Source organism: Quercus lobata, chromosome 9, assembly GCF_001633185.2.
Source record: "Quercus lobata isolate SW786 chromosome 9, ValleyOak3.0 Primary Assembly, whole genome shotgun sequence".
Lineage (NCBI taxonomy): Eukaryota > Viridiplantae > Streptophyta > Magnoliopsida > Fagales > Fagaceae > Quercus > Quercus lobata.
In genome coordinates this window covers 33,184,841-33,256,929 of record NC_044912.1, presented here as the reverse complement: position 1 = coordinate 33,256,929, position 72,089 = coordinate 33,184,841, and the positions used below count along the sequence as shown (strand labels likewise).

The 72,089-nt window shown below is 33.3% G+C and overlaps 5 protein-coding genes across 8 annotated transcripts; all 5 read right to left on the bottom strand.

Annotated features, from left to right (window-relative positions):
- Positions 1-13,898: 13,898 nt before the first annotated feature.
- Positions 13,899-28,524, bottom strand: LOC115960755 (metal transporter Nramp5-like). 3 transcript variants are annotated; one of them, XM_031079742.1, is made up of 14 exons: positions 28,510-28,524; positions 21,193-21,374; positions 20,981-21,059; positions 20,848-20,888; positions 20,383-20,461; positions 20,116-20,220; positions 19,841-19,950; positions 16,892-17,073; positions 16,704-16,773; positions 16,006-16,179; positions 15,685-15,789; positions 15,435-15,566; positions 15,232-15,327; positions 13,899-14,447 (listed from the first exon to the last, which is right to left on the bottom strand). In XM_031079742.1, the coding sequence occupies exons 2-14, from the start codon at positions 21,361-21,363 to the stop codon at positions 14,112-14,114; spliced, it is 1,680 nt and encodes a 559-aa protein (XP_030935602.1). In that variant the 5' UTR covers positions 21,364-21,374; positions 28,510-28,524; the 3' UTR covers positions 13,899-14,111. The 3 variants fall into 3 exon arrangements, with proteins under 3 accessions (XP_030935602.1, XP_030935603.1, XP_030935604.1); XM_031079743.1 differs by lacking the exon at positions 15,435-15,566; XM_031079744.1 differs by lacking the exon at positions 16,006-16,179.
- A 9,719-nt stretch (positions 28,525-38,243) lies between these two features.
- Positions 38,244-38,945, bottom strand: LOC115959374. Its single transcript, XM_031077736.1, has 2 exons — positions 38,660-38,945; positions 38,244-38,561 (listed from the first exon to the last, which is right to left on the bottom strand). Exons 1-2 carry the CDS (start codon positions 38,801-38,803, stop codon positions 38,334-38,336), a joined length of 372 nt encoding a protein of 123 aa, XP_030933596.1. The 5' UTR covers positions 38,804-38,945; the 3' UTR covers positions 38,244-38,333.
- A 10,340-nt stretch (positions 38,946-49,285) lies between these two features.
- LOC115960468 (pentatricopeptide repeat-containing protein At1g77405) lies at positions 49,286-52,167 on the bottom strand. Of its 2 annotated transcripts, XM_031079396.1 has the most exons (3): positions 52,016-52,167; positions 51,202-51,633; positions 49,286-50,928 (listed from the first exon to the last, which is right to left on the bottom strand). In XM_031079396.1, exon 3 carries the CDS (start codon positions 50,915-50,917, stop codon positions 49,574-49,576), a length of 1,344 nt encoding a protein of 447 aa, XP_030935256.1. In that variant the 5' UTR covers positions 50,918-50,928; positions 51,202-51,633; positions 52,016-52,167; the 3' UTR covers positions 49,286-49,573. The 2 variants fall into 2 exon arrangements, with proteins under 2 accessions (XP_030935256.1, XP_030935255.1); XM_031079395.1 differs by having other exon boundaries at positions 49,286-51,633.
- A 2,475-nt stretch (positions 52,168-54,642) lies between these two features.
- Positions 54,643-55,664, bottom strand: LOC115960995. Its single transcript, XM_031080037.1, has one exon. The coding sequence runs from the start codon at positions 55,625-55,627 to the stop codon at positions 55,046-55,048; it is 582 nt and encodes a 193-aa protein (XP_030935897.1). The 5' UTR covers positions 55,628-55,664; the 3' UTR covers positions 54,643-55,045.
- Positions 55,665-60,788: 5,124 nt separating this feature from the next.
- On the bottom strand, positions 60,789-70,218 carry LOC115962245 (replication factor C subunit 2). The gene is made up of 12 exons (XM_031081145.1): positions 70,054-70,218; positions 69,888-69,966; positions 69,671-69,750; positions 68,254-68,376; positions 68,078-68,147; positions 67,930-68,003; positions 66,803-66,923; positions 66,629-66,691; positions 64,897-64,956; positions 61,764-61,889; positions 61,595-61,678; positions 60,789-61,137 (listed from the first exon to the last, which is right to left on the bottom strand). The coding sequence occupies exons 1-12, from the start codon at positions 70,095-70,097 to the stop codon at positions 61,033-61,035; spliced, it is 1,029 nt and encodes a 342-aa protein (XP_030937005.1). The 5' UTR covers positions 70,098-70,218; the 3' UTR covers positions 60,789-61,032.
- Positions 70,219-72,089: the final 1,871 nt, after the last annotated feature.

Below are 72,089 nucleotides of genomic sequence, written 5' to 3'. Positions count from 1 at the left end.
GAAATTCCTAGTTACATGTAGTAAGTTTCACCAACTTGTACAAAAAACATTAAATTGCACAATGTACAATTTAGACATACAAACAACATAAGGACTACCACACATATGGAGCCACTAGCAAGTTCATTTTGTGGAAGGAGACTAGTCGAAGACAACCTATGAGATAAGCAAGTAACTTTACTAACAACAAAGCATTTGACTAGCCAAACACCCAATTTCATCACAATCTACATAGACAATGAAGTTTGAAGCATCAATCAAAAATTGGAGAATAACACACCACCAATGTGTAATTTTAAAGACAATAACGGTTAAAAGAGTCTTACTATATAAAATCTTTGAAGAATTTGCGCGGGAAATTGTCGATTCTAGCCAGATGCAGTGAGAGCAATCAAAGATGTACTTTCGAACTGCTGCAAATTCTGCAAAACTAGGGGAGAGTTTATAATGGTGGGTAATCACATATCTCAATTTCTTATTAATCTAGTTATTAAGATACTCGATAATACGCAAATTGAGTTATGTGCAGTGTGATCCCAGACCCAGCCCAGATATTTGGACTAATCCAGATGCAGTCCAAGAGAAATCCAAGTTTCCAGAAGGGTCCTCCACATAACTCAATTATTACTGAATTAAGTTATGTGCAGTGTTAACTCAAAGGAATCCAATTTGTGTCCAACTTGTCTTGCACATAACTCGATTATATTAGAATCGAGTTATTTGCAGTTTAACTCAATAATACATAATTCATGTGCACTGTGCTTCCACACCCAACCCAGATATTTGGACTGATCCAAATGCAGTCCAAGAGGAATCCAAGTGTCCAGAAGGGTCTTCCACATAACTCGATTATTCCTGAATCGAGTTATGTGTAGTGTAAGACAAACAAATCCAAGTTGTCCCTAGAATGGTGTTGCACATAACTCGATTATATAATTGAGTTATGTGCAGTGTAACTCGATATCACAATGGTACTACACCACGACATCATTCCCAAGAAATCACTTAGGAATATTAGATAGTATCATATCGGAGTTCCACAAAGAAACCAAGTGGAGAAATTGCAACATCACTCTCGGGGAACTATGACATTGCTCCTGAGGAACTACCACGTCACTCTTCAGATGAGGGATGGAACCAGGATTTGAACCTAGGGGGGGCCAAAGCATGAACCAAAAAAATTTCATGTGACATGGTTTATTAAAAAAAAAAAAAAATCATGGTAGATAAAAAATTGCACTTTATATTCATAATTATTTAAGTCAAGAAGGATGTAATATGAACCATAAAAGTTGCAAGTTTATGTAAAAAGAGGAGTTGCTTTATTGATAATTATGTCACCTCCTCTTCACAGCATAATGTTGGTAGGTTTTTATAAAATTATACTTTTCTTATGTTATTACAGTTTTGTTTTTTTTTTTTTTATGAGTGATGAATTTACTGATATTTGCTTCCTGTTGAGGTCATTCAAAATGTATAGGGGATGAACCATTTGTAAGGAGTAAAAAAACAAATTATAACCACACATTACATTATTTACAAAATATCTTGCTTTATATAATAATTGAATGGAAAATGCATTATATTTCCTGAAAAAAAAAATTTATAAGACTTAAAACACTTTCAAATAAAAAATATAAATAGATTAATTTAGAAAGCCTAATATATTGTATCAAATACTTTGTTAGAAAATAATCACATCATTTTAAGAAGGGATTGAGACTAACACTTATAAATATTATCTATTATTTTCATTTTTCACTAAAAAAAATAAAATAAATCATCTAATTTTTCCACACATCACATGGGTCTGCAATTAGTTAAAATAAAATATAGTACATGAAAAAATATTGGAAGATTTAACAAAGAGTATCACATTACATGCTTTTATGAGCAAATGCCAAAGTAGTTCACATGAGCGAGCTCTTTCATTTTGTTCTGGTGTGAGGTTAGGCATGAATTCTTGAGTGAAAAATCCAAATATTGAAGTTTTATGTCTCCTAGTAAAAAGTTCAGATAAAATTCTAAAATAAACAAGAATTATAGGGCACACAAGCAATAAAACAACTTATGAAGACATATCACAATCATTTTTGTTGTAAACTATAAGAATTACACTTTTTTACCATTAATTATATTTTATTTTACACTTATCCCCTAAACTACAAGAATGCATGATTTAACTCTCTAAACTAAAACTCATGTAACACGTGTCTCATTGTCAGTTAAATCTAATAGAATGTAGCATTAAAAGATCAACCTACCCTTCCCTCTAAAACATAAAAAATAAAAAGGTAAATTGGTCTTTTAATGTTAAATTTTGTTAGACTTAATTTCAAAACAAAAGGCAAGGGATTATGTAGAACATGGTTATAACTTTTTTTTTGGGGGGTCATAGTTCAGGGGTTAAAATATAAAATTTAGGCAACAATCATGCATTTCAAATTTTTAATACAGTAGTTATCTACTTCAAATGTCATGTTTAAATCTTCGAAGAATGCACAACCTACTCTCAATCATCCAGTGCTTTGACTTGTATCTGGTTCTAGCACTAGGTCAGGTTTTTAACCAAAAAAAAAATTAAAAAGAAAAGAGAGAGAGAGAGAGAGAGAGAGAGAGAGAGAGAGCATTATACAAGTTCTTAATTTAATGATTCAATTACTTTTGGTGATCCATTTATGTGCTAGAAGCGAAAAGGGCGGAAAAGGGTTAAATGGATCAGCCAAGAAAGCTTAAATTTGAAATAGGAATTAGTTTTTCCCAAAGCAAATTATACTATCAAATCAGTGTTCGAAACAGATCTGGTTGATTAGGTACTTGTCCAACTAGTACTTGGTAAATTTGTCACCAATTATTGGATTTTTTTGGGTAACAACCCTATCTCTTGGAAGATCAGGAAGTAAACTAGTGTCTCTCACTCCTTTGCTTAAGCCGAATATTCAGGGACAAAACTAGGATTTGAAATCGAGGGGGGCCAAACATGAATAAATTTTTTTTATTCGAATCCAACCTAATTAAGGTCTATTGAATATATATAAACAAAGAATCAACAAAAGAAAAGACATAAAATAATTGTTTCTTAGTACATTTAAACTAAATTAACTATTAAAATGGAATTTGATTATTGTTTTAATTCCCAATAAATCATATATGATAGACTTTGTACTGAATTTAGTTGCAATCACTCTTTTAATGTTCAAAATTATAGAGTCCCTTAGAAAATCTTCTTTCATAATAATAAAAAAAAAATCTATATGAAAAATTTTGGTTGAGGATTTTCATAATTTTTTTTTTTTGAAAAGGAGGATTTTCATAAATTGAGATATCTTCATTAAAGGTAAGTAATGTTGCATCACTAGCAATGACTTCTAAAATATTTGTATTTATTTTTGGAAAACTAATTAATTGCAAAAGGCAAAATAACTTTATAAACTATAACCACGTAACTATACGCACAGGTGATGCAGAATGTTAACTTACAACTGACAATAAAAAAAGATTCTAATAAACAGTCTACAATAACTAAAAATCATACTTAGAAAAAAAGAAAAAGAAATTAAAAGTGTATAAAACTGTTAACTAACTGTGTAATAATAAGTTAAAAAGTAGTATTAAATATATATATATATATATAGTCGAGTTCGAAAATTTCAAATTTGTCAATTTGTCTACTTTGCTTAATATGTTAAATTGAAAATATATAGTGGTAGACAAGATACTATTTTTAATACAATAATATTTATCTTCCAATTTAATAAAAACATTTATTGTTGTTAGTAACTTGTGGTTGACATTCCACATTTTTACTATTAGCTTATATAGGCTCCTACAAACCACACACTTGGGGTAAATAATTCCACGCACAACAGTAATGGATCCATGTCCATTTATCCATAGAAGAGAGAGAGATATGGAGGGAGAGTGATTATATATTTATATTAGTGAGTGTGAGCAACGGCAGAGTAGTGGGAGTAGTGGCTAGTGGTTGTTCTTCCTTAAATTTTCTCCTTCTTAAGTGATATGCGGTTGGCTTGGAAGGTTAATTGTTAGATTTCTCTCCCTCTTGAGTTTTTTTTTTTTTTTTTTGGGAGCTTCTCTCTCTTGACTTTGAGTATAACTATTAGGAATTTCAGATTTGTAGAAGTGGGTTTGTATTTGTACTAAAAAAATTGTTTCAGTAGGGGCGATGGGCTAAATGAGTAGGCCATGCATGTAACCATTTTATTGTTTTTGGGTTAATTTAGTTTGAGAGGGGCCAGTTTTCATTCTTCTCGAGGGAAAGGAGAGAGGTGAAGGGGAAAATATAATTTTCTTGGGCTTATTTTCTAAAATCTTAAATATATGCTAACTATTTAACGTTTTAAAAATATTTGGGGGGGCCACAGCACCCCTCAACCTCTACGTGATTCCGTCGATCTCCACATACTACATGTGAACTCATTTTGCTTCAATAGCTTCTCAGGGACCTTGGCATCAACCATAATGGCCATATGAGACTTTATAGTGGCAACAAAGTAGTACTTCATATTCTTGTTAATCACATCATCACCTGCTAGCAAACCAAACATATTGAACCGGATTGCCACCTTATTTATGAAAGGATTGAAGCTAGATTAATATGAACTTCTCGTATTGCTGGCTTCTGCACTAAGCCTCTTGGCAAAGATCAATTTTGTCACCACAATTACAAGTTTGACATTCATGCTCCAACTTGAGGAGAGGGTTATTCGGATCAGTATTGGGATTTCACCAATTAACAAACCAAATATTTCCTTTTTTAATTTTGTTGACTAACTTGTTGAAATCAAATCTCTAAAATTTCTCACATTTTCTCTCCTCATTCTCCTATATCACAAGGAGATTTAAGTTTATCAATGATTTATCATGAGACCAAATAGCTATTATGAAAAGTCGAATTTCATTAAATGCAAACTAAAAGGTGTTGGATATATTTCAACAATTTATTTTTGTAATAAAGCAAAAGGAACAACATACAGATCTAAATATAAACAATAACACAAACAAATGTGATAGACAAAAATAATAAATAAATACTATATATATAAGAAGAAATCTGCAAATAATTAAAAACTCATAAGTCAAATGCGTGAAGGATAAATGATTCAAATAATTAAAAACTCACAAACCAAGTCTTGTGTTTGACACAATCTCTTAAAAGCAAATTTGACCCCTCACACAATCTGTGGTGCTTTGAGACTCACGAATGTCTGCCTTCCAAGATAAAATGATCTACAGCACAAAGAAAATTAGGTTTGTGCTCTGTGAACTACTCTATGTCTCTTTCTCTCTCTTTGACTCAAATGAATGCAGAAAATTATTTTCTCTCTAAGAGAGTTTTTTTTTGTTTTTTTTTTTTTCCCAAAAGTTAGTTTTCATGAATGAGGGACTATGAATTTATATAAGTTAGTGAACAAACACACTGTTCAAAATAAAAATTACTATGCACAGACTGACTAACTCAAAAAATAAAATAATAAAAATTATTATTTGGACAAGAGAGCCCAGTCCACATATGCCAAAGCCCAACCCAATGTCTGGCCCATGAGCATATAAACTCATATATTATCTCTTTCCTTTTCTATGTGGGACTCAGGATTTTCATCAATTTCAATAACATTTTCAAGTGAACAAATTAAACATCGATTTCTTATTCACTCAATACTATTTTCCAAGAAAAGGTTCAACATAAAATTACAATTGAACAATGGAAACTACAATAGATGGTTCGAAATTACATATATTTCCAAAGGAGGAAAGCCTTAGATGAACTCTGAATGCTCTAAAATGTGTGAAAAACACAAGAGCTATTCAGACCCCAAGATAAAAATTATGGCTAAATTGATTTTACTTTAACTTATCTAAGTGCAGAAACAAGAGTAAATGAAGCACAATTAACCGATAATACTCTAGTGCATAAACATGAACAACAAACATTAAAAGTAAAGCACAAGAGTAAGGGAGGAGAGAATGCAAACACCAGATAACATACTGATGTGTTGTGGAAGAGGAAACAGAAAAACTCAGCGAAAAACCTCTCCACCGCCCTTCAAGAGGCAATCAATCTACTAGACAATCAGTTGGGATACATGGGTTAGGAAGAGACCCTTCAAGCCTAATCTACCCACTATACCTAAGCCTTCCAAACTCCTACTCCAACAAGGCTTCTTGGAACCATGTCTTGTCTAGCTCTCTGGATCCCGCAATCCACCTGATTACATTTGCCAAGCCTCACCGGCTTCTTTGGCAATTCCCCAAAGCTTCCCAAGCTCCAAAACACTCTCTACACTCTGAAAATGTGTGGTCTGTGTTTGGGTACAAATCTCGTCTCAAGGTATGACAAGGATTTCTCACTAAGGATGAGTAGCTCTCTCTCTAAAAGATGGGTGTGTGTGTGTGTTGTAGAAAACCTATCTAGGGTTTTTCTCTTTGAATGGCCTCACCTACATTTGTGGGTAATGAGGGTATATATAGCATGGGTGAAGGGCAAGCAAGTCACACTTAAAAAACCTCCAAGCAGAATGTTTCGCAACTATCTCGCGAGAAGGCCTTACCCGCAAGACACTCGTGAAAACGAAAGCCTGGCGCGATTCTTCAACTTCCAGACATGTGCTCCTCATATGGCTCTTTCGCGGGTTAGCTTCTTATGAGCTTCTCGCAAAATCCATTGATTCTTCATTTAAGCTTGAATCTTCACCAACTTAATACTAAACCCAATACAATAAAATCCCACAAAATACAAGGAACAAAATTAAAGCAATTACAACACTTTTTGTCATGGAATAAAGCCAACATAAAACATAGTTGTAAATCACAACTTTACAATTTCCCTCTTTGGCTATTTTGTGACAAAATACCCTATAACGGACTCTAGACATAAACGTGAGTTTGGGAACAATGGCAAAACTCACTCACACCTAAATCTAGAAGCTGTGATGAACTTGGAACATGTATACCTGTAACCTGAAACACTTGCACAAAACACATTAGGCCTTCAAGGTAAATCAAGTGATAAAAGAACAAGTATAATGTAACAAGTAAAATGCGATCAAGTAAGCATGATGCGAAACATGTGAGCAACTTGATCATATAGCAAATAGTCATATGAAAATGACTACAATGATCATCCGAACATGCAACCAATAACGCACAATAGTATTGGGATAAAAGCATGTCCAACATATAAGCATGATGCGATGAGAGCAGCAAAGCATAGATGATACTAAACATAACTCAAAGCACCATAAAGCAATGAGAAAAAAAGCATAATGTATAACAAGGTTTTCTAAAAAAAAAAAATTCTTCTCCCCTTTGGTATATGCATCTCCCCTATGACTTTCTCCCCCTTCGAATGTGCACGAGGTAGAATTTCTCCCCCCTAAGAATGTGCACATGAGTCATATAGAAATGACGAAACACACAGGTATACTCTCCAGTATATTCTTCCCTTTTTTGTCACGAATAAACAAATGAATCAAGAGGAAAGAGGGAAAGAAAAGAAGATATGAACAAGGAAAACAAACAAAAGCAAGTCATCCCAAGGGTAAAGATGATGCATGAGGGGTGCAAGATGAATGAGAAAATGAAGCTCAAATGAAAGACAAAACCAAAAAAAAAAAAAAAATGCTACAAAGCATAGAGTAAACATAACACGCTAAGGATGATGGAACATGATGTAAACCTAGGCATGACATAGACACAAGAACATGTTATAAGAGCTAAAAGGTATAAAAAGACTTAACTAGCATGAGTGAAATGCAAAACATGTCAAGTGTTAGAGTGTATGCAGCAAAAGTGCATCTAGTGTGCATGTGAGATGCATGACCAATGCAAGAATAAGCACTCACAGGGCAAAGTGTATAAAACACACCACCGATGATCAAACCATGATAAACATGAATAATTATGATGATCCCCACAATTTGGTACTCATCAGAGTCCAAAACAACGAGAAAATGTCATTTGGACATTTTATCAAATACTTAGAGTGCACACACTACACATGTATGTTAAACAATGCATGAACATATAAAAATCTTGCCTAAATACATGTTATTTTTTCCACAAGGGGCCAACATCTAAAGCAAATCATCATTTAAAACAAAGCCCAATAAAAAAGATTGACAAAAATTAAGTTTTCCAACTCCCATTTGAGAAAATCCCAACTATGAACATAAAAGGAGATTCTGGCATTTTACCTTTAATTTTTAAAAAAATTGGCAATATGTCCTTGTTTAACTATATAGGAGTGTGCCCCTGTTTCGATACTCGATTATCCTAAAATCGAGTTCAATTAAATACTCGATTTGTAGAAAATCGAGTTATGCCCAATCAAACTTAAAAAAAAAAAAAAAAAAAAAAAAAAAAAAAAAAATTGCATGGAACTCGAGTTTCAAAAAATCGAGTTCCATGCAAAAAAAATTTTATAAGTGTGATCACCCCATATTCAGGGTTGCTCTATAGTGGCATTTTTAAGCCCTATAGTGACGTTTTAAATCCATATAGCGACGTTTTCCTGCAAATTTTTTATAAGTGTGATTGGCCATATTCAGGGTACTCTATAGTGCCATTTTTAAGCCTTATAGTGACGTTTTAAAGCCCTATAGCGGCATTTTCCTGCAAAATTTTTTATAAGTGTTCGCCCTATTCTGGGAGCCCTATAGTGGCGTTTTTAAGCCCTATAATGACGTTTTAGAGCCCTATAGTGGCGTTTTTCTACAAAAAATTTTTATAAGTCCCCATACCAAGTTCAAGGGGCCCTATAGTGGCGTTTTTAAGCCCTATAGTGACGTTTTAAAGCCCTATAACGGCGTTTTGGAACTCGACTTCCCTAAAATCGAGTTCCATTTTTTTTCTCTTTTTTTTAGTTTTATTCAACATAACTCGATTTTCTATGAATCAAGTATTTCATTGAAACTCGATTTTAAGGTAATCGAGTATCGAAACAGGGGCATATCCCTATATAGTTTCGACATAGGGGCATATTGCTAAATTTTTTAAAAATTAAGGGCAAAAGGCTAGAATCTCCAAACATAAAACCCCCAAAAGCATAATCTAAGGATCAAAAGTGATTAAAAGAGTTAAAGATTACCTTAGATATGTTTATGAAATGTAAAAAACTTGAAGTAAGTTGGGTTTTGATGTTAAAGCATTAAAATAGGGGTTTGGGAGAAGATGGGAGAAGTTTAAAACAAATGCCTCACGAAATGCCCTTAAAAAAGCTGATCTGGAAATTTTCGCGGGAAGCTGACTCATGAAAGTACTCACAAAATTTTTCGCAAGTAAGCCTTACTCGCGAGCTACTCACAAAACAATCGCGAAACTCTCTGTCCAAAGTTGAAAAACTTGAGATTTGGACCATTTAACTCCCAATTAAGCTTATACATGAAATGGGTCACAAAAACACCTAAAAAACATGTTTTGCACACATAAACAACTTGAAAAACTTTAGAAAGCATGGGTGATACAATCACTTCCAAAAGCAAAAAAAAAGAACAAAAATCTTTTTGGTTTGATCCATATATAGTTGAGTACACACACATCACATTTGAACATGTACAATCACACAAATGAAATAGATATTCATTGAACATAAGTCTTATGTGTTGTGTGTGAGTATCAAATGTAGAATAGTCCTTAGACCAGAGTGAAGTTTCAATGATCAATTCAATCAAATTATACACAACTAGTACTAAGTCAGGTGGTCTATCTCAATTTTAAAAATGAATATATATAACCTCCCACAAGAAAATGATTACACAATTTAGAAGCTTTTCATTTGGCTTCTATACAAATCATAACATTTGATCCTTTTTGTACAATACATCTCATTTTGAGATTGGTGCTTGAAATTTTTGATATTTCAATATTGAGAATGAGCTTTTGGCTTTTTGAGCACCATACATTTCATTACAAAAGTCGCTTTCCCTTTTTCCTAGTCAAATATTAGTATGTGCGACAGGCTTTTGTAGCTTATTATCTCTTTCATTTTGAGATTTACATTTGGTGAGTTTTATTGCAAAAACATAAAAATAAAGGTAGGAAGATATATAGGCACAAATCTATGCAAGTATCAAGACCATCAAGACTATTGACCAATCATTCATGACAAGCTTGAAGATCTATTTACAACAATCACCCATAGTTTTCAAGACTTTTCCCACAAAGAAATATGTGCATACATAAGAAGCTAAGCTCGTAAATGCACTACGCCATTAGTATGAAGGTATTAGGCCAAACTCACATGTAAAATGTACTCAAACATATACGATCAAACTTTTTGAATTTTTTTTTACATTTTTATGTGGCTTTGGATTTTTTACTCACACAAAACTAAAACATAAAATTAAGATAAATAAAAAAAATAAAAAAAAAAAATAAAAAGGCAATGCATACAAATAAATGCAAGATGCACAAATGCATGATAATGAAGCATCTAATACATGAAAGGTCCTACAAAGATCGAAAGAATTAGATCAATGACCAAAAGAGTATAAGCTCAACCAAAGGAAACCTTCCTCATCCAAACGGAACAATTGTTTGGAATGAGTGTCTTTTGAGAAGTGAGATGAGGGTTGGAAGAATAAGAATCGGAAATGCACATAGACAAGGAGTTAAAAGCATTAAACACTTTCTTTAAGAACATGCTATTTTCACTCAAATCTGGTTTACCCTTTTTAGTAGAACTTCTAAGAAGTTCAAGTTTCTCTTTTCTTTTGATTCTTTTAAGAGCATGAAACTTAGAGCAATGAGGTCTTAGATGACCAAAGGCACCACAATGATGGCAAACAATGTGTTTAGGTCAATTAGGCTTTTTAGGGAGGGATCTAGCACCATGGTTTTGTTCTTTCTTCAACATTGAGCATTGAGGTCTTATATGACCAATCACGCCGCAATGGTGATAAGTAGGAACAAACTTAGATTCACTCAATTCCCTAGGATGGGACCTAAACAGAGGCTTAGGCTTAAGAGTCTTTCTCTCCACCTTTTGATTCCTTTTATGTAAAGGAATGTACACCGATTTGTCCTTTGAGGTAGAACACACAATAGACACAAAATCAGATACTACAACATGATTGTAACATATATTTTCTTCCTTTTTAGCAACAGGATCAGCAATCAAACACTCGGCATGCATCTTAAGAGATTCATTTTTAGGTTTAAGATCATCAACAAGTTTGTTAGACAAAACTAGTTTAGCATCCAATTCCATATTTAAACATTCACACGATTTCAGCTTTTCAAGAGAATTTTCAGCAAGTTTCTTATACTTTTTAACCAATTTATTGGATCTATTGAGCTTAGCAATCAAATCATCCTTTTCACAACGAAACTTGCTCAAATTCTTATGAAACTGTTTAGCTCCTTTCTTCAAGAGTTTGTCAACAACACCCATATATTCAAGTAACATGTCATCACAATTATGAGAATTAACACTCATAGAGGCATTTTCACAAACACATGGCATGTTACAATCAACAATATCCATAGAAGCGTACAAAGCACTATCCATGGCAAAACACATAAGGGGTCAAGGATCACACTTAGGTAATGAAACCAAATCAAGTGTACCTGCTCTGATACCAATTGAATGCTCTAAAATGTGTGAAAACACAAGAGCTGTTCAGACCCCATGATAAAAAATACGGCTAGATTGTTTTTACTCTAACTTATCTAAGTGCAGAAATAAGAGTAAATGAAGCGCAATTAACCGATACTATTCTAGTGCATAAACATGAACAACAAATATTAAAAGTAAAGCATAAGAATAAGGGAAGCGAGAATGCAAACACCAGATGTGTTATCGAAGAGGAAACCGAAGAACTCGGCGAAAAACCTCTCTACCGCCCTCCAAGTAGTAATCGATCCACTAGACAATCAGTTGGGATACATAGGTTAGCAAGAGACCCTCTAAGCCTAATCCATCCGCTGTACCTAAGCCCTCCAAGCTCCTACTCCAACAAGGTTTCTCAGAATCGTGTCTTGTCTATCTCTTTAGATCCTGTAATCCACCTGATTGCATCCGCCAAGCCTCACCGGCTTATTTTGGCAATTCTTCAAAGCTTCCCAAGTTCCAAAATACTCTCTACACTCTGAAAAGGCGTGGGTTGTGTTTGGGTACAAATCTCCTTTCAAGGTATGACAATGTGAGAGGGAAGGATAAGAGGCTACAAGGATTTCTCACTAAGGAAGAGTAGCTCTCTCTCTAAAAGATGGGTGTGTGTGTTGAAGAAAACCTATCTAGAGTTTTTCTCTCTGAATGGCCTCACCTACATTTGTAGGTAATGAGGGTATATATAACATGGGTGAAAGGTAAGCAAGTCACACTTAAAAAACCTCCAAGCAGAATGTTTCGCAACTATCTCGCAGGAAGGCCTTACCCGCAAGACACTAGCGAAAATGACAATCTGGCAAGACTCTTTAGCTTCCAGACATGTGCTCCTCACGTGGCTCTTTCGCAGGTTAGCTTCTCGTGAGCTTCTTGCAAAATCTACTGATTCTTCATTTAAGCTTGAGTCTTCACCAACTTAATACTAAACCCAATACAATAAAATCTCACAAAATACAAGGAACAAAATTAAAGCAATTACAACACTTTTTGTCATGGAATAAAGCCAACATAAAACATAGTTTTAAATCACAACTTTACAAACTCGAAGAAAGTCGAAGTAGAAAGACTCAGATCAAGTCTTATGTTTGACACAATCTCCTTAAACTAGATTTTGCCCCTCACACAATTTGTGGTGCTTTGAGACTCACGGACGTCTGTTTCTCAGGATAAAATGATCTATAGCACGAAGAAGAAGCACACTAGGTTCGTGCTCTGCGAACTACTCTATGTCTCTTTCTCTCTCTTTGACTCAAATGAATGCAGAAAATTATTTTCTCTCCAAGAGAGTTTTTTTTTTTTTTTTTTTCAAAAAGTCAGTTTTCAGACTATGAATTTATATTCGTTAATGAACAGACACACTGTTCAAAATAAAAACTGTTGTGCACAGACTAACTGACTCAAAAAATAAAATAATAAAAATTATTATTTGGACAAGAGGGCCCAGTCCACATATGCCAAAACCCAACCCAATGTCTGGCCCATGAGCATATAAACTCATATATTATCTCTTTCTTTTTCTACGTGGGACTTAGAATTTTCATTACTTTTAATAACATTTTCAAGTGAACAAATTAAACATCAATTTCTTATTCACTCAACACTATTTTTCCAACAAAAGGTTCAACGTAAACTTACAATTGAACAATGGAAACTACAATAGATGGTTCAAAATTACATACAATTTCCATAGGAGGAAAACCTTAGATGAACTCGAAGAAAGTCAAAGAGAAAAGCCTCAAATCAAGTCTTAAGTTTGACACAATCTCCTTAAAGTAGATTTCGCCCCTCAACAATTTGTGGTGCTTTGAGATTCACAGATGTCTGCCTCCCAAGATAAAATGATCTACAGCACGTAGAAGAAGCACACTAGGTTCGTGCTTTGCGAACTAATCTATGTCTCTTTCTCTCTTTGACTCAATGAATGCAGAAAATTATTTTCTCTCCGAGAAAGTTTCTTTTCTTTTTTTTTTTTTTTTAAAAAGTCAGTTTTCATGAATGAGGAACTATGAATTTATATACGTTAGTGAACAGACACACTATTCAAAATAAAACTGCTGTGCACAGACTGACTGACTCAAAAAATAAAATAATAAAAATTATTATTTGGAAAAAAGGGCCCAGTCCACATATGCCAAAGCCTAATCCAATGTCCGGCCCATGAGCATATAAACTCATATTATCTCTTTCCTTTTCTATGTGGGACTCAAGATTTTCATCATTTTTAATAACATTTTCAAGTGAACAAATTAAACATCAATTTCTTATTCACTCAATACTATTGTTCCAACAAAAGGTTCAACATAAACTTACAATAGAACAGTGGAAACTACAATAGATGGTTCGAAATTACATACAATTTCCGTAGGAGGAAAGCCTTAGATGAACTCGAAGAAAGTTGAAGTCACATTTAACTTGGAGCTCCCTACCATTAACGATATACCTTGGCTTGGCTGTTGTTGCATTTGATCTAAAAAAAAACCCTTCACTCTGGTAGTGGGATATCGACTAAATCCTCTTTGTAAGGAATGTGATCCAACTCGCCCACCTCACAAGAATGCCCGTGTTCCATGCTGTTTTGGGCTACTAGGTGGTCATGCCTTACAGGCTCAACAAATGTTACAATAGTGTCTTTTCGGAAGGTAAGATAGATGATTGCTAAGATGTAGACAAGCATTAAGGGAAACACTAGGAGCCCAACAAACACATTTGCAACCTTTGGTAAATTGTTGTGAATTAGCCAATCCACAAAGCCGGTGCTCAGGTAGTAGATGTTGATGCCAATGATTCCGATGCCTAGGATCCACGAGATCACAATAACCTACAAGCTTAATTGTCCGATGCTTAGTTAATAAAAGGATGTCTGCCTTACTCTTTCTTTCTTCTTGTCTATGTGTGCAATAGAAACAAGAATGTGGTGGTTTTTTTTTTTTTTAATGCTTTGCTTGCTTTGGCCATCTAATTTCATATACCTTTAATATATATATATTTTTTTTTTTTTTTTGAGATAGTTTTCAACCTATAGCGTCTGCTCTTAATAATAGCTCTTTATCATCAGACCAAGACACTAATTAGTTTTTTGTATAATCAGGGATTGAATCTCAAATCTCTTATTCAACCATCAGAGACATACCTTTAAACTTCAATATGGTTACCTAGGTGTTATAAATTATGTTTTTCAATTAAATTCAATCATATGACTATATTGATCAATAAGCCATATAATTAAATTTAATTGTCGTTAAAAGAAATTCATTATATTTATGCTATACTTAGCAATATAGTTGTATGACTGAATTTAATTGACAAATCTAAGATAAAGTATCTAAAAAAAAAACTATATTTAAATTTTATACTTATGAATGCATATGGAGTTATATGATTGAATTTAATAGACAAGTCTAACATAAAAGTATCTAAAAAGATTATAATTTTTTTTTTTTTTTGCTAAAACAAAATACTATATCTAAATCTTATACATATGAATTGCATTTATGAGCATTATAAATTCAGCCTATCACCTTAATCAAGGCCCACTATAATGGTTGTACCTCATTTAAAAGCAAAGTAGTAGAAAAAGAGAAAGAAGTACAAAAACAACTTACATATATTGAATTCTTGTGTGGTCCCATCTTTGTGGCACTGCTACTGAATTTAAGGAGGGGGATTAGAGCAAATGGAAGCTCAAATGAAAGTATCATCTGCAAAGCAAAACCCATTAAATTTTTATCCTATGTTTGAATATAGGTATAAACGTTAAAAAAGAAAAAGAAAAAAGAAAAGAAGACATAGTTCACAAGTTACAAACCGATGCGATGATGATAAGTCGGGCTGAACCATTAGATCCTCCAATAATGGCAACAATAAGACTAGGTGCAATGGCAATGCACCTTGTCATCAGGTTTCTAGCCCATTTTTTCATCTTTAGATCCAAGAAACCCTATAAAAGCCACACCATCCTTAAATTAATTAAAATTTAATCCCAATTAATTAGGGTAGCTTCACATGATATAAACATATATGTTTGTGTGTGCATGTTATATATTTAATTTCAAGACCTGCATGATGAATTGCCCTGCATAAGTGCCTGTGATGGTGGAGCTTTGCCCTGAGGCTAGTAATGCAATGGCATAAATGGTTGAGCTTGACCGACCCAATACACTCTACACACATAAATCAATAAAATTAAAATATATATATATATATATATATATTTATACCTTGTGCATAAATATTGTGCATAAATATTCTAAATGCATTTAAATTGATAGACTATCATTTGTCCCAAAATCTTAAATTAAAAAAAAAAAATTGTGGAATTTAATTATTTAACCATTATTATTCTAATGTAAAATAATTTCATATATATACAATTGAACCTTGAGAAGGAAAGAGGCTGAGTGGAGGTTAAGATCACTGCATTGATTTGCAATCTCATTTGAGATATTATTGGCTGAGCAAACGGTGCCCGATACAGAGATAATTGCAACATTGATTAGAAATGCAACAAACAATGCAAATCCGCTCTCTATTAGGAAATATCGACATGCATCCTGTGACATAACACGACAAGGCAAACACAAGCATTTTGACACATTAGCAAAAAGCAATTGTTTTGGAACATAAAAAAAAGCATTTATCTCTCCTATGCAATTTAATAAATTAAACTAGTTTTACCATCTACAATTATGACAATTACTGGAGTCTGGAGCTCACTTGTATTTCTTTGATTAACTTACAAATTACATCTTCTAGTTTTTCTAAAATTTAATTCAATCTTGTTACTTCTGAAATATTCATACTAGTAAAAAAATTTATACTTTGATTCAATGTAGTCTTTCCATCTAATTCCGTCTGACAGTGTTGTTAGATGTCTTAAAAATGATGTTGTTTTAGAAATTAAAAATACCAAAATTACATTGTTTTGGGACACGTAACTAGCAACCATCTTAATGAGAGGACTACATTGAAAACAAATGGATGTTATAGGAGTGAATTGAATAAATTAGAAGTTATAATACTAAATTAAATTTTGAATAAAATTAGAAGGGGCAATTTGAAAGCACTAGATTCTTACATTAATGCCATGGACAGAATTTGGTATTTTTCTGGATAGCACAAGAGCCGAGTGGAGAAAAAGATTGTGCCTATTGGTCAAAAGAAATGGAATTCACAATATGGTATAACACAAATTAACGATTAGAAGGAAGAAAATAAATAGTTATGAAATAATGAAGGATATTTATGAAGCAGTAAATTACATACGGCATGACAAGGGCACCCAAAAGTGCTATGGCATCCCCGGTGGCTCCTTGGCCACTGAGCTTGGGTATAAACATTCCCTTTAGCACAGCACCCGCTGGAGGCTTTACATAACCCATTTCTGCAAAGAAACATGCGGCCATTACGAAGACCAGTATTGTTATCAGCAATTCCAGCTTCCTAACCTGCCAACCAGAAATGTTTTAACAAGAATTAAAACTATAGTGGAAAACGGGAAAGAACATGAATTCAATTTTTTGAACTCCGAGTAGCACTACGGTTGAGACCATGACTCTTTGCAAATAAAAACCTTCTATTCCACTCAATGGCAGCTCGAGGCCTCGGCCTAAAGGCCCCAGTTTTGTAATGGTTTTATTCCATTATAAAAAAATGACCCGTCCCTTTTTTTTTTTAATCTCAAAATTATAAAGTAATGTTAGGATATTGCAAATTTTACTGCTTAGAACTTACAAAATGTTGTGTCACTAATTACCAAAAAAAAAAAAAATCTAGTATTCATTTATAAGGTGGTTAAAATAGATCAATCACATTCATTACTACATCAATTTGTGTGTTATACATGGTAAAATTAATAGTATCTTTAGGTTTTAGTAATTTTCAAAATTACCGCATACCTTTGGTGCGATAGTCACTCCACAAGTATAAGTGCTTGTGGAGTGTGGGACGGTAAGGACCGGGGTTCAAATCTCTAAGAGGGAACTTTACACACATATACACTTAGATTAGACTAGAGTAAAATTTCTATCTTGTATAAAAAAATAAAAAATAAAAGTAATTTCCAAAATTTTATGATAATAAGTAGTTTAAACAATAGAAAAAGGATCGTGCAAGATTTTTCTCACTTCAAAAAAAGGTCTAGAAAAATTATACCAATAGAAACTCAACCCAATTGAAAACTATAAACTTTTTTTTGGGGGGGGGGGGGGGGGGAAGGTAATGTTTTAAGGCTTTAATTTTTGTAAGCTAATATCCTATACAATAGATTGCCAACATTACCCACCGAAGATTATAAAAACAAACAAACAAACATTACCCACATAATCTCTCATATGGCCACACATCAAATAATCTCAATCTCTTCCGTAACACCAAAATCAAAATTGATTATGATGTGTTGCTTTATCTATGATAAAGTAAACCTCATTTTTTAACAACTATATATTTTTTTTTTAATTTTATACTTTAACAATGCATCGCCTTATCTAAGATAAATTATCACAATTATATCAAGTCAACTTTGATTCATAATATTTCACTTTATACTTTACCAAGCATATATGTCATTTGTTTGATTTTTTTTTTTTTTTTTTGCGCAGACTCATGTAAGAGATTATGCATATATCTGCTTGAAGTCAAGGTGATCTAAGCATTTATTTGTTTCTCATAATTATAAAAACTAGCTTATAACCTCATGCATATGCATGGATATACTTAAAGATATACAATAAAATATATAATATAATTCCTATATCTATATAATTTAAATACTATTGATAGTCATTTTTATATTTTTTAACTCTTTAAAAAATTTTGTAGGGATATTATTAAAATGTAAATTATCTATATTTTTTTTTTAATTATTGCGAAGCATTTTTTTTTTTTTACGATTCATTTATTCTAAACTTTTTGGTTTTTTTACTTAATAACTCACTTGGATAAATATTTATGATGTGGTCCCACATTTGATTGTAAAATTAAGAAATAAAAACCTTTAAAAATAAATAATTTAAGACACATGGTACAAAATTAGAACTCTAATTTGAATTTCTAATTTAAATTTCTCTCAACTTCACCTATTATTATATATATATAGATTTGGTTTGCCAAAAACAAAGAAAAGAATATGCTAAGATTTATATTCTAAAGTGTCACAAAATAAGAAATCATTTTCAACAGATCAATTAGTGTACTAATTTACTTGTTTGACTTAGACAGCAAGAATCACGAAGCAGCAAATTCTAAAGACACAGGGCATTATCCACGCAATACAAATTAAAAAAACAAAAATACTTAAAGTCTTAAACAATGATGCAATCCTCCACACAAAGTGGGAAAAAAATAAAGTGAAAACTAAAGTCAAACAAACAGTTAAAATGCATACATTATTAATGACTAATTCACAACTTGGTAAATAAATATGCTTCATTCGAGTCAAATAACGTGAAAATTCTTTTGACTAGTAGTACTTGATAGCAACAGAGGGAGTATTATCATTAGGATTAAAAATCGATATCACTGTAAAGGGATTCAAAATTTTAGAGGGGCATTATGCATCAATGATTAAATGTTTAAAGGGATAAGAATTGAGTACAGTATTTTTGTGCAGTAAACTAGTTGTGATATACACACGTTACACATGACAAATGTTTAATATAGATTCATATCTCAATAAATCTAATGTACAAAAACACTGAACCAAGTCATTTTCCTGTTAAAAGAGGGTTCCAAAAGCTAGAGACAGAGTCAATATTCCCCCCACCTTCGCCATTGTATCCGTGCATAAACAAACTGTACTACTTGCAAACTATGTACGAAAGCCTAACTATATGTCACACAACGTACGTAGTTTCTTTTTTTTCATTTTTTTAATTATTTGGGTTGGTGGGCTGAGTGGAACTTTTTTTTTTTTGCTGAATGCCGCAAGTGGACAGTTGTGAATAAAAATATTATACACATTTCTTAAATAATTAAAGGGCCAAAAAAACGTACGTAGTAGTTGATAGTTGGCCATAAAAATATTAGACTCAATTTAAAATAAAATAATAATTAACGGCTAGCCAAAAACGTACGTAGATAATTGATAGTTGGCATAAAAATATCACGCAAAGTACGTGGATGTATAGTGGAGCATAAAAATTAAACACCCAATTAAATTTCTTAATAAATAATTAATGGAGGAGAAAATTTTAAATAGGTAATAAAATAAATTACCCCGTATCTCTGTAGGCCAAGAAGTAAGAGAGTACTTAAACCAGTGATGAGAACTCCAGTCCAGATTGGGATGTGGAACAGTATATTTAGTGCAAAAGCTGTTCCAATCACTGCCACAAATTGGGAAAATTGAAAAATTTTATTCTTCCTTAATTTGAATATGATCAAGGAGACATGGATGAGAGGATAATTCAAGAATGATGAGGCTAGTGCATGCATCAACATAATATGGTAATGATATCATTTGTCTTTGTAAGTCAATTTTATTGGTTTACCTTCGGGTATGTCAGCAGCTATGACTGCAGCCTCTGCTAGCAACCATAGGCAATACTTCACAAATTTTGGGTACTCAGCCTTACATAATTCTGAAAGGTGTTTGCCTGTGGCAATACGTAAACAAATACTTATCTTGATTAGTTACTACAAGAAGAATCATTAAAAAATAAAATAAAATAAATTACTACTAAAAAAGAAAAAAATTGGAGCCGAAACTATAGTAACGTCTATATTTTGGCCTAGAATTTGTTTGCTCTGCTTCTTACCGGTGCTTACACCAAGATTTGCAGCTAGCGATTGAATTATGAGCGCAAAGATCAACCCAATAAGTATCACCCACAGTAGCTGAAAATAGCAAATAGCACAACCATGCTTAATATTTCTCTCGTAAACCAATTTCTAATTATTTGGGCCATTCATGTTTGATTCAGTTTCTCCACAAAAAAAAAAATGTTTCATTCAGTATATTTTAGGTCCTTCGTTTGAAAATTTTTATTTCGATCCTTTATGTTTGATTCAGATTTTTACTTGCCCCTTTACTTTTCAAAATTTTCATCAAAAAAAAAAAAAGCCAATACGAAAATAAAAGTATTCTCTTAGTAAAAGTAATCTCTTAGGAAATGTTTCAAAATAAACCTATAATATATCTACACTTTTGTTAAAGGCTGACTTTCTCTCTTCATAAATTTTCCTGAAATAGCTAGTTCCATCTTTTTTTCTATTTGATTTACCTCAAATCTGTGATTTGCTCCAGCCTGCAGATCAGTTTCCACTGCGACATGGTAAAAATGATATTACTTTGTCAAACACACACACATGCACAGAAACACAGAGAGACAGAGGGAGAGACAAAAAGAGACTCACAATTGCCTGGGTCAAGATAAGCTAAGGAGACAAGGAATCCAGGGCCAACAAATGATAAGAACTTTCTCCACCCAGGTTTCTAGAACATCAATCATATATACTCAAATGTTGATTCTAAAAAGATAATCTATCCAAACATATAGAAGAAAGAAATTTAAAGATAGAAAATGCATAGCTAAGAAAGAAAGAGAAGAGGCTTATATGAGAAAAACCTTAGAGTCCTCGTCATGATGATCAAACTGTTTATGATCAGGACTATCAGTGATATTGGGGGGTGGGGTTCCCTCTAGATTAAGGGCAGCTATACGATTGCTCCCTTCACCCCATGACGATGATGATGATGGTACAACATCACTTACTTGCTGCAGTTCTTGGCTTCTCATTCTTTTTATCTCTAGTCTTTGATTACCTACTGCATATGAAAGTTTCAAATGGAGCTCCTTATTTATAGCGCAATGTGGCATGAACCAAGCAATATGTTTGGTATTGAGGACAGCATAGTAGTCACTCTACACTAACTCCAAATTGTCTCCATCCTCATTGCCAAATATGGACATGTCACTTTCTACTTTCTTCTTTCTTCTTCTTTTCTTTTCTTTTTCTCTTTTCTTATTTTTATTTTTAATTCTCGGTAGAGAAATAAAATTTTCACTTCCTTTCTTCTTGATGAGGTATACTATTTAAGAATAAACAAAACAAAAAGATATTCTAAGAATGATGTTTCCACTCCTTGGCTAATATGTTCCTCTTTTGCATTCTATATTTGGAAGAACTCTCTCAGAGTTTTATTTTCTTTTCTTTTCTTTTTGGCAAAGAAATAACTAACCCTGTATCATCCATTTGATCAAGACAAATGAACACGTAGATTAGCCCTTTTTTTTCATAACATGACACGCTTTTGCTCATGTCCACTTATAAATTGTCTCAATGTAACTTGGTTGAGATGGGGTTGGCTTCTCATCACAATTTCTGCTCATTGAATTTCAAAACAAGGGTGTGAAAGAAAACCCATGAAAAATAGGATCTCCAAAGTTTAACCTTTAATTATTATTATTATTTTTTTTTTGTCAAGTGGTAAAAACGTTGCACGTTTTTATATTACAATTTGCATGCAATAAGCTTGGCGGTGGTGGTTAGTAGTGATGACAATGATAGCATGAATAATAAACGGTGGTGGTGAAGAGGTGGATGGTAATAGTGGCAATATAGTGGTAGCAACATCGGTGATAGTAGTGTAAAATAAATAGGAATGATCTTAAAATAATATTATTAGTTGACTTTGCACACTGAAGAATATATCCCTCTTATCAAACCAATAAACGGAAAAGAAAAAAAAATTATCATCATTTTCTAATTATAATTTGCACATACCCACTATTATTTGGTTACGCTCACACAACAAATAGGTACAAAAATTTCCACTATCTCAAGAGAGCTTTATACTAAGACAATGGTTTCAAGTACCAAATTTCTCAATTAACTTTGACCTTGCATTCCAATTACATTTGGACCCAGGTCTTGAATATTGTTTAGGGGGCCGTCTCAAATTAACTACTAGAACAGAATATTTTAGTATCAATACACCGTTTCGAGATTACACACCAGATATATATATATTGCTTATTTCTATTATAAGCTAGATGATTTATATTAATTGATCTAATTTAATGTTCTTAAATAATTCTTTATAAAGAGTGATGAGATTAGTTACTTAAAAAATTAGGCTAAAATGCAAATTGCACCCTCTAATTTTAACTAAAATTCATTTAAGTCATCTAAGTTTACTTTCATTTAATTGAGCTCTCTAAGTTTTGAATTTATTCAAGTCAATCTTTTTGTCTAATTTCGTTAAAAATATTTCATTAAAAAATATTTTTCTCATATGAAAAAATTCTATAAACTTAATAAAAATATTTTATAATTTTTTGTGAAATTTCTTTTTTCGGATAATTTATTTTCTTTTAGTTAATTGCATACTAAACGAAAATATTTTAATAAAATTGGATGAAAATGCTTAAATTTAGTAAATTTGAAACTTAGAAAATTCAATTAAACAAAAATAAGGTTAAAGGACTAAAATAAATTTCAATTAAATTTAAAAGATCCAATTTTCATTTCAGCCTAAAGAAATATATTCAAATATGGTATTTTTGGAAATAAAAAGTATACAGGGAAGTCACCAAAAAGTACGAAGCTTCCAAAGTTTCATCTTTACTTTTAAATAAACCACTCTCACGTGAGCTTGACTTCACTTTCTACCATCTCACTCTCACCTTTTTCAGCTTTCCCATTTTTAATTGTTTTATGTCTCATCTTGATTCTAAATAATATGATTATTAATGAAAATAAATAACTACAAAAATTTTTATTAACAATCTTGTTTAAGATTCCAATTGAACCAAGAAAAAAAAGGGGAGGGGCAGGAATCCACCTCATGAAATGCTTATTATTGATGAATCACCGTCCATTATTGGAATTGTTCGGTTAAAATAACTTGACCCTAGTTAATCAATTCAATTACCCAAGTTAATTAATTAGGTTCAATTGCATATAAATCGTGGAGGCATCAACTAATCACCAAAAATACTAAATGCAGCGAAAAATAAATTTGACACGGTGATTTGTTGACAAATGGGGAAAATCTCGCAAGGCAAAAACCACACCAGGTGATTCTAAGATCACTGTTAGGTTTTAAGACTTTAGGAACTGAATGTATTAGAACTTCAATATGTAATGTGTTGGCAAACCATGATCAAACTTAGAGTCTAGATTTAGGCTACTCAAAGTGTGTTTATGTGTAAAGTTGGAATTGAGTGATTGCAAAATTTACTAAACTAAATCTACAAGGCTTAATTGATCGAAAATTAGACTCGATCGATTGAACCTCAGGCAGATTGTTTTTTCTGCAGAATTTCCAACTTAGCCCAAGCCCATATGACATGTAAGGTTTTATATTTTACTTCAAGTATAAAAGGAAAAACCCCAGCCACGTTTTAGTGGTTGTTGATATACTGTGTGTGTGAATCTTTTATGAAATCTAAAGGTGTTTACCTTCATACAGACTTAGGGTTATCAAGATCAAGATTGATGTCAAAACTTGATTAGCCTCCAAAGAAACATATGCCAAAACATGCACACATCAGATATCACTCTCTCCCACAAAAATCCTTCTTACCTAATTATCTTGGAAGGCAATGCCCAAGCAAAGCCACTTGGACTTGAGTTCCAAATCCCACAAGTCTTGTGCAAAAGCACTAAGTCTGTGAGAATTGGGGCCCGGATCCTCATGGCTGAATCATTCTCATGAAATTCATTTATATATATGTATATGTATTAAAATGTATATCCTAATCTAAAAAACTAACAATTATTTGAAGATATGTGTATTGTATGATGTGTTCTTATGTAGGACCTATAGAGGTAAGAGAAAGGACAAAACTCCATTGCATAATAAGCATGGAGAAAAATCATGTAGTTCAGAGATTCAGCATTCTGGGTTCTTACAGGCCTAGTACCCCTGGGAACCACGACAGTACACCCAGGTACCACGACAGTACGCCCGGGGTACCAAGTGAAGGAACTTTTTTTAAATTTTTACACAATAAAAGATAAGCCTCAAATACTCTATTTCAATCTCTTTCTCATTGTGAATATTATGAATAATTATTTTACTTATTTTGTAAGAGTAAAGGGTCATTTTATGACACTAAAACACTTATAATGGTATTTTATTGCTTAGGAGGAATCGCATTTTGCCTTGAGGAGCTTTATGTGACATGCGCACAACTTAGTTCGTAATCAGCCCCTATTTAGCTGTGGTGAACCAAGCTTAGTCCACCAAAACAACAAGTAAATGACGCAGGATCCTTGTTTCTACTTGGGCTTGTGTGCTAAGAAAAAAGCATCCACGCAACCATTATGTGGGTTGATGGGTTGTCCTTTTTGTGGGCTAGTAGGCTGACTAGAATTGCCATCAATTTCATTCACAGTAATTTCATATAACTTTTCATTGGCTAGGTCTAGATATGGCAAAACAGGTCAGAATTTGTTAACCCAACCTGACCTAAAAAATACCTAACCCGAACTTGGATTTTTGACTCAAAGCAAAAAAAGATTGACCCATGACTCGACCTATTTTTTCAACCCAACCCATGACCCGAAACATTTTTTAAAACATTTTTTTGGTAGAAAAAAAATAGGTAAAACTACATTGTTAGTCCCTAAAGTCTATCTATTGAGCGCTTTTGGTCCCTAAAGTTTTAAGTGTGCGTTATAGATCCTTGAAGTTTTAATATGAGTGCTATTAGTCCCTCTGTTAACTTCCGTTAGTTTGTTTGTCTATGTCTAACGGAACAATGATGTGGCATATTTTAAATGACGTGGCAACCTATTTATTATTAAAAAATTATATATTATATTATACACATCAGAATTGGCTAAAGTCAAATAATATGGGTCTTCAACACATCAAACCCATGTCTTTCTCCAAATTCAAAGTTCCTAGATTTCATTATCTTTTCCTCCTTTTACTCGGAATCCAAACAGGACCAAGGAATATGTTTATGGAGAGAGAGAGATTGTAACCAAGGCTGGAGGTATCTATATAATTGCATCTATATATACAAAACCAAGTAGAAATCTCTTAAGAAAAAAAATACCCATCTTTCAAAATTGAACACTGAAAAATCCTTAGACCCTCAAATTAAATGTTCACAGTATAATAATTTCAATATGTATTTGATCAAATGGTTAACGGCAAATACTCAATAGAATGATCACTTCCATTTCTCACCCAAAGAATTAATGAAACCAAAGGATACAAAGTTTTAGGTTCAACGAATATATGTATCTACATGTAAAATAAGTGTTTATGCATAGTGAGAGATCTGACTAGAGTGTTTTGACATAAGTGGCATAGGCCTTGATGAACTTGTCGTCTCCATCTTCTTTTAGTGTTGCTACTGCAACGGTGGAGTTCTGTAGTAGCAAAATCCTTTAAAACATATATTAGTTATTTGATTTTGAATTGAACATATTTCTAGACCCTGTTTGGATTTCGAGAAAATGAAGGAAAATGAAAAAAATAATCCAGGTTCTTTGATTTTGGAGAAAGATCCAATTTTTATGAGTTTGATATGTTGAAGACCCACATTATTTGGGTTTACCCGATTCTATGTTTGTAATACGATGTATAATTTTTTAATAATAAATAGGTTGCCACATTATTTAAAACATGCCACATCATTGTTCCGTTAGACACATAGACAAACAAACTAACGGAAGTTAATAGAGAGACTAATAACACTCATATTTAAAACTTCAGAGACTAATAATGCCCGCTTGAAGCTTTAGGGACCAAAAGCGCTCAACAGGTAAACATTAGGGACTAGCATTGTAGTTTCATTAAAAAAAATAATAAAATTAAGACAATATTGGTTTAATTGTTTGTTGTGAGCTTTAAGGAAACAATTAAGACCTTTACATAACTACATGCAAATGAATTGAAAGATGATTAGTTAAGGCATTTTGTAATAAGTAAAGATTTTTAGATATCAAATAACAAAGTACATGCCAAGATAATCTAGTTACAATAGAGTTAAAAACGTATATTTAAAATTATAGACATGTATGAGAAATATTCATAAATGTGAAAAAAGGGAAGTCAAAGTATCAATGAAATTAGTATAAATTATGAATGCCTAGGCCTATTTTTAACAATTCATGTCCAAAATAAACTACTTTTCAAAATAAATAATGATATTTTATGGAGTATGCATTGCTTAACAATGACATGATATTCATAAAAGAGACCATGTATAAATAAGCAAACAATCAAACTTTAATTTATATTCTCAAATTAAAAGAGTGCCAACCACAATTGATAATAGATTATAAAATTAGTTTTCAAGATTATAAATTTCTTATATGTTTTTATTGTTTGTCAAATAAGTTATCCAAGAAGGCTTTTGTAATTTTGTTTTATGTTTTGGGATGTTGATATTGTGTAGAAATGAAATTTGTGTATCTATTTTACTTATCATTAGTGCTATTTTGTTTTAGTTAGTAATACTGGGATTTGTATAATTTTAAAATTATTGAACAAGTATTAATTGGTTTAGCTAAGCCCATTCTTGATATGTGTGGTAAATTCAAAATAATACATTTTATATCAAATAATTTGTTGCGTGGCTTTCCAAATAGAAAATACATGTTGTTTTCTTAAACATTTTTTTTTTTATAATTCCATGTGAAAAATAAAAATACTAGTCAACTTGACCCAAAACCCGATTAACCCAACCCATATTCTAACTGATTAAAATGACCCATTTTTTACCGTGCAACCCAATTGACCCGTAACCAAATTAACCTGACCCAAACCCAGCCTAATTCACCCGTTTGCCACGTCTAGCTAGGTCATCATAGTCAATGTTATGCCAGTCATAAGTCAGATCCCCCATATCACCATTCCCATCATGACCCCCAACATCATTCCCTTCATCCACCAAATTACCACCCTCCTCAAACTCATCATCAACAAGAGCCTCATCCCCATCTTCCAAATCAACATCATTATCATCATCAAAGTCATCAACATCCACATCCACATCCTCCACAGTCCACACAACACCATAACCAACCAAATCAGAAGCATCAACAACATTGATATAGGAATTAACAATTTTTTTCTGAATAGGGGTTGCATGTTCAACATAAATGACTATTTTAGGATCAATAGGGTCAAGACACTTAAATAGTTCCTGAGTATCACCATCATTGGAGTATCCTAGGTCATTGTGAAGATCCAACCCAAGCACAAAAAAATAAAACTAGACATAATCTAATACCCTCAACTTCACACAATAATGCTTAACCTCTAGTACATAAAAGCAATCTGAATCCACATTATCATAAACTTTCACCTTACCACCTATATACTTCCTCTTACCTAAGTGGTGCAATACCCCATTGTAATGAATAAACAATGTAAAATTCTAACCAAGAATCTTTCCTGTGAGAGTTATAAATTAAAAAGGAAACAAAACACAACACCAATATATTAGCTGACAAATACAGTGTTAGTACCCCAAACAAAGCAAACAACTCCGAGTGGGGACCAAGTTGCTTCAAAATAATAAAACTACATGTGAAGATGTTCAAAAATAGACAAATAAAGTAAATTGTCCACACACATACCAAAAAAAACAATTAAAGTAGTTACAAAGCATTTAATCTCACCTATTAGTCAACAAAATCCAACATAAACAAACAAAATGAAACAAAGTACCTCTTCAACATAAAAAGTTAACTTTGGTCTCAAGCTTTAAAGAATACACAGCAAAATCAAGCACAAAACCCAAAACTAATTATACCCAAAATAACACATAACTTAAACTAAAAACCGAAAGTTTTGGGTTTTTAGAACTTACCCAAAGGTGTATTGGTCAAAGCCACCTCCTGAAGCAATGGAGTAGAGCTGCCGAGTAAACCCTTGATTAACGAAGTGGAGCAGAGCCACCGAGAACATCTACCTCTCTCTCTCTCTCTCTCTCTCTCTCTCTCTCTCTCTCTCTCTCTCTCTCTCTCTCTCTCTCTCTCTCTCTCTCTCTCTCTCTCTCTCTCTCTCTCTCTCAGTTTCTTAGATATCAAGTGGGTGGGTTGGGAATTAATTTTTCTCTTCAGGCATGGGGGAGAGCACGATGTCGTTCCCCTCAAATTTAGTTTCTATTTTTTTTTTAATTAACATTTTTCTAAAATTAAGAAAGAAATAAAAATAAAAATTAACTAAAGTCCAAAACGGCGTCATTTTGGTAAGTTGACAGCAACAACTAACTAAATACTAACGGATGACTCAATTAGAAATGAATGAAAGTTAGAGGATTGATGAAAAAACCCAAACTTAGAGGACTAAAATGAAATATTGTGAAACTTAGAGGATGAATTTTGCATTTTACCTTTTTTTTTTTTTCTTCTTTCCCTAAATAGGAATTGATGGTAAACCAAAAAATTGGACTATCTCTAGTTCGTCCATCGTATCATTCAAGACTAGAAAGGTCATCCATCTTATATATTAAATGTTCAGAATTGCAAAAGATTTAATCCGAGTGCCTCCGAAGAAGGTTATCTAAGTGCAAGAACGTCATCCAAGTGCAAGAAGGTCATCTAGCATGGAGTCACCTGGATGACCGCCCAACACTTAGAAATTTTAAGAGTAAATCTCTATCCAAAAGCTTATAATTTGGACCACGTTCTACAATTCTGAAGTGGGAGTGAAATCTTTATTCATCGCTCTAACTTCCTCCTAAGTTCTTAACTTCCAATAGTAGTTGTAGAAGTTAAGTCTAAACATTCTAACTTCCACCCACGTTGGGGAAGTTACTAAACAAGTAACCACTCCAAAACTCACTATAAAAGGACTCAGCCATATCAAATTAAGGTAAGTTTTCACCACTTATAGAGTTGAAATTCCTGAATTTGAGAGAGAAAACTAACTTAAGCATCGGAGGGTTCTTGGCTAGTTCATCCTAGTCACCTTCGATCTTATGCTTCTTTCTTTTTAGGCCTTCCAAGCAACCTCAAGTCCATTGAAGCCCAGAGCATTCAACCTACTGATTTTCCATGTATCATCAGGAATCAATCATAGCACTTGTCAATTTAGTTTAGAGACAAGTGATTTAAATATTCACTACCAAATGTTTCTTTATTTACTGAAACAAAGAAAATTTCTAGATGTCTTCTATTGTGTATATTGTATACAATTTTATTGTGATTGCACATATACTAGTAGAGAATAATTCATTAAATAAATTTTAAAGTGCTTGATTAAACTCCTCTAGCTCTAAAAGGACGGGTGCAAATTCTTTTATGTCAAACTACTGATTTTCACAAAAACTTAAATTCTTAAGAAATTGTGAATTACCATCGCACACCCTTGGTACGATGATCACTGCACAAGTATAAGTGCTTATATGGTGTGAAGGGTAAGGGCTAGAGTTCGAGTCTCCAGAAGAGAGTTTCACACACATATACACTTAGATTATGTTAGAATAAAATTTATATCTTGCATTAAAAAAATATATATGAATTTAATAATCATTTAATTATTATTCTAATATTCTCCCCCACATCGGTTCAAATTTCCTCCTTAATAAATGAAACTTAATTAACATGTTATATTTTTGAATGGGAGGTAGAAAGTTAATGAGAATAGATTCCCCCATTCCCTCCTAGTTTTAGTTAAATTTGGAGGGAATGAGAGGATAGTCTCCCATAAGTTAGTAAAAGTACTAATAATTGTTCCAAATGTATAAATTGTTAAATTAGCAGTAAAAGTACTACTAATTTATTCATAATTCTAACATTTTCCAATGCCAAAAAATTTTATTTTATGCATGAATAGAAGGGATGAACTTTGATGTTTAGTCAATGAAAGCCATGTTGGCTCTCATGAAACAAAAGGAATGTTACAATGAGTCAAAAATATAAAGAGTCTGTAGCCATTTTCACCAATGGCAAAATACATAGCGTAAGATCCAAACAAAGGCCTCCTTTTTTATGTAGAAAATTCAAGTGAAAAGGAGGGAAATTTTGGGTAGCCATTGTTAATAATACGAAAAAAGATAAAATATGCATTCTTTTTAGTTTCCTTTTTTTTTTTTTTCTAGGAAATGTAACAATAAGAATAAGGTAACAATGCTTATCTCCAAGCCAATTCCGAGTGAAGGGTTTGCCATATTACTTTTAATCATTAAGTTGAACAATACTAGGTTATTGTTTAGATCCTGCTTCGTATAGGGTATCATATATTGAAATGTGAAGTTTAAAAATCAATTCATTTGAAGGAGTTTTAATATATATATATATATATATATATATTTTTTTTTTTTAATTCAATAATTGGGAGAGAGGGTATGTAAACCCAAAAGCCTAGATATCTCTATTGGGAAACATCAAAAGGTTTCAGCTTTAGCTACAAAGCTCTTGGCAATGAGCTTTAACTTTTAATATTTGATATAAACTTCTATTTTTATCACCGTATTCTAACTTCTAAGCAGCTTTGAATATTTTATAAAATCTAATAAAATGTGGATTAATTAAGTTATTGCACATTTGACCTACTAATAAAACTAAGTAAATACTTTTTTATTTTATAATTCATACAACTTACAACAAGGGATTGAGAATTTGAACTCTTAATGTTTTCTTTGGAAATATCAAAAGATACCAATAAGTTGAGCTATAAGTCTACAAGGCTCTTAACATTAAAAAATTTTAAATAACAAAATCTAACATATAATCTACGCGTTGACATATGAAAATTTGAAAGGCCTTATCGTAAAAAAAATTATCATGTCTTCATCGTCTTGTCATTTCATATTTTAAAGTTTGCCCCTTCTATTTTATTTTTATTTTTTAAGTGAGTATTTTTTATATGAAAATATTAGAAAAAAAAATATCTTGTGTTAAATTATTATATGTTTTAGCCAATTGAACTCTAGTTTATCATATTCAAATCCCATTTATTTTGAACACGGAACACTCTTTTGGCATTACTTAGATAGAAGAACCCCAAAAAAATTGGAATAATCAGTCATTGATTGTTTATACTTTAAACCCTCCATGTCATATACATTCCATACCTTTAATGGTGGGCTCAATGGTCTTGATTTGAGTTATATAGAATTCTTAATGGTGACACAGCAAGTGCCTCCGAAATGCTTGTGCCTCAAAGAGACAGACATGCAGCTAACACATGCTTAATTTTGTCCAATTTTATAGTGTTGAATTATGTAAGCAACAAAATTAATCATATAGTTTATGAATGAAAATTCCTAAACAAAGTTTAGGATAAGATTGACACGAAGGAACATATAATAGATTTATGAGCAGTTATGGTGTCAATTAGCCATCCCAGGAAGTACGGATATAGACATCAGCACGATAAGGAACATATAATAGATTTATGAGCAGTTATGGTGTAGTATAAGTTGACTGAAGAAAAGCATGATAAGGAACGTATAATAGATTTATGAGCAGCTATGGTGTCAATTAGCCATTCCAGGAAGTACAGACATTTTTCTCAAAGTACAGACATCAGCACAAGTTGACTAAAGAAAAGCATGATAATCCACAGCAGATGTTGCAAAAAAAAATGTCATTTTGCCACACCAAAGATCTACTTTATTATTTTGCCACATCATTTTACAACATCTCATTTATCAGATATTTTATCATTCAATTCTATACATTAAAATAAAATTTACTACACATTAAAATAATATATCTAACACAATAAATAACAACCACAACACTGCTGTTGCCGCCGCCGCCACCACCACCACCACTGCGACAGCCACAATCCATTGCAAAACAAAAAACAAAAAGCAAAACCACCACCACAACCACCGTCATCAACAACCCACCACAAAACCCATTAAAAACAAAGCAACACCCACTAGCACAGCAACTCAAACCCGAAAACACAGTAACTCAAAGTCTCAAACCCAAAAAACACTCTGATCAAGATCTCACCTCACCTCAACCCACGATCAAGATCTTGATCAACTCAACGTTGATGCCCACTAGCACTCCAATCAACTCAAACCCAAAAAACACTCTGATCAACTCAAACCCACTAGCACCGGCAACCCACAATCAAGATCTCCCCTCACCTCAACGTCGATGCCCACGATCAAGATCTCAACGTCGATGCCCACGATTGTGATGAACACTCTGATCTCACCTCAACGTCGATGCCCACGTCGATTCCGATCGGCGATGACGATGACAATGCCCGGAGAGATCGGCGATGACGATGCAAAATGCAACCGGTGAGAGATCGGCGATGACAGATCAAGATCAACAATTTATAAGAGAGAGGGAATCGGTGAGAGAGAACAGAGGTGAGAGAGAAGAAAAAAGAATAAACTGAAGAGAGAGGAGAGAGAAAAGAGAATAAAAAAATATTAATCAGTTATACCATTTCCGTCCTTACAGTGGTAAATATGCAATGGTACTGTTCATATGTTGCAAAAATATTATGCCATTTTACCACATCAAAAGCCTACTTTATTATTTTACCACATCATTTTATAACATCTCATTTATCAGATGTTCTATATTTTTACCACTTCATTTGAATACTATATTTTAATTCTTATTTTATCCTTCCTTTATTATTTGCTCCAACGGTAACATTTCCATTCTCTTTCAAATTTCAACGGTAACATTTCAAACAAAACTCTTAATTCTTTTTTTTTTTTTTTGGTAGAAACCGGCCAGCCTGCCTGGGCTTCAAACAAAACTATTAAATTTTTTTTTTTTTTAAGAAACCGGCCAACCTGCTTGGGCTTCAAACAATACTCTTCAATCTTTTTTTTTTTTTCTTTAAGAATCGGCCAGCCTGCCTGGGCTTCAAACAATATTGTTAATTTTTTTTTTTTTTTTAAGAAACCGGCCAGCCTACTGGGCTTGAAACAATACTCTTAATTCTTTTTTTTTTTTTTAGAAACCAGCCAGCCTGGACTTTATTGAGAGAACCTCAATGGGCATCAAATGAAACTAGAGGTGCAATGTCAGCTGGGATTTAATCCAGCCACACCTACTGCCCTGTACAAAGTTTGGCCAATTGTGAGCATCAGCCACAGTATTACATGCATAACAAAATTCTGAAAACTGAAAATACTCTTAATTCAACTATCATATTTTTAACTCAAATACTTAGAACCTGTCATATCCAATAACTCAAATAACTCAGAACCTGTCATATCCAATAACTCAAACAACTCATATCCAATAACATTTTAACTCAAATACTTAGAACCTGTCATATCCAATAACTCAAATAACTCATATCTAATAACATTAACTCACACAAATAACTTACACAAATAACTCATATCCAATAACATTAACTCACACAAAACCCATTGAATTAAACATAATTGAGCTTGTCACTTCCTTGATGACAAATAGTACTTAAATTTAACACAACAAAACAATTGGCTAATACTAAACTTAACATAACAAAACAACATAGCCAATGAGTTTTAATGGTAGCTTCATAAAAACAAAATGAAACAAATAAACCAAATCAAAAGTTTTAATGGCAACTCCATAAAGAAAATGAGACAAATAAACAAAACCAAAAGTTTTCATAACTCTCCTTGTAATTGCCATAAATGCTCAACGAGATTCATTTGGAGTTGAGAATGAGCTTCTCGATCCCTAATGCATTGATGAACTTGAATGAATTCCGTAAATTCATTTGTTGGCTCACGTGACATTGGTGTACATGAAATCTCATCAATTTGTTCATAATCTAAGTCCACTGCTTCAGCTTCATCTCACTCATCTTCAATAATCATGTTATGAAGAATTATGCACTCCACGTACAATAGCAAATCGTGCTTGAAGCACTCCAAATGCACGCTCTACATCCTTCCTATATGCCTCCTGAGCTTTTGCAAATAATTTTCTTTTTGCTAATAGTGGCCTTGGGATTGTCTTCACAAATGTTGACTATTGTGGATATATGCCATCGGCAAGATAATATCTCATTGTGTAATCATCACCATTAATTGAGTAATTAACTGCAGGAGCACGTCCTTGTGCAAGTTCAGAAAATACATGAGACCGCTCCAACACGTTAATATCATTGTTTGATCCAGGTAACCCAAAAAATGAGTGCCATATCCAAAGATCATATGAAGCCACTGCTTCCAAAATAATACTTGGCTCACGAATATGACCACAATACATCCCTTTCCATGCAGTTGGACAATTTTTCCATTTCCAATGCATGCAATCAATACTTCCCAACATGCCTGGAAATCCACGGTTTTGGCCATGGGCTAACAATCTAGCGATGTCTTCATTGTTTGGTGACCTCAAGTATTCCTCTGAAAAAATAGCAACCACTGCTGCAACAAATTTTTTTCAAACTAGTTATTGCAGTGGTTTCTGCTATTCTCACATATTCATCCATAAAATCAGCCGCTACTCCATAAGCAAGCATCCTAAGTGCAGCGGTCATCTTTTGAAGGGGAGATAGACCAAGCTTTTTGGCAGCATTTCTTTTTTGGGTAAAGTAAGGTTCATGAGCTTCTACCCTAGATAAGATTCGGAGAAAAAGAGAACGTCTCATTCGAAATCTCCTTCGAAATAAGTTGGGAGGATATACAGGTTCTTCGGCAAAGTAGTCATCATAAAGCCTTCTATGGCCTGCCAAATGATTACGTTCGATATACCGACGATGCTTACGTTGTGGTGTCGAACCCGTGAGAAGTTTTATAATTCTCTCATCTTCATCTGAGTCATCATCAAGCAATTTACGAAAAAAAGAACGACCCATGGAGATAAACTATAAGAAAACATTAGAAAGCAATTATCAATAGAGATGCCATATATTTTGTAGGAATGTAAACAAAACAAGTCAGTATTAAAATTTTAGGAATATTCATTTAAATTTATTTCGAACATAAGTTGAGTTCAAATCATTAACAAATTCAATTATATGTTAAACGTTGGTTTATTTTCTTATCAAACAAGCTCAACTAGTAAAACTTGTTCATGAGCAACTAGTAAAACTTTTTCTTTTGCCATATATAGTAAACACCATCACTAAAGATAGAAATCCCATTTAAAGATGCCAGGAAGTCCTTGGCCATTTAAATCATTTTCTTCGTAGAAGACCATAAAGTAATAAGCTAAAAATTAAGCAAGCATCTCAACGCAGCTATAGAATTAAATGGAAAACCAAACATAAAACACTTACTAGCTCTCTTTACTGATAAAACCTTATCTTGATGTAACTAATAATAACTTTTCTTATTGTACTTTATAGCAACTTAGTGGTATTTTACTGTATGGCACAATTCTACCAATCAAGCAATAGGTACCAGATACTCTAAAAGTGACATATGCAGCCAATGATATTTTCCCTAAGCGTTGAAATGTGTAAGCATTACATTTTATCAGCTTAGTTGCACACTTTCACAATGCTCTATATTGCTTACTTTTGACTATCAAGAAAAGGAAAGAAAACAATTTTGTGTTCAAGGAGAATACACCAAAAAGAACCCAAAAAAGAAAAAGAAAAAGAGGACCTCTATTACATAAAAATCTGTGCACTTCTCATTCAAACTCGCACAAATTATTTCAGAGACATAGAGTATATTTCCAAAATTATAGTTGTTTAGAAAACTAGCCCCCATATAGATTTGATTCATTTTATCTTTGGACTATTGTTTTGTAGAGACCTATAGTAGCTCAACTAGTGGGGAGTTCAGAAAGTGAGGTTATCTAACATTAGCTCATGAAATTTCTCTCTTATAGTATATGTGAGTTCTACATATATAAATCCACAATGCTATGAGAGGTTATCTAACATTAGCAACATGTTGCAAAAAACTACTCATAACACAGGTCACCAACTTCCCTTTTCATCAAGCCCATGTCCAAAACAACGTCCCAAATCCTTTTAATAATAAAAATATTAAAAAAAAAAAAAAACATGCACAACACAATAGGTCAAATCTGGTAGCCAAATCTAATCTCAATATGAAAGCTTGAACCTGGTATGTCTATCACAGCACATCAGTTTCACTCACTCCTAACCTCCCTAGACATTGAATCCTAGTTTTCAAAGTTGTTCTAGGGATATGATTCATAATCAATGGCCATTAGAACAACTACCAGAAACACACTCTCCAATCCCTCAAACTAACATAATTTATTTTCAAAATGTACATATTTCTGCTCTAACATACAATCCAAAATATCACTAGAGAGGTAATATTAATAAGAGGCAGCTCTCCAGAGCTCCAATCATAAATAAACAAACATCAAGTCTAGACATTATCACACAAAGAACAACAAATCTAGATAGAATTATGTATAAGAACAAGCTTTGATACAAAAACTGATGTAGCACCACTTCAACAAGAGAAGAAAATAAAACAAACTCAGGAATCAACACCTAGGCTTGCTTGGAGTCAACACCAAGTAAGAGAGAACAAAACCTGTGACTTGTCACCTAGAGTTAACTGAAATCAGCATTTAGAAGAAAATTCCAATAGAAATTTTATTACTAAAGTTAGCAAACAGTAAGACAATACGGAACTCCAGGTTCTTTAAATCAAGTCCTAGATTTTTTTTTTTTAATAGGTTTAAATAGAGTACAGACTTATTATCTTAGTAAGATTCCCTTATTTAGGTCCATTCCAGGCATTACAGTCCAAATCCAGTACATAAAATGGTCAAACCTATTTATAATTAAAAAAAAAAAAAAATTAAGGACTAGTCTGTCACGTGGGCTGTAGTTCAAACCTAATTCTTTATTCTTTCTTTATCAAGCAACTAGGTAGAAAGTATTTTCAATTCCACATGGGATGGGGTCCAATTTGGTGTTCTTCTGGAAAACTCTAAAAGGCATGCTGACAGTAACATCCATTCTTTTATTAGTTTTGTTTAGCAATATGAAACACAAATGTTTTTTTTGGTAAAACATTATCATACTTCTAATTTTATTTTTCCTTCTTTTTGTGTTCTCAAACAGAACCATGAACCATGAACCATGAACAGGTTGTGTTGAATCGAGTGGTTACTTTTTTTTTTCTTTTCTTTTCTTTTTTAGGTTTTCTTTCAGATTTTCAGGTGAAAATCTGAAAATCTAATTAGGGGAAAAAGGGAGATTTACCACTGCTTAGTTTTTAGAAGTTAAAAATAAATAAATAAAACTGAATCAATCTCATATTCTTTTACGACCTTTTGCAACTTACCAATTGACAATCCAAAAAACCATAAACTAATAATAATAAGTCAATAGTAGAAATTCCATGGAAAATACTCAAACCATAACAAAATGGAAAATACATAACATTTTATATAAGCTAAAATGTTAGGATTACTTACATGGCAGTGGCCTACTAGAATTTACAACAAAATTACATAATAAAAGAGTCAAGACCTTTTGGTAAGATCACAAAATACATATCAAGGCCTAAAGTCAGCTACAACCAAAAAATGCCACAAAATACATATCACGGCCTAGAATTAGTTACTACCAAAATAAGGTTGGAACAAGATATCACCAACATCATCAACCCAACGAATGACTTGATCTTTGTTTTGCAAGGATTTCCTTTTTGAGTCCATCATAAAAAGCTTTTTGGTCTTCATTCATGCCACTTGTGTCTAGCATCATAATTCTTTCATTCTCTTTCAACTCTTGCAAGCGAACCTTTTTCGCTTTGATACGTATTCTCTCTTTTTCGGCTACACAACCTTCTTCAAGAACTTTCATTTTCTTTTTCAAATATTGCGTTGCAATATCTTTCCCATCATCTTTTCTTTTTCAATTAGCCTTTTCAGCTTTTCTACCTATTGGCCTCTCGAAATCCATAATGCCATCAACCCCCACTCCTTGATCTATTAAATCTGGAGTTTGAGGCATTTCTTTTCTTGAATCTCCCCTAGGCATAGTAGATGCCCACTTTGGATAATCCTTCAAGATTAGCCAACAATGTTCAAATTGAAAAACGGAACCGTGAATTTCTTTAAACAATTCCTTTGCTTTCTCAATCTAAAAAAAATTAAATAAATATAATATAATTAGTTTCTTCAAACAATTCATTTGTGTTGTAAACCTAAAAAAATTAAAGACCATTGCAAAATTTATACCTTGTCATGAGCCGTGGTTCCACTTTCATTCTTTGCTTCAATTTTAGCTAAGGACCCAACAAATTTAACTGTTTCCCTATTAATTGTTCCCCATCGGGTTGTTAGGGATGCAACACTACGTGTAGAATCAGTCTTTTGGTCCATAAAGTATTTGGCAACTTTACCATAAAATGTTGTTTTATGTTGCTCATTACCATACACAGGATCAACACTGGTATTGAGCCATGCTGCTACAAGCAGCTTATCTTCCTCAACACTGAAGTTGACACCACGTGCTTGTTTTTTCTTAGAAGTGGCAGCTTCATCATTCACTGGAGAATCTTCGACTAACAGGGCACTACTTTCAGATACATCGAAAATTTCATCCTCAAGATTAATATTCCCCCGTACGAGATCAATGAATGATGAATAATTCCTTGAGTCCATGCTCTAAATAGATATGGAGACTGCTTGTTCTGGTTTGTTAATTACAACAAAATATATCATTACTAAACTTTGTCAATGTATCTCTCTAGCAAATTTGCCAAACTCAAAATGTGAGCCCCCATCAAACAGATGCACATGAAGTAATAAGAAATAATTCCCACAACATGGACTCAAAATGTATCTCAAAAAATTCTTTTGCCTAAACATGAAGTAATTCCCACAACATATAATAAGAAATTCTTGTTTTGACTTGTCCTGGCCAGAGCAACAGAGAAGATTGTCGGATAGAGTAATTCCCACAGCCTAATATTTTCATTTGTTTTGTTTTGTTTTTAAGAATAAGTAGACTATATTAAGGTTAAAGACAAGAGCAACAGAGAAGATTGTCGGATAGATTAATTTAGGCAGATTCATAACACAGCAAACAGCACATATGAACAGAATATAGAGAGAATCAAAACTAGACATTGAAATACCGAGAGAATCACAGAGAAGATGGATGAAATACCTGTACGGTGAGCTATTCCTGTCGTGATTCTCGTGCACAGATTTCACCAGGGCCTCTTTCACGAAACCGGAAGTCCACTCACAAAGTTGTTGCGCCAAGAATTGATTCAAAGAGCAGACCCACAACCAAACCCACAATCAGAAATCGCAACCAAAACGGAGACAAAAACAACCAGAGGACGCCGATAGAACAGCGAACCAAAAGGGGAAAAAAAAACCAGACCCACAACCCAAAGGCCTACGCCCACGCCGATCACAATCGGAAAATAAAATCAGACCCACAACCAGACCCACAATCGGAAATCACGATCCATAGTACCTGCAGCCCCACCGACTTCATATTCATCATTTTTGAAAGCAGGGGGAGGGGATCTCTTTTCTGCAACGGAAAAAAACGGAGCAGCTTTTACTCAGCACAACCTAACGATGCATCGCTTGGTGGACGAGTCGTTGGAATCAAGCTCTGTTTTGGCTCCGTTTTGGCTCCGTTGGAATCAACCTTTTGGCTCCGTTTCGCTTTTGAGTCGTTTTTCATCAAGCTCCAGCTGGACTGAAAGTTCCTTCAAGATCAATGTGCGGCTGGAATCTTCGGCGGAAGCACAAACATCCCTTTCAGATTTGCGAGCAATCACAACCAAAACGGAGACTCAGAACCAGACCGACGCCGGTAGAACAGAGGACAGAGCGAACCAAAAGGGGAAAAAACAAACCGGATTTATGTGGTTATATCAGTGATGGTAGAAACGAAACTGATGGTGAGCTGAAGGAGATGGAGCAACGGGGAAGAGGGAAGAAGAAAAAGAATGGGAGAGTGGAGATGGAGATGGAGGCGGTGAGCTGAAGGAGAAATGAAAGAGAAATGAGAAATGAGGGTTGAAAGAGAAATAAAAAATAATAAACCAATATACCACAGCCGGTCCGTACAGTTGTATATTTGTGATTTTATTGTAGCACGTTGTAAAAAATTTAACATATACAACATCTGATAATTGGGCTTAAAATGGGTTTGGTGTGCTAAATGTGCCAAAAATTTAGCATTTGGCACATTTAGCACATCTGCTGTGGGTGCTCTAAAGAGGGGTTTTGGTGTTTGGTGTGGCAAATGTGCCAAATATTTGACATTTGGCACATTAACCACATCTAGTGTGGATGCTAAGATATCTTATATATTAATGATTTTCTAGTTTTTACTTCTACATCAAAATAATAAGCTTTGGTTTTAAAGGGAAATAATTTTGACAAATTAACCCATACTTTTTGGTTTTTGCTAATGAAGAGAAATTGAGATATTTAAATTGGTTGTCAAACTTATCTTCTCATTGGATTGTTAATAGAAATGAGTTTTATGACAGCGATGAAATAATTCATAAAATATTTAGACTTGAACTAAAATGGACTTATAATTGTAATAAAAGGAACACAACTTGCTGAGTTACTTTTAGTTAGCTTGGGTTAATTTAGTTTATTAGGAGAGTTAGTTATCTTTGTCGTTGCTTGCTAGACATATATTCACGCACATGCACTCATGCACGTGCACACACACACGCTGTGTAATATTATATACACACATGCACCACCTTCTAATAAAAAAAATAATAATAATCTTGCTTAAAGGACCCTTAGCCTCTCATTTCTTGGCTTGCCTTTAATTTTATAGAATTAAGAAATAAAACAATTTCCCTTAATAAAGGTTTTAGCAACATAAAACCCCAAAAATGTAATAAATAAATAAATAACAAAAAAATTAAACAATTCTTAAAAAAAAATAAATTATGTTTAAATGTGTTTTAAGAGGAGGATCACAAGCTATAGCCTAACTAACCATTTCAACCCCAAAAAAAAAAAAAAAAAAAAAAAAAAAAAAAAAAAAATCATTTTTAGACACAATTAGACTAATTAAATTTTCGAGAGACCAAATTTAAAATATTCATTTAAATATAATTATTGTAAAAATAATAATTTTGGGAGAGAAAAGAGGGGTGGAGTTAGGGCCAGGGACTATCTTCCTTTGGTTTCAACGTGAGTTCGTCTCTAACCTCAGCAAGGGATGCGTTGTCAACTTTATCCAATTTTTTTTGGTTTATGCAGAAAATCGTTTCTTGTCATTTTGGTTTCCTTCCCTTGTTTATGTTGTGGATGGGTTCGTATTTGGTTTTTTTTTTCTTATTGGTAATCTACACATGCACCCGATAAAATCCAAGACCTTACCCCATCCAATAGCGAAGTTAGGATCTGACTAGAATGGGGGCAAAAATTACATTTGACATTACATTTATGCATGTGCAAGCAAATATATATATATATATATATATATATATATAGCATTTGAGATCAATTTGCAAAATAACAATTCATTCGTGTGTATATTAAGGGAAAAATTGGCTTTTGCCCCTTTCAAAAAAACAATCCATCATTTTGCCCTCTTTCCCAAATTAATTAGGAAAATGCCCCTCTTTTGAAACTCGATTTTCTCAAAATCAAATTAACCCCTATAGTGACGTTTTTAAGGATCCTATAGTGACCTTTTTAAGGATTCTATAGTGACGTTTTAAGACCTATAGTGGCGTTTTGTAATTCGATTTCCATGAAGTCGAGTTATAGGTAAAAAAAAGAAAAAAAATTCCATGTAACTTGACTTCATGGAGATCGGATTACAAAACACCACTATAGGTCCTTAAAATGTCACTATAGGCTCCTTAAAACACCACTATAGGGCTCCAAAATTTTTTTTTTTTATAACTCGATTTTGAGAAAACTGAGTTTCAAAAGAGGGGTATTTCCCTAATTATTTTGGGAAATGGGACAAAATGCTAGATTTTTTTTTTAAAAAAAAAAGGGGCATTTGCCCATTTTCTCTGTATATTAAGCAATATTTGAATGCAAGAAAATTCAAAATAAAATAACATATTCATTATATTATTTATCTATTAGGGGTTTATTTACATAAAAAATCATTTTGAAATTGTAATTATAAAATGTTATATTATGAGGGTTTTGGTTTTGGTTTAAAAAACCGTCCTATTTATTAACCATTTATTTATATAATTTTTAAATGCATTTATTGTATTATATAATATAATAGAAGAAATATTAATAGATTTTTTTGGGTGGGGCAGGACAAGTGCCCCCCCCCCCCCCCTCCTCTCAACCCCCCTAGCTTCGTCCTTGCCTCCATCCCATTATTATGGGAGAAGGAAGTGTTAATAGATTATCCTCATACATATGCATAGACATACTTAAAAGATATACATTAAAATGCATAGTATAATTCTCATATATATAATTTAAATATTATGGATAGTCATTCTTTTTTTTTTTTACTTTTTAAAGAGTCTTGTAAAAATATTAGGATAAATTCCACAAACCACCCCTGATGTTTGTGATAATACCAACTAAGTCCATAACATTTTAAAACCTACCAATTTCATCCTAAAAAGACAATTTTCTCCCTAAACTTAAAAGAAACCTAAACGCCGTTACTTTTTTTTATTTCCTCTCCCCCTCTCTTCTCTAAGTTTCTCTATCTCAAAACCCTCTCTCTCCACAACGCCAAGGCCGTGAAGGACCTCTGATCCTGCATGGACGCCGACATGTCCCTCGCTCTCAAGAAGACAAGCTGATCAAAGTCAAGCTCAAGGCACTGTGGATCGGACCAGGACCTCCGTGGTGAACAGGCTGAGGAAGAAGCTGAAGGATTCAATTGAGAGTTTCAATAATCTCCGGCAATAGATCTCGTCGGATTATCGGGAGATCGTACAACGCTAGTGCTTCACTGTCACTGGCAAAAATCCCAACGACAAAGCCACTGACCTTCTTATTTCCAGAGGACACCTTTTGTTTTAGAAACTTTTCAAATTTTCTGTTGAGATTTTTAGGAGATTTCATTGGGAATTTTCAAAGGGATTTATGTGTTGTTTGGCTTGGATTTTTTCTTGTTTTTCTTGGATTTTTGTTAGGATTTTTAGGAGATTTCATTGGGAATTTTCAAAGGGATTTATGTGGGTTGTTTGGCTTGGATTTTTGCTGTTTTTTTTTTTTTTTGGGGGGGGGGGGGGTTCTATTGGTTTTGAAAGAGATTTTTATTGGTGGTGTTGTTGATGCCAGTGACCAAATCATGGGCTTCACCATGGCTAAGGTTCCATTACAGATAAAGTTCTGAGATGGAGAACTCAGAGAAGAGAGGGGGAGAGGAAATAAAAAAAAGTAACAACGTTTATTTTTTTTTTTAAGTTCAAGGACAAAATTGTCTTTTTGGATGAAATTTGTAGGTTTTAAAATGTTTTGGATTTAGTTGGATATTATCACAAACCTCAGGGGTGGTTTGTGGAATTTACCCAAAATAGTATTAGGTAGAAAATGTAAATTGTCCATTTTTTAAATTTTTTTACTGTTCATTAATTATAAACTCTTTGGTTTTTGTACACAATCACTCACTTGGATGGATATTTATGATGTGCTCTCACATTTGAATCTAAAATTAAAAAATAAAATTCTCTCTAAAAATAAATAATTTAAAACACATGACGCAAAATTTAACTTTAATTGTAAAATCCAATTGAATTTTCTCTAAGTTTTGCCTCTATATATAAATTGGTAAGCTATTCAATAGGTCTTGAATACATAATAACCTCACCTTCCATCTCATTGTTGTTGGAGAAAGAAGTATTGATTGAATAATAATTGATTTACAGGTGTTTATCTGCATATTAACCTACATTTGCATACAAGTATACAATTCTTATTACCAAAATCTTTAACTTAATGGGAATTTCCAACTCAGGAAATTTTAAGTATACACACTTTATTACAACTTGAACATACGTTAATTAGTGATTGGATTACATTTTTCATCAAGTATCAAATACCCGTCGTGTGGTGGTGTGGTTTCATGTGTAAGTGATAATCCAATCATAAGTTGATGTGTACAAATTGTGGTAAAATATGTGGTCCTAGACTAATTCTTGAATAATGCTCTATACATAACAAAAATTGACAACTTATTTTTCTCACTTGTTGAGTTGGCAAACTTTCACTGATTTAATATCAGCTCACCACTGACATCACTTCTTAAACTACCATTGACAATTTGTCACATTAGAAGACGTCAAATTCTTTTTGTCACTTTCTCGTAATTATTTCCAACTCGCCATGAACAACTCAAAGTTGATCAAACCTTTTAAAACCCTATTCGCCTAACCCTAGCAGACCACAAAGAAATCGAAGATTGCTGCTTCGTTAGTTTTTGGTATATATGTCTTATCCGGGCCCTGGAAACAAGTATTTGGGCCCGTCATCAACCTTGGAGAGAAAGGGAACCAAACGACAACTTACGAAATTACTTCAATACTTGTAGCCCACAGCATTATGTCAATAGTGCATTGGGCTACTCAGTACTCATGGACTATTTGCTTATTTTGTGGTTGTCACTTTTCAATCCAAGTAAACTCTTGCCTACACCAAAATTATAAAATAAAAAATAAATCAATTAAGAAGACTATTTTTGTTGAAGTAGTTTACAATTCAAATTGGGCCTTCAAATGACCCAAAGAATAAAAGCAAAAAAAAATATAAATTATATGTTTGTTATATTTTTTTTTTTTTTTAAGTGATAAATCACTTGACATTTACAATAAAATTATTAATGGGAGTGAGTTTTTAAAAGAAGAGATATATAGGCAGGTGGAGTACTTCTTAGGTACTTTTGAAATACTGTGAATGATACTCCTTCCTCTTACATTCATGGTGGGTTCCACTCATTAAATTCATAATAGAATGAATATGAGAGGATAGAGTACAATTTCACTATACTCCGAAAGTACTTAAGAATTATCCAAACATAAAAAGAAAAAAAAAAATGAGAAACATGAAAGGAAGAAATAGAGGGTCCCAACATTTTTCAATTAGCGTTTAGTCAAATCATGTAGGTGTCCTCATTTTCAATATGTTTACAACAATGTCACTCAAAATTATTACTCAAAAATTAAAATTTTATTTGAATGTGTTCTCAAAATACATTATTTAAACACCCTAAATTGAAAACTATGACTCAATCACTCTTAAGTCTTAATCAAATACCCTTACCAAATAGCTTTTCTTTCTTTTTTTGCCCACAAAATTTTTAATGTTTAAACACTGAAAATTTGTTATTTAAAATCACATACCAAACGCCCCTAATCTCTTACATTTGTAATTTTCCTATATAAAGGACTCGTAGTTTTCTTCCTTCTTTCCCCCATATTCTGGACAACATGCAGCGCCAGTAGTGGGCTTGTTCCTGGCCAAATTTCCCAAAGATTGCATGTTAGTGATTTCTTGACTCCCATCTCTCACTATTATCACACTACAAGCCAACTTACATCTCTCGAAAATTACTCCATAACTTCAAATTACTTGTTTCAAGAGAATGCCAATGACAATTCTTCAAATAGTCTAAACCACCCCCATCTTTTTTCTTTTCTTTTTTCCTTCTCAATAATTAAGAATTTATAAGTGTCCAAGCTAACTTGGATGTTCTTGGTGGACTCGAGGCTTACATCTTAAAACCTTCAACTACTCATCTCTTTCTTCTTAATAACCTAGCTAAATCATCCCATCTAAACATATTCAAGAGAATTGGCTTTAATAAAAAATAAATAAATAAATAAATAAATAACTATGTTGGTTTGGAGAGGACAACTTCAGTCTACCCTTCTGGTGTACGTTACTATTCATAATGATACTTGAGCTGGGGCAAACTACACTCTTACAGGAAGAACTCAAGAACATATAGGGGTGTCAAATTGGTGGGTTTGGGGTGGGTATAATTGGGTTGGGTATATAAAACTCATTCACCCATTTAACTAATTGTTTCTAACCCAAACTCAACACAACTCAATTATAATGGGCAAACCCCAACCCGCCCAATTATCAAATTACCAAAATGCCCATAAACACAGTAACAGCTCAACCACAGGAAAATAAAGGAATAAGATAAGAAACTAAAAGTGGTCCACCGTTTGGTTGCTGAGAAAAAAAGAAAACAAAAATAAAAGAAGACAACCTCTATTCTGCATTTGGTTGCCGATAAAATGATAGAGAAAATGGGAAGAGAATTTTAAAAATGAGAAATCCAGATCTCTCATTATTCAAATGCCAGCAAAACACCAACATTAAAATTAAGCAAACATCATTTTCCTTCCATTACCTCCACTTTCTCGGCAACCAAACAGAGGACAATGATGGCCAGTAATTACAAATGCCACGCACGGATCAGACAAACACGCGCCCACACAGAAAGCGAGAGAAATCGAAAGCATTTCATCAAAGAGAGAGATCCAAAGAGAAAGACACAGACATGGTTTCGCTCAAGCTCTAGAAGAGGCTCTGTGTTTCTTATTCTCTGTTCATTTTTTGTTTTATATGGTTTTGATCTTGGATGCTATTCTATGATATGATGTGATTGATTTGATTTTATTGTGTTTACTCTCTTCCAACTTGTTTGGTTGCTGAGAAACAGTCGGAAAATATTAGAAATGGAATGGCTTCGTTACCCTTTTTATGGGTTTCTTTCTTGGGTTGATCTTTTTTTTTTATTTTTTTAAATATTGGGAAGGGCTGGTTTTAATTTGGTTATATTTTTTTTGGGGTTAAATGGGGTTCAATTTTAGTTAACTCAATAATCATTGGGTCTAATTTGGTTGATGCCCATTTAACCCAACTAATAATTGGGTGGGTTTGGGTTCAATTAAAGCGGGTGGGTTTGGGTGAGCAAATGGGTTTGGGCTTAGTTTGCTACCCCTAGGAACATATGGCATACTCAACATCTAGAACGACCACTAACTAGTGCCAAAAAGAAGAGGAGAGAAGGATGGGGGGACTAGGACTTCCATAAGTGATATTGTTATCTTGAGCCCGTTTGGATAAGAATTCTTGTGGAAGAAACTGCGTGATAATGAACTAAACGTAAAAAAGGGAAATTGTTTGGTAGAGCAATTTGAGCTGAATTGTGTTTACAAATCACACCATCCACAGTTAAAAAAAAAAAACAAAAACAAAAAACCAAAAAAAAAAAAAAGACAAAAACAAAAACAAAAAACAAAAAAAACAAAAACAAAAACAAACAAAAAAACAAATTTCAGAATTTTTGCAATTCGCGTGATTCAATCAACAAAATACCGATTATCGATCACGCTTTTTTATCAAAAAATCCGTTTTGCCCCCAAAATGCTAGTATATATTCCAGCTCTATGTTCTCTCTCAACAATCCTTCTTCACCAATTTCCCACATATCACCTCTGGCTTTGGTCCTCTGCTTCAATATTTGCTGCTCTTTGTTGCTGGGTCTGAGTGGCAAAAATTGAAGTAGAGGAGCAGAGGACCAAACCAAAGGTGATATGTGGGAAATTGGTTGTGTAGAAATGAAACTTGTATATTTGTTTTACTAATCCTTTGTGCTATTTTGTTTTGGTTACCAATATTGAGATTTGTATAATTTTAAAATTATTGAACAAGTACTAATTTGTTTAGCTGAGCTCATTCTTAATATGAGTAGTGAATTCAAAATAATTCATATACATGTTTTCTTTATAAAAATAAATAAATAAATAAAAATTCATGTGAAAATATGAGTCAACCTGACCTGACTTGAAACCCGATTGACCCAACTCATTTCTAACCTGCTTAAAATAACCTGTTTTTGACACCGCAACCCAATTGACCCAGCCTACTTCTTTACTTTCTTTTATCTATAGGCTCTCTGTGTAATCCAGCTATTGATGGAAATGATAAGAATGGATTTAAAACAAGAGAAAAGACAAGAGAATCAATGAACAGAAATTTTCCTTTTTTTCTGATTACTGAATCCATGCACAGAAACATACTTGAGTAGTTTTTACGACCAAAGCTTGCAGGGAGTGGATCCACATTTCAAGGATGTCCATAGACGTCTTGAAGCAACCATAAATGCACATATTTTATAAGAGACAGTTGTGCCTGATGCTCACTAAATTAAAGCTCTTTTAGGTGTTGGAGTCTATATAAACAACCCTGTAAATTGGCTAGTTTACAAGAGCACCTAATCTGCAGATAAACTGAAAGGAATATTCTTGATATTATTGAGTTTGTGTCACCAAGAAAAAATGCAACATGCCAAAATCTGAAGAACAAAAGAAATAAATAAGGGCGTTTAAGCACTTCCAACTTCACAAAAACTTCCCTTTGGCAGCACTCATCTAGGAAGGGCTCCTGGCTACCTTGTCTCCGGAAGGCAGAACAAACTTGGTCCTGATATGACATAAGTCCACAGAGGGACAAGAAATGGGCTCCTTCTCTACCACTTCCTACTAAATGTAGAATTCATGGTCAGACAAGTGAAATCACAAATTCTCTACACTGCAAAGACTGTTCCAATCTCTTACAACAGACACTCTTTAATAACAATCGACACACATTCTCATCATGCATACACCAGCATTAGATAAGCCAAGTGCCACCACCCTAGAATGAAAATAGTGTCCTATCATCTAACATTGGGCATGAACATCTAAAAACCCACTAAACCATTTTGTAATCCAATGACAATACTTACCCAAAATGGAACAACAGTAATGCAAATACGATAAGTATCATGTTAGATTATGTGGGAATCATGACAATGCTATCTTTTCATTTTCATTTTCATTTGTCAAATAGTGAGAATATGTTAAGTTGACAAAATTGTGGAATGGACAGAACACTATATAAGGCAATATATCATGAACTCAAAATACAGGGAATTGATAGGCGTCAGTGAAAACTAAAAATAATATGCCTAAAATTTGATGTAGGTAGACAATATAAAAATTTGAGTAAACAGAAAGTTACAATCCAGACCAAACAAAAATATAGAAAACAAATATAATGTAACTATACGAATTCTCAACAGAAAAATGCCCAAATGCCCACAAAAGTTCTTCTTGTTCTACAAAAATCTTTACACAGGACCATAACCATTTCTCCTCCATGTCATACTTCAACCACACTAAGATATCCTTTGCGGGTCATAATTGGCTTTACCTTCATTACTTGCATATATCTCTTTTCTATACCTTCGTTTATTCTCTTATGCAGTTCTTCATCAAGCAAGTTGGTCTTCTCCCCAGAGTTCAAAGTATCACAGACTAATTTATAAGTATATTCTCTAGGTATCGAACCTCCATCAACCAACTCAACAAGAAAATTCCGGGCCTCCAAAACCCTTCCTGCTTCACAGAGAGCATGTATAATTGGGGTATATGAACTTGAAGTAGGCATTCCATGATTCCTTTCTTGCATCTTCCTTAGCATCTCAACAGCCTTATCAATTTCATTTACTGCACTATAGTATCTAATAAAAGAATTATAAGTAACCTGGTTGGGAATACAACCCCTTTCATTCATATCTTGAAACAACTCCAAAGCCCTCTCAATCCGGTAAGTTTTGCAACAACCATTAATCAAAGAATTGTACGTCACAACATCAGGAACAAATCCCTTGAAAAGCATAATCCGAAACAAATGGTTTGCTTCCCACATCCTTTTCCTAATGGCCTTCCTACACCCAGTTTGCAAGCTATACTTACAATAAGAACTAATCAATATTGTGTACGTATATGTATCAGGTGGGCATCTAAAACCCGGCAATTCCATCTGCTCCAACAAAAACCTTGCCTTCTTGAAGTTCCCTACTCTACAAAGAGCATAAATAATCGTGTTATATGCATAAACATCCGGTTTACAATGTAACTGCTTCATCCTATAAAATGCAGCCAATGCTTCATTGACCAACCCTTCCTCTCCTAGAACTTTTATCAAACAGGTAACAGTAGCGGTGGTCACAAGCCCACCATTCCCTCTCCTTGACATTTCATTCAAAAATTCCCAAAGAGCTTTCAATCTATTCCCTTTGGCCAACACACAGGCCATCTCTTTACAAGTAATCTCGTTGTGGGCAAACCCAAAATGGTTCTCAACCCAGTAGTAGAACTCCATTGCTTTGTCCAATCCTAAGCTGACCTTCTGGGGGTCTCTGTGAGCAGCAGGGCCAAGAACAAGAACATTGTTGTGTTGTTTATAGGATTCTTCTTTGAGTTTACGTTGTTTCAAAGGTGCACGGTGTCGGAAACCTGTTTGGCGACCAATGGAGCGAGGGGATTGGAAGAGGAACCTCGGTATAGACCTTAGGACTTGGGAAACTGATTCCACGGTCCATGGTTGAGTGGTGGTTGAGGCAGCGAGCTGGGCATCAAAGGGTCGGTTTTTGATAATAGCAGCTACTACTTGGTTTACTACAGAATTGCGGTTCTGACATAGTGGCCTTGACGTGAACATGTTTTGAGGCCCTTAACAAATAAGACAAGGAAAACTCTCGAGATGAATCAAATCAAAGAAATCAATAAGGTTAGAGTTACAACAAACAATATAGTGAATAATAAAGTAGTGTCACAGAAGTATTAATAACCTGTCATGAAACTTGCTGTGAAAAATGTTGTTACTAGAGATGTTTACAACAAATGACTTACATAATAAAAAATAAAAATTCATTAATTGTCAAAAGTTGTGGAAAACGTTGCATACATGGTAACGGGTGTGGAACATAGTTGACAACAATGTACCTGTAAGGACGACACTGTGACACAGACTGTTTACTGCTATTGAGGACACTGCAGCAGGTGAGTGAATCAAGTGGAGAGAACCTTGGAATTAATGCGACCGGGAATCAGTCTCTATGGCTGGGGGTGAAGTGGGCACTGGGCACAGCTTCCTCAATGAGTAAAGCTGTTCATTTGGAAGGTGTACAGTACAAGGGTGCTTTACCAACTCCACTGAGTCATTTTCGCAAACATGTTTTGGGTCCGGCTCCCCTCCCGTTTGGAATCCTCAGGTTTTCTCTTTTTTGTCTATATGAGTGACACGTGGCTGATAACACATCCAAAGGTTAAAAACCACCCACGTCAACTACAGTTTTTCTCTCAATTTTTTGGGTCTTTCTTTCCGACTCTCTGTCTGCCTCTTTCTAGATATCTCTCCAACATTATCACCGGCATCTGAAAATCAAACGCGTCAAGATCAGAACTTGAGTAAAAGTGAATTCTGAATGCTAAGAGAAAACCCAAGATTTTTTTTTTTTTTTTTTTTTTGACAAAACCCAAGTTTGCTTTATTTTCAATCTCAATATACAACTGAACTTGAGAAAAGCAAAGCGTGGAGGAATAAAAATCTATTAAAGTATTTGACGTTGAATAGATTGAGCCATTCAGTGATAACGTGTTGGGTCTTCAATAGCCCAAATCAACAAGAAATATACAGTAAATTATGCAGTCAAACAATTGATCAAAACAATAGGAAAAAAAATGATAAAACAAAATTAAAGAAATTTAAATCAAGAATGGAGATAGAACAGAAAATGGAGATAGAATGGAGCCGGACCCGTTTTATTACGCCTGCAGGCTGCAACCACCGAGCCATTCACTACGCCCCGTTTTACTAGTGAAGCTGTAGATCATGTTTTATTTTGGTTTATATGTAATTTGGGTGTGGGAGCTCTGCTCAGTGCTCAGTATGGTTTTAGACTTCTTAAATTGTTTATGTCAAGGAAGAATAGTTGCTAGGCTTATAGCCTTTAGGCTTGAAAAACTTATGGGTTTGGGCTAGGACTGGAAACGGGCTGCATATGGTCCTAGACACTAGCCCAAATTATTGCCCCTTTTATTCATGCATAATGCCTTTTAACTCTTTGTAAACTTTGTAGTCCAAAAAAAAAAAACTCTAAAAGTAAAGAGTTTTTTTTTTTTTTTTTTAATGACATAGGAGAACTTCACTCATATTAGTTGCACGTTACAGAGTATACTGTACAATGATTTTCACTTTTAATTAAATTTTTACAAACAACTAACCCCACTTGCCAGAACCAGTTATCGGGTAATTCATGAGCTTTTCACCCTTAACGAGCTAAGCAATTTACCATCAGACTTACAAAAACTTACAATCCATTTTAGAGGTTGATAAAGGTTTTTTTTTTTCCCCTTTAAGATAATTTGATAATTGAGAGACTTGAACCTTAAATGTTGTCATTGAAAACACTAGAAAGTATCAGTTGAACTACAAAGCTTCTGGCTGTGAAGGATTAGAATTGAATAGAATGAGCATTTTTTTTTAAGAAATGAAGAGGAATAAAGTATTCATCTTTATTGTTTGAACATTTTAAAATAAATAAAAGTGATCCTATTTTAGAGTAACATAAGAAGATATATATCCTTTTATAACATAGTATTTACTACTATGGAAAACTACCCTGTGAAAAAGCAAATCATGTTAAGCCTGGAAAATAATCAACTATTCTTAACTAACCTAATCCTAAAGATTCACGAGTCGGCTTCAAAAAAAGAAAATTCACGAGTCAAATTAAATCATAGCATATATGAAAATAATCAAATTGAGCAAACTAAGCAATTTAATCAAAACATGACTTTGACCTTTGTGGGAATAGATACATATGCAAAGCTATAAGTATGCGTACGCCTAATTTATTTTCCAAATTTTTCTACACAATTAATGAATCTTTGGTATGATATTTCATGCATGCATGATTATTTCTTGTAGAAAAAATAACTGAACTCTAACCATGCCAATTCATGAAATACTAGAAAAAAAAATCATTTAGGACAAAGATGGAACAATATATATATATATATATATATATATATAGAGAGAGAGAGAGAGAGAGAGAGAGAGATCACAGAGTACCAGCCCCTCATCGTGGACCATCATGCTTAGCGTGTTGGTGTAAATAGAATTTAAAGAAAAATAGAGTTTTGACAAAGGTAGAATTCAAAATGCCGAGAAATTATACAGTCTTCAGAGTGGATCACGTCACTTATCTACCTTCCATTAAAAAAATCTCACTTGTTTAAAATTACTGAGTCAGTAATCAGTTTCTGTTTTTTTTTTTTAAATTCTAACTGTGCAATTTTAAACAAGTGAGAGTCTTTTAATAGAATAACGGACCACATCACTTATCCACTATAAAGACATTATAATTTCTCCAAAATGCCAATCTCTTTAGAAATTGATTTGAAAATTGAGGTATAAGGTGGCTATTTAATATTCATAGGTCAAAACTAGGGTTTAGAAGTGTTCATGAAGAATTTAGATTTTATATCCTCCTAAACAACTAGCTGGGGCCTAACAAAGAGATTAAATTATTAATATGGACAGTAGGCTTTTCAATTTTCTTATGCACCCTTAATAGATGCATATACACCCTGTGACACGTGGATAGCATTGTTGCTCTAACTATAAACAGATATATCTCGCTTGTCTTAAATTCAAATTGGGTTAAATTTGTGTCATTTTTTAAATCATAGTTATCTATTTTCTCATGAAGAAAAAAAAAAAAAAACAACCTTCTAATTGAACATATATGAGCAAATGAGTGATCATAGTCAATTTTTCAACAGCTTTAAGCAATTTCAAACACTTTTGAATTGCAATTACTTTAGAACTAATAAAAATACTTCAATTATTCATGGTAGACATTTGTCAAGATCTTCATTCGGGCTAGGGAATTAATTTTGTTCACTAGATGATATAAAATAAAGTGTCTACATTTGTAAATAAATTGTATGAGGTTTTTAGATGAATGCTCTTCTACATCTTGTGAGTTTTATAGTTGAATTTTTGAAGCGAATAGATGCTTTTTCTTTTCTTTTTCTTTTTTTGTTGGAAACAACGTTGTAGGTTCTTAAGCTTCATGATTACTGATTAGATTTTCTTCTTATTATGAGCTGTTAGGTATAATGCAAAACTTTTTTTTTTCATAAATAATTTTGTAATTCAAATTTACATATGTAAATCTTACAATACTCGATTTGTTGATGCGTGAGCTCCTCCACCAATCATGCGCAAAAATTTGATTTTAGCAATTGTGTGCACATCCCGCATGGAGTGATGGGTGCTAAGACTTTTTTTATATACACCAAAAGATTGCATATACCTAAAAAGTCAAAAACGACAAATAAAAAGTTTTTGGTTTTGGACAAAAGTTTTCCACGGTTTAGTTCCAAGAAAATCATATCCTTGAATCTTTACTTTAAATTTACAAGAAAGGCTCCTCCTCCTAAAATAAAATTCAAAAACCAAAAGTACATATATTATGAGCTTTTTGACTACTACAAACTCCCATGTGACATAAAAGAAAGTTGTCTAAGACAATCAAAAGTGTGAAAAACAACTTCCCTCCAAAGCTGCTACAATAATACAACGGTATTACATACAAATTTTACTGTATAAAATTTACAAATTAATATAACAATAAATATAATTAACATGAGCATTTAAAGCCTGTTAACCACATTCATTATTACCTCAATTTATAAGATTTATGCAATAAAAAGTTGTGTCAACCTTAATATTTTTCAAAGTTCTCAGTTAAAGCCTAAAGGCAAGCAATAGGCTCCTTCAAAAGAGTCCGAACCCGGCCCACTCGGCATCACTCACGGGTCGGGGCGACGACTGGTACGACGAGAACGACGAAGACATTGGTGAATTACGGAACGGGGAGAGCGACCTCCGGCTTGAAACAGACCACCTAGACAAGACCTCAAGATCCGAACTATAATCGGGTTCGGACTCGGGTCCGGGTTTCTGGAGCCTAGTCTTCACCGACTTCCTCTTCAGGAAAGAAGACAAGAAACACCCAGGTGCAACAACCTCGGGCCTAACAAAGCTGGCGGGTCGGTCAAACCGCCAGCGCTCGGATCGGGTCCTGGGAGACGAGCGAAAAGAGCGGGTTCGGGGCTCCATTGGAGGCACGAAGTGAGACCTGGATGGTGGGGGCCTAAGCTTTTGTGGTGAGACCGAAGGTGGGGTTGGTAATGGTGAAATTTTACGATGATTGTAGTCACGGGGTTTTGGTAGCTCTGGTGGTGATTGTTGTCTTTTATGTTGCTGTTGTTGGACATGTTGTTTTGGAACACCAGGTTTGATCTCCCACTTGAATGGGATAGCACCAGGTTTTGTACACGATTCATCTATTGCCATTCTTTTCTTTCTACTACAACTATGATAAGAGTTGGGAGTTGGGTTGGCTCTTTATATAGGAAGTGAAAGTGAGGAAATCGAAAGTCGGATTCGGCGAGATTGGAGGCAAGAAGTGGGCGGTTTGGTGGGCCAATATAGAGAGGGAGTGACTTTGGCTTATATAATGACAAAGAATTCTAATCATGCTATAGGAGAAAGTTAAGAAAGAACCAAAATTTGGTTTAAGTGGAAAATTCAAAGGTGGGGATGGGATGGGATGAGTTATGAAGATAGTGTGACTTTTTCTAGCAAGTTTAAAGAGAAATTTTTCAAATTTTTCTTATAATTTTTTATTTGATATGAATTTTGAAAAGCTAATTATCGGTTTGCATATTTTTATTATATTCTTCATGTTCATAGAATTTCAAGAAAATAAAAAATTAATAGTTATATCATCAATTAAATGTTTAAATTTTAAGTTTTTATGATCTAAAATTATACATGAAAAATAAGTTTATTGATCAATTAGTAAATAATATCGAATTTGAACAAAATTTTACACGTGTGGTAAGAACATAAAAAACATACAATCCGATTATTAGATTTTCAAAATTCATATTCAATAAAGAGATATAAGGAGAGTTTGAAATGTTTCCTTTTCCATATTTTTTGAGGAAAAAAATCATAGTTAAACTCCAAACTTTTAGTTTCTCAAAAAAAAAAAAAAAAAAAGGTCCATGCTTTTTAAATAAGACATTTTGTACCCTAGAATTTTATAGATGTAAATTTCATGCGTAAGGTTGGGAGTTTTTGGGATCTTATTTTGCGTACATTTATAAAAGTGTCTCATTTTCAGTCCAAAAAAAAAAGTGTCTCATTTAAAAATAAAGTCTTTAATGTGTTCTAATGATAAAACTATACGTTTTAATTTTGTATTTTCCCCTAATATTTTCATTATCAATTTATTTATAATTTTTTTTAAATCTCATATTCCTGATTTACGTATAATTTATTACCTTTAAAGTTTAAACAGAAATAGAAATAAAAAATCAAAATAAACTCATCAACCACTTTCTAAACTTCGTGGATTAGTGGCATCCGAATGCCAATATTAGGTGGGAATTTATTTTCAAGTTCTATTGCCATTGTGTTTGTGAATAGGTCATCCATTACTGGATCAAATAGAAGAATTCATGATTCTATAAAAATAAAAATAAAATACTTTTATACATTTTTTTACTTTTATTTCCTATATCAACAAAATTAATGTACTGTATAATAATTGTACTGAATCCAAATCTCTATTCGTAAGTGTGCATGTCAATTAATCCACTAAAATGCTAACATGACAAGTTACTAGTACATACAAGTGTCATTGTAATTAATAACTATCATATACATTTGATATGTGTATTCTTTTTTTTTTCTTATAATATGTGGATTTTAGAGTTGTTTGGGACCCACATACTATGATATGTGGAAAATATATGTGTGTGTTATATTTTTTTCATCACAGCCATGAAAGTCTTTTTTGGGTAACTAACTTGAAGATCAGATTAGGCTTCATGGTCAAATTAATGGGAAAGGAAAAACTTTCCGTAACAATGTGAAAGAGATCGAACATAATATGCTTTATTTATGGAACAATTTGAAACCACAGGTGTAGGCGGTTTTCTGTTTGGTTTAGTTATAACAATAAACACATGACATCAAATAGTAATGACACGTGCGACATTAATTACATTACATTTGTTGGTAACTTCTGTCACTTTTCGTTTTTTTGGTACAAAGGTCCTCGTCAACTCACAGTCACATTACATAAAAAACAATCTCACATCACATGTTATAGTAACTGCATCACATTCGTTGGTTATTTTATGTTACGTTCTTTTTAATTCCTTTTTTGTTTAAATTCATTATTATATAGTCACATTTATAGTAATAAAATTTTCAGATCAAAAAAGGTAGTAATAATTATTCCTTTTTTTTTTTTTTTCTACTTTCTCAACAAAAAAAAAATTTCTTTTTCTTTTTTTTTTTTTTTCGTTTAAATTTCTAATATAGTCAAATATATCTTGCTTAGTAAACTTTTTTTTTCCTCTCCTAATTAAGATAACTTTAGGGCAAACTAAGAAATGAGAGGCCAGGACCTTCGATAATTTTGCTCTTTTATTTATATTGTAAGGTAATTCCTTGCTTTTTAATATCAATATATTTCATACTAGTTTTTTTTTTCTTCAAAATTTTAGTGGGTTGTAATATATCCAAAGCACGTAGCCGCATATATGTTTTTATTCTTTTCTTTTCTTTTTTATTGTGTCAAATAATTAGTAAGGATTAAAAGATCAACAACCTACCAACTTGTTTACTATTAATTACTTGTTTTTGTATTTACTCTACCAACATTTCCACCGCAACTATGGAACAAGTTTTCTTAATCATGAATAATTTCGACAAAATTAAGCTTTACAACAAAAAGGATGATAATTTTCTAAAGGTCTCTTTAATTTGTATATTAAAGATAAATTGTTAGGAATTTTAGTACATCATCAATCATATATAATTTTTGGAATTTAATAGAATGTCAAGTTCCATATTTTTAAATGACTGATTAGAAATGTAGATAGATACAATTAATTTGTGTCTTTTTTTATTCAAATTATTTTAATACTTGTTTTATTTTGCATATAATTTGAAATCTGACTACGTACATTTGTTATTTTTTTAGTTTGACGCAATTTTTTATTCATACTTTAGTCCCCGAAACAAAAACTTTTGGTTTTGTCTCTGCGATGTGACGGGAGAAAGTAAAGGTAACCACTTGTGTTTTTACTAAGAGGCTTAGAGCCTATTTGGCCAACTATTTTTCATCACTCAATTTCCATCATTCAATTTTCATCACTCATCACTCATAACTCATCACTCAATTTTTCACACCCGTTTGGCATCATCACCCAATTTCCATCACTCAATATTTTTCACACTATTTGTGGGCCCATACCTGTCAGCCGGTGTAGCTTTTTTTTTTTTTTTTTTTCCACTAAGTTTGGTGATTCTAGGTACTAAAGAAAAAAAAAAAAAAAAAAAGAGAAGAGAGAGAGAGAGAGAGAATAGAATAGAATAGACCGAACCAGTAAAAAAAAAAAAAAAAAAAAGAGAATAGAACAGAACAGACCGAACCAGTAAAAAAAAAAAAAACAGACCGAACAGCCAACCTAGGAGGAAAAAAAAATAAAGAAGAAACCAGACCGAATAGCCAACTCAGAGAAGAAAGAAAGAAAAAAAAAAGTCAAAGGTCAAAAGTTGCGTGTACTGTTTGTGGGTCCCTTATGTGTGTTTAATTACAATATTACCATTGAGTTTCCATAACTCATAACTCAAAAATCAGAGAATTGAGTGATGGAAACAGAGTTATCGTTTGCCAAACAACCTTTTTGTTATGGATCCCACCATTTTTGAGTTATGAGTTATGGAAACTGAGAATTGAGTTATGGAAATTGTGAATCCAAACGGCCCCTTAACATTTCATTATTAACTTATCTATACTTTCTTTCTTTTTTCAAAATTCTGTGTTTTCGTGCTTTACATATAATTTTTATTTTAAACAAAAATAAACCTACCAAAATAAATTCTTCCAACAAACACTCTATTTCTTGGTTCTTGAAGCAGCAGAATCCAAAAGCTGATCATATGTTGAAATGTATTTCTAACACCATTGTGAATACAGCATGTAAATTATTAGAAGAAGGTATTTAGTATCACCAACATTATTAGGAGTAGGTATTTAGTATCACCAGTATATATCAGACCCCTCTCGCTCATGGAATTTCATATATGATATATTAAAGTGACATAAAATAAAAATGTTATATCTTTTTTTTTGAGAAGGGAAAAAAAATGTTATATCTTAATATCACACATGAATTAAGTGTAAATTTAACCATGTATATATAAATTTTTAGGCACCCTCCCCTTGCATGCCAATTTTCAAAGGTAAGTTCTACCTATGAGTTTGTATTAAAAAATAAAAAAATAAAAAAAATAAAAAAATAAAAAAAAATAAAACTACCATTACCCAATGAAATAGAAGAATGCCTAGGCAATTGTGATCTCATTGACATGGAATTTATATATATATATATATATATATATATATATAAGATTAAAATTTTACTCTAGCCTAATTTAAGTGCATTTGTGTGTAAAACTCCCTCCTGGAAACTTGAATTCTGGCCCTTACCTTCCACACCCCACAAACACTTATATTATAGAGTGATCATCGCATCAAAAGTGCACAATGGTGATATTAAAAAATTTTAAATCTTAGGTATAGGCGGCCATAGATAAAAAATTTTAAATCAATTTCAGCTCAATTTGTGCTTTTCTTTCTTTCTCATTTCCAAATCAAACTATGTTAATTAAGTCCGCAATCGTAGGATCAATATTTGAATCAATTTTGCGGGCTCATGATGTTGACGTGAAAGACTCGAATTATTGACTATAAACATATATCATTGTCTTACTATCAAGATTGCGACATGAGCGTTCATAGTTTTTTCCACTAACAAGTTGTAACTTGTAAGTTTTAATAACTAATAACTAGTAATAAGTTTCAGCGTGACGCTGAATGCTCTTTATTTAATAATCAATTACCCACCCTTCCAAGGCACCGGCTTTGAGAGGATTTCCATGTGTAGCTAAAAACATGTTATTGAGAACAAGTACAGTGGCACACAGCCATCATCAAATAGGTGTATTTACTATTTAGTTTTAGACATGTTTTCAAAAATCGAATCAGACCAATCAGTTTATCCAGGAACCGAACCCTAAATTGATCGAGTAAAAATGGCCAAAACTGTGGCTCCACCAATAAAAATTGAGAACCGAACCATTTTTTTTGGTTCTTTGACCATTTTGTTCTTAAAACCATGGTTTTAGGTGAAGTGTCTAACTCCCTAACTTCCAAAATTTCCAAAATTATTCTATACTTCAGAAGGAATATTCTCTTTTCAAATGAAAGCTAGGCCTCCCATGAAATTATCTAGAAAACTTAATATTATATAAGAGAGCAGCATTACTTCCTAAGTACTAAATAAGGGTCTTTTTCTTTTTCTTTTTTTGGTAAAAAGATTTGACAATTACTTTTAATTCTTGAAGGGCATGTTTAAAGTCTTTAGACACGTCTTGAACTCTTAGGTTGAGAGACTTAACATATATTGAACTCACATTACATTAGGCATAAGAAATTGTTCCAAGGAAAGAAAACATTAGAAGGAACAATTCCTCCGTGGATGCCATGTTCCCTTTCAGCATTTGGCTACTAAAAGATTTTTCGGTTTGACAGATTTATCATCTCCCAAATTTGAATAAACTGTCTCTAAATGAACTGACAACAAGCTGTATTGAAGTTAGAGTTGCCAAACTACCTAGCACTCATAAGAGAATTCTTGTGGCATGTTACAAAGAGCTCTCATTGTATTGCCAGCCACATCAAGCAGCTGGAGGTACTCGTCTGCACCATCAACAAGACACTGTAGATTCACAAATGGAAAAGGTAAGAACTGTTAAATCTCTTTGAGCAAAGTAAGCAAACAGAAATACTAATCTCAAAAATTAACCATCAACATTAAAACCATATTACATAGATAACTTCTTTTTTTTTAAGCCAAGTAGTACATGGATAACTGGATCATCTTACAAGTTCCTTTAAAAAAATAAGAAAAATTCAGAGAGAAAGCAGAGGTTCTAGGATGCAAACTAGAAGTTAAAGCTTCTGAAGAGTATCTTATCTTTTAGGATTATGTTTTGCCTTCAGAAAACATCAAAATTTCAAAAATATAAGAGTTAATTGTATATGATATGCACAACTTCTTGAATAGGAAGCCACCAAAATTATGACAAAGCTCAATTCATTTTAAACCAAAATAATATCAAATTCAAACTCAATAATTCTGAACTCTTGGCAAACTATGAAGTAAAAATAGCAACCTTATCTGCTTCGCCCAATTTCTTGCAAATTCTGGCCTTCTGTTCATCTGATATGTCATCTGCCTCAACAACCACCTCAAGTAACTGGGAAAAAGAATTCTATTAATAGTATCTTTATCTAGCAACTGACAATAGTAAAGAACCACCAGTAGAAGTAGAATCATGAGACCTGAAAAAGCATCTGAGAGACCGGATATCCCTCTGCAATTACATTATTGACTTCCTTGTTTGCCAAATCAAAGTCACCGCTTTTGCATGCTATAAGAAATGCCTCAACGACCTCTTGTGGTAGCACCTAATACATTGAGATTTTACATCAGCACATAGCAGGACTTCTAAAACTGATGGAAAAAGTCAAAGATCAGAAAAAGTGCTTCGTACTTATATCACTTGCAGATAAGTTACACCAAAACAAATAAAAGAAATCAAATGTTCCTATGATGCAACAACTTGCACTGATTCATTTTCACATCAATAAATCAAGGAACTGGCTCCATGGTGTTGGCATGACAGAAATCATGCAAGCGTGAAATGCAGTGATGCAACTTCAAACATATTGCACCCAGCCTAAAACATCATGTTCATTTTGTTGCAACCTAAGAAGCATGATCACCGACACAACACAGGACATGGTATTTTTTTTTTAATAGGTACACGGCAGTTAATTAATTAATTTATATTTTTATATGAATTTTATATTTTTAAGCATATCTTATGTTAAAGAGTGATAACAATTAAAAACATTGCAACTAAACTTTGTAATAATAATCAGTGATAATAATTACAACTTTAACTTTTAGGTTTCATTTGGTTGGAGGATGTGTAAAAGATTTAGTTTTCCCTCATGTGTGTTTGGTTGAGTGTGGAAAAGTGGAGGGATGGAAAACTCTTTTGTTTGATTGAGTTGAAAAATAAGAGGATGGAAAATGTAATTTGTTTAAATTTACCCACATGCCCCTATTAAATTAAAATAAAATACACATTATATTTTTATTAAAAAATTGTGTATGGGTGGACACTTCATTATTAAAAATAAATAAAGAAAGAAAAAGAGAAATAACAGAAGAAAATGACAAAAACCAAAAGAAAAAAAAAAAAAAAAAAAAACATTGTGTAGTTTTTGTTCCCCTTTTCTCTCCCATTTTCCTCCCTCAACCAAACACCCTCCCATACCATTTTCTCCCCCACTTTTCTCTCCCTCTTTTCCATCCCCCAATTTTCACCCCAATTTTCACCCTAACCAAACACACTCTTAGAGCATTAGCATTGGAAAATGCTAATGCTATATCTAAAGGAAATACAGCATTTATAAGCTTAAAACTATCTACATCAGAAAATGGTAAAGGCAAGTATTGTAAATTTTTTACAATACTTGCTACAGTGCAATTCTATCTTTAGAATTGCACTGTAGCAGAATTGTATAAAAAAAAATAGTATTTTATCTCTACTCTCTCTCCTCTGTCTCTCATTTCTTTCATTTTGTCTGTGCCCCTCTCTCTCTCGTCTCTGCTCTCCGTCTTCTCTCTCATTTCTGCGCTCTCATCTCTCTCATTTTTTTTAATGGATTTGGTCCGATGGCTCAAGTGATGTTTTTTTTGGAATGGGTTTGCTCCGGTGGCTCCGGTGATGATGTTTTTTGAATGGGTTTGCTCTCTCATCTCTGCTCTCCATCTTCTCTCTCATCTCTGCTCTCTCATCTCTCTCATTTTTTTGAATGGATTTTCTCCGATGGCTTTGGTGATGATTTTATTGGATGGGTTTGCTCCGGTGGCTCCGGTGATGATGTTTTTTTGAATGGGTTTGCTCTGGTAATGATTTTATTTGAATGGGTTTGAATGGGTTTACTCCGGTGATGATGTTTTTTGAATGGGTTTGAATGGGTTTGCTCCGGTGATGATTTTTTTTTTAATGGGTTTGCTTCGGTTTTTGATCGGTGGCTTGGGTTTCAAATCAGCGGTGTGGATTTGTTGATCGGCGGCGTGGATCGGTGGCCTGGCCTGGGTTTTTGATCGGTGGCCCGATTTTTGAATGGGTTTGTGTTTGTTTGTGCGTGGCTTGGCTTTGTTGCTGGTTTGTGTTTGTGCGTGGCTTTGTTGCTGGTTTGATGTTTATGCGTGGCTTTGTTGCTGGTTTGATGTTTGTGTTTGTGTGTGTGTGGGTGTGATGATGGGTTTGGATAGGTTGATCGTTGTATAATGGGTGTGTGTTGTGTGTTGAATCGGTGCTGGGAGAGAGGAATAAAAATGGCTGTTGAAAAGCCCAGGAAAATAAGCTGAACGGTTGGGAAGAAATAATAAAAAATGGGTTAAAAATAATATTTTAATAAAAATAGAGTTTTGGGATGTAGAGGAATTGTAAAATGGTATGGTATATTGATAAAGTGGTGTTTTAGAATGGTAAAATAGAATAGCATTGGAATTTTCCAATGCTAATGCTCTTAAGTGCTAACACTATTCCCTATAGCCATCCAGCTTTGTTTTAACCAAAAGAAATAGAAACAAGAAGCATTAACTCAATTCGGTCAACCCAGTCCTCGAAAAAAAATTATGCAAAGCTTCAACAAGCATTAACTCACTTTGATGAAGCCTCTAGCTCTTGAACCTTTCCTAAACAAAAGCAAATTAAAAAGAAATCAGAAAAAAACAGAACAGATGGAGGACGACAACAAACAGTGAGAGCCGATGGGCTAAGGCCAGCACTGATGCTGCGAGAACAATGCCGATGTGCTGAGACGAACATCAATGGGACCAGTTCCGACGTGTCAAGACCAACACCAATGAGCTTCGACAGAGAACAGTTATAGAACTACAGCAACCAAATCAAGAGAGAGATGGGCCAAGACCAGCAGCAACTTGGTCAAAAATCCCACTTTTTTTCTTTCTTCTTTTAAAAAATGATAAAAAGATAAATACATAGCCGTGTCACAACTGTGTCCCATACATGTCTTTGACAGTGTCCAGTATAAATATATTGCCCAACACCACACACACTTGTCGGACAGGGACACTGAGCTTTTTGTCATTTCCATACTTCCTAGGTTGCAACTTCACAAACTAGCATGCTCAAGCACAAGGCTCTTTGACCTAGATAACAGTTTTGATATGCCTTACCAAAAGTTACAAAAGATAATCCCCTAAAAGCCTAAAGCAGCCACAAGGCCCACAATTATATCTACTCTTGAGCCTTTCAGGTACATTTTCCTTTAATAGACACATTAAGTATGCATGCATGCATATGTATTTAAACATGTTTCTATATGTGTTAAGACAAGCAGAACCTTTTAAAACTTCATCATAGCTTACCCCAGACACACTAATAAGGTCCTTGGAAGAAATGGTTGATCCAAATAATCGCGCGGCAGACTGAAATTTGCCAAAACACAGAATAAAATAAATTAGTTAATCATATACCACATATTAAAGCTCCAGCTCGGTGTCCAAGGGACAGGTAGCAAAATAATTAGATGAAGAGGAAAAAATGTTAGAATTTCAATACTATGGTATAAACAATTGAGACACGGCTTTGCCAGGTCTGCCTTCACTATGGCATATAAATGATCCAGGAGAAAATTCTTATTCTCACAATATTGGACAGCACTATTCATAAGAGAAAGATTTGTTTCTCCAAGATCTGATGTACTTCAATCCAACTTTTCTCATTCAAGTTCCATTTAAGAGCCCAAGATGCTACACAAAACCAAAGTGAAGTCCTCCCTCTATTAATTGTCCCTTAATGGACCAACATCCACATAAAACACAAATTTGATAGATATGAATCCAGTGATCATGCTTACAGTATACATTGTATCCTTCAAAGAAACTTTAAAGGGGCATGCTTCGAATCAATCAGTTATGGTAACCAAAAGATCTTAGTCTCTAAAAATTGGTACAGTCCCCTATAAGAGTATCTAGGTTGGTCATTTAGAGAAAATGTAGTCAACTGAGTCTTCCAGGTAAACTCTGTCTCTTAGCCACTTAAGAATTTAGGATTTAGAAATTCCATATAAATACCAGTATTTTGACAAGAAGAACTATTGATGCAGGGAGGGCAAAGAAATATTTATTTTAATTTAGCTTTATTCAATTTTGGAAGTCAATTGTATTTTATTTTCGGTCCTAGTAGTTAATTAGGTAATTAGTGTTTTTCTAATTAAAAAAAGGTAATTAGTATTTTTATTTTATTTCCTAGTGGTTATTTTGTAATTCAATCATTTGGTTTTCCCAAGTCCTTTAGAATTAGGATTTTTTAGTCAGGCAGAATTATGTTTAGTAGTCTATATAAGTATAGTATTGTAATCCTATAGAGAAAATTATACAGTTTGATTAATTAATAAAATTTCTCTCAGACTTTTCCAATGGTTTGGTGCTGACTACAACCCACCCTTGGTGTCGACTCCTAGGGGTTTGTACTCTCTTGCTTGGTGCTAACTCAAAGCAAGCTTAGGTGTTGTCTTCTAGGTTGCCTATCCTTTATTTTTTTGCTCTTCATTTATTGTTGCATCATTTTGGTTTGTCCTGCATCATCTATACTTTTAATCCTCCATACAGGAAAATTTACATTGATAATTACTAGTGGTTTAATTCATTATTATCAATTAAATAAGTTTATGCAGTGTCATCCCAAACACACCAAAAAAAATTTTAATCAATGTAAAGCATTGAAGAAAAAGCTAACAATATTGGAAACATAACAGTAAATCATGGTGCATGATGTATATGTGAGGGTGCTCAAAATGCACGAGGTAAATCAATATTTTAAGCCAGAGGGTTTCAAAGGTAAATATTGAAGAATTATCTGCTTTACAGGTTGGGATTGCTTCATTGATGAAGCATAAAGCATAAACAAAAAGGCTGGAGCACCAGTACATCAAGAATAGACCATTTAAGACGTCAAGTGATAGAAAAGTGAGGAATTTGGCTCTTTCTAGTGTTTATAAAGCCAAATTTAAAAACTTTTTGCACGAGCACATAGAACAAATCATAATATTCATGTAATTAAACACATAAAATAGGAAGAATACAAACCACTTCTCACCTGCAAGTAGGTAATAGCCCGACGAAGATCACCCTGTGAAATAGAACTCAAGGTTGAAAGAGCCTACAATTACGCATCACACTGATGAAGTTAGAAAACTTAACAACAGTGCACTAATGAAATCTACACTGGAAACCATTTCTAAATACAAACTCTAAGACATCATGTTTACACCTCAGCATCCAGATTGAGGCCTTCTTCGTTGCAAATATGCAATATACGAGTAGTCATTATTTCTTCTGAAAGTGGCTTGAACCTGAACTTTGCACACCTTGAAGCAAGTGGTTCTATAATCCTACAAAAAAGACAGTCATGTAAATCATAAAGTTCATGGCTCACCTTCAATCATTCAGATATCAATGTAAAATTTTAAAAATAAAGACTTCTCCATAGTCAATTAGGTTTCATGGTCCTTTAGAATTGAATAAGAGAAACTTCCAGAAATATAAGAACTTGTTTAAGTCCTCATCAATTACCACTGACTTTAGCTATACTTAGTTTGACTGAAGTTCACACAAAAAATTCTCATGCGGCTCTTTAATGATATGAGTTTCTTTATTCTCTTTCCCAGGATTAAAATGTAATTTGAGATTATAAAAAAATTGTCAAAGCTAAAATCACGAGTAATTTATTAAGAAAAAAAAAATGCAAAACATGTTGTGGGTTTATATTTTTCATTACAATCAAGTCACCAACCTGATCCTTATCTTTTGCTCTCAGTTAATTTAAAAGGAAAGCAAGTGAAGACATACATGAGTTATTCATTTTCAGTTATGATATTATTTTTTCTATAGTTTGGCATGCAACAAATAAATGAACAGGAATCAATGAAATATCTCACCGATGATAATGAAGATTCTAAAATTTTCTAAGACTTATGAAGCAGAGTATACATAAACTGAACCTCTAAGACAACTACAAGTTGTATTAGGAAATTCTATGATACACAAGTCATTACATTAGAAAACTGTGGCTGTCATTCCTATTATTATAAATAAAGATTATAATTCTAATTACAATCTATGGTGATACCAGATCACATAGAGCCTGTAATCTTGGACATATCCAAGTGCTCTCTCACGTCACTTTTTATTGGATAAATCCATCCTAATAGGGCATAAAACAGATCAAGTTGTAAATTACATCATAACCTCCCTCACTGGGCACCCAAACAGTAGGACTCCATCAAGCTGTACTTCACTTTGGAGAGGCCGGGGGGGGGGATGAAGGAAGAGGGAGAGTAACAGAAAAAACTATACCAATAATTGTACTTGAATTAGAAAAAAGTCAATTAAGCTCACCTGCTGATGTAATTACATATAAAAAAGAATCTTGTAACTTTGGAGTAAGTTTCCATAGTACGCCTCAGGGCATTCTGTAAAGTAGAATATCAGTTGTGCGGCACCCAAAATACTTTTTACTAGAAAAAAAAATGCATAGGAAGCATGCCTGAGCATCTTCAGTCATTGAATCTGCCTCATCTAGAATTATAATCTTGTATGGCGGACATGGATAACCCCTAAAGTATTGTACCAAAAAAGAAATAAAAACTTGTTAAATCCAAGCAGAAGAAAATGTAAACTGAAATGGGAATATAACAATTGTTACAAGTTATGAGTACACACCCTTGACGCTGACCAGAACCTACAGCCACAGCAGCAAAACCCTTGATCTTTGTCCGAACAACGTTGATGCCACGGTCATCACTTGCATTCAACTCCAGCACCCTGGACTTGTAGAGCTCAGGGCTGCAATACATAGTGGTTTTATTACATAGGGAAGACCAACAAATTGAGGCTAGCAAGTCCACTAAGATGATGGTATTATGCTGTCAAGATGACAGCAAACATGCTCAAAAAAGCTCTAATAGATCAGATTTCCAGATAATAAGTCAGGTATTTTAAATTTTATTACGTCAATAATCTAGAAAAAATTGATTTGCAGATGGGTAAATATTCAATAATGCAAATTGTCATATCAAGGCTGAGTGACCAGAAGAGATATGACAGGTTAACTGATTCATTGTGCCAACTCCCAAACTATAGATGGTATGGGTTTTATGATTTGTTTTTAAAATTGAGACAGAAGGTCTATCATATTCCAATTTTTTTGCCATTACTAAGTTCCTGTAAATATTTTCCAGAAATAATTTTGCCTATAACACTTCATGCATCTCAATGGATTTTTTTTTTTCATGAAGCCCCATAAAAAATATTTTTATGTTTCTTCCATCCAATTTAGTCACACATAAATAACCCAAAAAAAAAACTTCTTGCATTAGAAATTTTACCATTGAAACAAACAGATAAATGCTGTACTTTGAAGCAAAAGTGGGGCTAATACAAACAGTTGGGAACAACCAGAGACCTACTCTCCTAATATTCCCCAGTCAATATTTCATATATCACTCCTTTAAGAGGTACATATCTATGGCATTGAATGGGATAGCCAAATGAAAATGTTGATATGCTTGAACAGCTTGATGGGGCTGTGCTTCATTGTCTGGGATCTAAAGCCAATGGTAACATGTGTGTTCAATTTTTATTCCAACAGTTTATAATCTTAACTTAGAAGCAGCATCATTGATCTTGATCTAGAATTGGAACTTAAATAATAAAAAATAAAAATTGCCGTGGCCTCCAAAACCATAAGATAGTAGCGCCTTTTCCATACCCAAATTGGCTAGTTACTACACAATGCCGCACATGTTTGCCATGAAATCTCTACTTCCATGCTTGATAAGATTCCCTTTAGTCATCCAAGTCAATTAATATACCATCAACTTTGTTTTAAAACTTTGACAAAGCCCATTAACATAACCAAAACTCAAAGCTCAACCACTTTCTCAGCCACATTCTATCTCTTAGAATTTTTTTTTTCTTTTTTAATTAACAAGATCCCGCACCATAAAACCACATCTAGAGTAACCAAAACACATTGCACCAACAAAACCCTCAAAGCAATTGTAATAATTTTCAAATTAAGTAAATGAAACTGAAATTAAAATTGAATTAGAAGCAATGGGTGGAAGCGAATAACAACCCGAAGAGCTGGTGGGCGATGGCGAGTGCGGTGGTGGTCTTGCCGGTGCCGGGCGGTCCATAGAAGAGCATGTGAGGGCACTACATGCAAATACATTATTGAAAAATAAATAGCACAAATTTGAGAAAAATAGGTACGAGGTTAATTAAGAAATGGGGTTTTAGGAAAAATGAAAGATTGAAGAGTGAAAGTAAGGGAAGGGAAGAGTGAAAGTAACATTTGTGGTCTCGAGAGTGTTGGTGAGAACGCGGACCACCTCGTCCTGGTGTGCTACATCTTTCACTTGCTTTGGCCGACTGAACAACAATAATAAAAATTATTATTCTTATTATTATGAAATGAAATACTAAAAACAGTGAATAGAGAAGAGAGAGAGATGGTACTATTTTTCGACCCATGGCTGAGAGCTCTGCAAAAGTGGCGCCATTTTTCAGTGTGTGTGAAGTAAAATTCCTATATCGCTGTCTTTCTCTTTATATTATAGGGCTTTAGCGGATCTATATCGCCCCCAAACGTTTTGAAATTTTTTTACTTATAATTGGTAATATATTTGTATTTATAAATTTATATTTTTTTGGAAAATAAAAAATAATAGCTCTTGACCACTCTATTTTTTTTTTTAACATTTAAGTATATCTATAAACAATAAACTAGCCTTTGAGTAGAGTGCATTTAGGGTAAATTACAAAGTTGGTATTTATTCCTTACATCATATCTTAATTTGGTTTCTAACCTTTTAAATGTTATGTCAATTTAATCATTGTTGTTATCTCTTGGACGAAAATTATTGACGTGACAAGTGGTCTAAATAAAAAATTATTTCTTTACCCCGTCAACGGACATTTGTATTGCCATGTCAGATTAAGAAAATAAAACAAATTAAAATCTGCACATGTGAGATCACATTAAACTAAAGAAGAGCATAGACTATTTTCTCAACCCCACTCATCAACTATTTTCTAGGAAACCAAACAGAAAACAAGTAACCCATTACAATAAACGAAAGTAGAAGCAATTTTGAGATTGATTTTTGCAACCCATTTATTTCCTCTCACTATCGATCGTAAGTTTAGAGAGTGGAGGAGTTGTTTGGGGTGCACTTCTTAGAACTTGTAGAGTCTTTGCTCAGTCATTGCATCTATATCTCAAATTTGTAATTTCCACTTTTCACACGCACACCCTTCTCTTTTATTTCTCCAAGTTCTTGTTCCCTCCTAGACACATTTAGGTATATTCATTTCAACTTTTTAAGAATAGATCACTCCTCTGCAAACCTTATATTAAATCCTTTTTTTTCTTGTTTCTTTTTACGATCTAACTCTTGTTTTAAGTGTAATTCTCAATATAAATAACTGTTTTGTTGGTTCAAGATTGGGAAAAGGACATTGTAGCAGCTTTGCTAGGAACCCAATGGTTCTTGTAACGGAGGGAAGCACCTTTCCGTTTGGAGACAAAGAGAGGAAACAAATGGGTTTGCAAAAATCAATCTCGAAATTGCTTCTACGTTTACTGTGATGGGTTCTTCTTTTTCTTTTTTCTCTTTTACTTGTTTTTTGGTTTTTAACCTAGAAAATAGTTGCTAAGAAGGGCTGAGAAAATAGTTTATGCTCTTCTTTAATTTAATTTTTTACTCCATAGGTAGTACATGTTTAATTTGATGTGGCATAAAAAGGTTAGGGACTATTTTGATACAATACCAAAAGGTTAGGGACCAAATTGAAACGGTTGAAACGTTATAATCCAAATTGACATATAGTGTAAAAATTAGGAACCAAATACGTAATTTACTTGCACGTTTTTTTTTTTTTTTGAACCTAACGTGGGTAGTTTTTTTTTTATTTTTTTTGTTAGGAAGTTTTATATATATATATATATAATGTGGTAAAGGGTAGTTTTTGTTTTAATAGGAATTGTGGGTAGGTATTTTTAATTTTTAAGTTATAAGAACGTGGCTTAGTGGAAGTAGGAAGGAACCTTTTAATTGTTTTCTTCGTGTTCTTCAAATATTCTTGATCTTCTAAGATTTGTGGTGAAAGTTCTTCTGGGTTTTAGAGCTTGAATCAAATGAAGTTTCGATGAATCAAAGTCTTTGAAGTTTCTGGAGGCGTTGAAGCTTGATTCCAGTAGAACTTTGAGACAAGAAAGAATATTTTGGATGAATGTTCTACGAATGTTCTTTGTCTTTGAAGATTTGTAGTGGAAATTCTTTGGGGCTTTAGAGGCTTGGATTCATAGAGCTTCACTAATTTGTAGTCCCTTGGTGTTTATGAGGGCTTTTGAGCTTGATTCCAATAAACTTTGAGATCTAGAAGGATGACTTGAATGAATTTGTTTCAAATGTCTTCGAATTCGAAAGTTGAAGTTTTTGGAGGTTTTGGAGCTTAATTCCAGCAAAGATTCAAGACTTCTGAGTGTTTCT

Bases quoted from the DNA above. Each gene is read 5' to 3' on its own strand.
- LOC115960755 (XM_031079742.1), bottom strand. From the start codon at position 21,363: ATGAGAAGCCAAGAACTGCAGCAAGTAAGTGATGTTGTACCATCATCA. The intron at 16,180-16,703 runs GTAAGAATCTAG...GTTATGTCACAG, and splicing joins ATTCTGTCCATGGCATTAAT to GATGCATGTCGATATTTCCT. The intron at 15,567-15,684 runs GTCTTGAAATTA...TGGCTTTTATAG, and splicing joins CAGGGCAATTCATCATGCAG to GGTTTCTTGGATCTAAAGAT.
- LOC115959374 (XM_031077736.1), bottom strand. From the start codon at position 38,803: ATGGACCAAAAGACTGATTCTACACGTAGTGTTGCATCCCTAACAACC. The intron at 38,562-38,659 runs GTATAAATTTTG...AATTTTTTTTAG, and splicing joins GAACCACGGCTCATGACAAG to ATTGAGAAAGCAAAGGAATT.
- LOC115960468 (XM_031079395.1), bottom strand. From the start codon at position 50,917: ATGTTCACGTCAAGGCCACTATGTCAGAACCGCAATTCTGTAGTAAAC.
- LOC115960995 (XM_031080037.1), bottom strand. From the start codon at position 55,627: ATGGCAATAGATGAATCGTGTACAAAACCTGGTGCTATCCCATTCAAG.
- LOC115962245 (XM_031081145.1), bottom strand. From the start codon at position 70,097: ATGGCGCCACTTTTGCAGAGCTCTCAGCCATGGGTCGAAAAATA. The intron at 68,148-68,253 runs GTGTGTACTCAT...ACAATACTTTAG, and splicing joins GGTTCTGGTCAGCGTCAAGG to GGGTTATCCATGTCCGCCAT. The intron at 61,138-61,594 runs GTTGCTATTTTT...GTGAATCTACAG, and splicing joins AATTGGGCGAAGCAGATAAG to TGTCTTGTTGATGGTGCAGA.